This window comes from Saccopteryx bilineata, chromosome 4 (assembly GCF_036850765.1).
Source record: "Saccopteryx bilineata isolate mSacBil1 chromosome 4, mSacBil1_pri_phased_curated, whole genome shotgun sequence".
NCBI lineage: Eukaryota > Metazoa > Chordata > Mammalia > Chiroptera > Emballonuridae > Saccopteryx > Saccopteryx bilineata.
Genome location: NC_089493.1, coordinates 126,095,069 through 126,167,157, shown reverse-complemented (window position 1 = coordinate 126,167,157; position 72,089 = coordinate 126,095,069). Strand labels below are relative to the sequence as shown.

The 72,089-nt window shown below is 44.7% G+C and overlaps 1 protein-coding gene across 1 annotated transcript; it reads left to right on the top strand.

Annotated features, from left to right (window-relative positions):
- The first annotated feature begins 43,456 nt into the window (after positions 1-43,456).
- Positions 43,457-64,690, top strand: LARP6 (La ribonucleoprotein 6, translational regulator). Its single transcript, XM_066277951.1, has 3 exons — positions 43,457-44,145; positions 57,601-57,811; positions 61,991-64,690. The coding sequence occupies exons 1-3, from the start codon at positions 43,946-43,948 to the stop codon at positions 63,053-63,055; spliced, it is 1,476 nt and encodes a 491-aa protein (XP_066134048.1). The 5' UTR covers positions 43,457-43,945; the 3' UTR covers positions 63,056-64,690.
- The last annotated feature ends 7,399 nt before the right edge of the window (positions 64,691-72,089 follow it).

Genomic DNA, 72,089 nt, shown 5'->3' with positions numbered 1-72,089 from the left:
TTTGGATTGCTACTTGGCACATTAACCAGTGGATGTACTGTTCGCTATAGGGTAATGTACTGTTCGCTATAGGGTCAGGCCATGTTACTTGTTAATTTAAGATACAATTGCAAGGATGAGAAACCCTCTCTAATTAGATCAAGGCAAAAAGAAAAAAAAGATTGTTGGAAACATGGCAGAGACAAAAGGATTAGAGTTTAATGTTTACAACCCTTCCTCACCCATGCTGTCTAAGGAAAACTTGTATGTTGTGGGGCAGCTGTGTTAGGTTTGCTTGTGGGTTTACCACCTGCAAATATTTTGCTTGATTATTGCATGAGCACATGGCAGAGGCACATGTGCATAATCTGTATAAGGCTATGGTGCTTTCCCTGGGCTGTGATTCTCCCAGATCACTCTCCCACCACCGTGAGGTGTGGATTTCCTTGCTCCCTTGCCCTTATGGCGAATAGCAGATTTTCCTTTGTTTATTAGCTCTTTCCCTTTTGTTGTTTATTTGTTCACCTGTCTTTGTGAGCCTCCAATAAACGGGTATGGCCCAACACTTTACGACTTCACAGTTCCTCGACTGTCTGCTTGAATCCTATGTGAACCTGCCTGGCCTCAGCCACCGGCATTATGGGCACTTAGGTTGTTTCCATCTCTTGGCTATTGTAAATAATGGTTCAGTGAACACAGTAGTAAATATATCTTTTTGAATTAGTATTTTGGAATTCTTTGGATAAATAACCAAAAATGGAATTGCTAGGTCATAAGGTAGTTTTATTTTTACTATTTTAGAAACCTCCATACTGTTTTCCATAATAGTGGCACCAATCTGCATGCAGCCAGTGGCTTGATTGGTTCAAGTGTGGCCCTGGGCATTGAGGATGGCTCAGTTGGTCCCAGTGTCAGCCTCAGGTGCTAAAAATAGTTCAGTTGATTCAAGCATTGGCCTAAGACGGGGTGCCAGGTAGATCCCGGTCAGGGTGAATGCAGGAGTCTCTCTCACTATCTCCCCTTCTCTCACTACAAAAAAAAATCAACTGTTATTTTTATGTATTTGCAATTAACAAATGGAAAGTGAAATTAAAAGGCAATGCCATTTACAAGACAGAAATGCAAAGGATTTAGACTAGCATTAGAAAAAGAAAGAGAATGGGAACTCACACGTGGCTGATGGAAATGTAAAATGGTATAACCACTTTGGAAACAGTTTGGCAAATTTCATAAAGATAGAACACCGACATCATTCAACCAAGCAACTAATTTCACTTTTAGGTATTTATTTAAGAGAAATTAAAATATATGCCCATGCAAAGACTTTTACACAAACATTAATAAGAACCAAAACCTGAAAACAACTCAAATGTTCACTGACAGGTGAATGAATAAGCAAATAATATGGTAGTTTATCCAAAACATGCAATTAAAACTAAATCAGAGACCTGAAGATGGCAGCGGAGTAGGCAGATGCACAGACTCCCAGCTCACACCACCAAACTGGATTATAAACTAATTTATGAACAATCAGTGTGAAAAACCAAATCTGGACTACAAGAACAGCTTTCAAAAATCAAGGAGCAAAGTAGAAGCCACAAAAAACCTGGTAGGGAGCGCCTGAATCTCTCCTGCTTACAGGAACGGGGGGGGGGGGGGGAGGGGGAAGAGGTGAGGCTGAGCTCTCACCCCTAAGAAAAGAGCCGTAAATACTGCTCACAGCCACTTGACTGGCAACCAGGGAATGAGGTGACGAGGTGTGTTGAAAGGGCCTGCTTGTTGTCCAAAAAGAACAGAGAGAGAGAGAGAGGAGAGAGAGAGACAGATGGTGAGGGGGAGAGGAATACAGGTGATGACATAAAAAGCTGACTCATTCAGTGCTGGAGGCGGCCATAACTGGGGGAGGGGCTGATCATTCCACAAAGCAAAATACAAAGTACTTCCAGGACACAGAGATACAGACATCTCTCCAGCTCCAATCAGCACAAGTCACAGCTGAAAACAAGAAGTGGGGAGGAGGGACAGTAACTCAGGTCTCCATGGAGATGTGAGATACACCTCCCCCTACTGAAGCTGAGAAAGCAACCCGCCCCCAGAGAGATTAACTGGCAGAAGAGGACTTCAGAGCCTCAGGTCACACCCACCGCATTCCTGGATACAGTTTCAAATAAGCCCCCTGCTGAGATCAGCAACCAAGACAATCACCTGTTAAGAAAACAAAAAAATCAAGACTTCAAAGCGGCCTGAATTCTAAAGTGGACTACAAATGATAGCTGATGCCAACCCAAGAAGACTTAGAAACAACACAAGTAAAAACTAGAGGCAGATAACACCAAGCCTAGACTCAACCAAGTCTACAAAGAAAACACCCAGACACCCAGGCACAATGAGAAGACAAAGAAGTGCAATTCAAATGAAACCACAAAAGAGACCATCAGGAGATGAACTGAGTGACATGGAAATAATCAAACTTCCGATGTGGAGTTTAAAATAATGATTGTAAGGATGCTTAGGGATCTTAGAACAACAATGGATGGTCATCACGAACACCTAAATAAAGAAATAGCAAGTATAAAAGAGGATATTGAAATATTAAAAAAGAATCAATCGGAGATGACAAATACAATATCAGAAATGAAAACCACAATGGAAGGAATTAAAAACAGGATGGGGGCCCTGGCCGGTTGGCTCAGCGATAGAGCGTCGGCCTAGCGTGCGGAGGACCCGGGTTCGATTCCCGGCCAGGGCACATAGGAGAAGCGCCCATTTGCTTCTCCACCCCTCCGCCGCGCCTTCCTCTCTGTCTCTCTCTTCCCCTCCCGCAGCCAAGGCTCCATTGGAGCAAAAGATGGCCCGGGCGCTGGGGATGGCTCTGTGGCCTCTGCCCCAGGCGCTAGAGTGGCTCTGGTCGCAATATGGCGACACCCAGGAGGGTCGCAACATGGTGACGCCCAGGATGGGCAGAGCATCGCCCCCTGGTGGGCAGAGCGTCGCCCCCTGGTGGGCGTGCCGGGTGGATCCCAGTCGGGCGCATGCAGGAGTCTGTCTGACTGTCTCCCTGTTTCCAGCTTCAGAAAAATGAAAAAAAAAAAAAAAAAAAAAACCAGGATGGATACAGCTGAGAATCGAATCAGTGAGTTGGAGGACAACTGGAATGAAAGCAGAGAAGAAAAAAGAAAAGAGACTCAAAAAGTCTGAGGAAACTCTTAGAGAGCTCTGTGACAACATAAAGAGAAATAACATCCACATAATAGAGGTTCCTAAAGAAGAAGAGAAAGAACAAGGGATAAAGGCTTTATTCAATCATATCATAGCTGAAAACTTCCCTAAATTAATGCAGGAGAAACTCTCAAAAATTCAAGAAGCACAGAGAACTCCACTAAAAAGAAACCCAAAAAAACCTACACCAAGACACATCATAATTAAAATACCAAAGCTAAGTGATAAAGAGAAAATATTGAAAGCTGCGAGAGAAAAAAAGGCTATCACCTACAAAAGAGCCCCCATAAGGATGACATCAGACTTCTCAACAGAAACACTTGAAGCCAGAATGGAATGGCAAGAAATATTCAAAGTAATGCAGAACAAGAACCTACAACCAACTACTTTATCCAGCTATCATTTAAAATTAAAGGAGAAATAAAAAGTTTCCCAGACAAAAAAAAACTCAAGGAATTCATTACAACCAAACCAATGCTGCAGGAAATGTTAAGGGGCATGGTGTAAACAGATCAAAGTGGGAAAAGAATATAGCAAAAGAGGAATATAGCTTTAAAGCATAAAATGGCAATAAACAACTACATGTCAATAATAACCTTAAATGTAAATAGATTAAATGATGAAATCAAAAGATATAGAGTAGCTGCATGGATAAGAATACAAGACCCGTACATATGCTGTCTACAAGAGACACACCTTAAAACAAAAGATGTACATAGGTTGAAGATAAAAGGATGGAAAAAAAACATTTCATGCAAATGGAAATGAAAAAAAAGCTGGGGTAGCAATACTTATATCAGACAAAATGGACTTTAAAACAAAGAATATAGTAAGAGATAAAGAAGGCCACTACATAATGATAAAGGGAGCCATACAACAGGAGGATATAACTATTATAAATATCTACGCACCTAATATAGGAGCACCTAAATATATAAAGCAGACTTTGATGGACTTAAAGGGCGAGATCAACAGCAACACTATAATAGTAGGGGATTTTAATACCCCACTAACATCACTAGATAGATCCTCAAGAAAGAAAATTAACAAAGAAACAGCAGACTTAAAGGACACACTAGATCAACTCGATTTAATAGATATCTACAGAACCTTTCACCCTAAAGCAGCAGAATATACATTCTTTTCAAGTGCCCATGGTATATTCTCTAGGATAGACCACATGTTAGGGCACAAAAGTGGTCTCAACAAATTTAAGAATATTGAAATCATATCAAGCACTTTCTCTGATCACAATGGCATGAAACTAGAAATCAACCACAACAGAAAAGCTCAAACACATGGAAACTAAATAGCAGGTTGTTAAATAACGAATGGATCAAGAATGAGATCAAAGAAGAAAAAAAAATTCCTAGAAACAAATGATAACGAGCATACAACAACTCAAAATTTATGGGACACAGCAAAAGCAATACTGAGAGGGAAGTTCATAGCACTACAGGCACACTTTAAGAAGCTAGAAAAAGCTTAAATAAACAACGTAACCCTGCATCTAAAAGAACTAGAAAAAGAACAGCAAGTAAAACCTAAATGTAGTAGAAGGAAGGAAATAATAAATATCAGAGCAGAAATAAATGACATAGAGACTAAAGAAACAATACAGAGGATCAATGAAACTAGGAGCTGGTTTTTTGAAAAGGTAAACAAGATGGATGAACCTTTAACTAGACTCATCAAAAAAAAAGAGATAGAGGACTCAAATAAATAAAATTAGAAATGAGAGGGGAGAAATAACAACTGACACAACAGAAATACAAAGGATTGTAAGAAAATACTATGAAGAACTGTATGCCAAAAAACTAGACAACCTAGATGAAATGGACAAATTCCTTGAAACATACCATCTTCCAAAAATCAGTCTGGAAGAATCAGAAAACCTAAAAGACCAATTACACCAAATGATATCAAAACAGTTATCAAAAAACTCCCAACAAAGAAAAGTCCGGGGCCTGATGGCTTCACAACTGAATTTTACCAACTATTCAAGGAAGAAGTAACTCCTATTCTTCTCAAGCTATTTCAAAAAATTCAAGAGTAAGGAAGACTTCCAAGCTCCTTTTATGAGGCAAGTATAATTCTGATTCCAAAACCAGGCAAAGACAACACAAAGAAAGAAAATTATAGGCCAATATCCCTGATAAATATAGATGCTAAAATCCTCAACAAAATATTAGCAAACCGGATCCAGCAATATATGGAAAAAATCATACACCATGATCAAGTGGGATTTATTCTGGGGAGGCAAGGATGGTACAATATTCGCAAATGAATCAATGTGATTCATCACATAAACAAAAGGAAGGAGAAAAACCACATGATAATTTCAATAGATGCAGAAAAAGCATTTGATAAAATCCAGCACCCATTCATGATCAAAACTCTCAGCAAAGTGGGAATACAGGGAACAAACCTCAACATGATAAAAGTCATCTATGACAAACCCACAGCCAACACTATACTCAATGGACAAAAATTAAAAAAGCAATCCCCTTAAGTTCAGGAACAAGGCAGGGGTGCCCCCTTTCACCACTCTTATTCAACATAGTTCTGGAAGTCCTAGCCACAGCAATCAGACAAGAAGAAGAAATAAAAGGCAATCAAGTTGGAAAAGAAGAAGTAAAGCTATCATTATTTGCAGATGATATGATATTGTATATAGAAAAACCTAAAGTCTCAGTCAAAAAACTACTAGACCTGATAAATGAATTCAACAAAGTGGCAGGATATAAAATTAATACTCAGAAATCAGAGGCATTTTTATATACCAACAATGAACCATCAGAAAGAGAAATTAAGGAAACAATCCCCTTCACTATTACAACCAAAAAAATAAAGTACCTAGGTGTACAGTTAACCAAGGAGACTAAAGACTTGTACTTGGAAAATTATAAAACATTGATAAAGAAATCAAGGAAGATACAAACAAGTGGAAGCATATACCATGCTCATGGTTAGGAAGAAAAAACATCATTAAAATGTCTATATTACCCAAAGTAATCTATAAATTCAATGCAATACCAATTAAAATACCAATGACATACTTTAAAGATATAGATCACATGTTCCAAAAATTTATATGGAACCAAAAGAGAATACGAATAGCCTCAGCAATCTTAAAAAAGAAGAATAAAGGGGATATCACACTTCCTGATATCAAGCTATACTACAAGGCCATTGTACTCAAAACAGCCTGGTACTGGCATAAGAACAGGCACATAGATCAATGGAACAGAACAGAGAACCCAGAAATAAACCCATAGCTCTATGGACAACTGATATTTGACAAAGGAGGTAAGGGCATACAATGGAGTAAAGACAGCCTCTTCAACAAATGGTGTTGGGAAAATTGGACAGCTACCTGCAAAAAAATGAAACTAGACCACCAACTTACACCACTCACAAAAATAAACTCAAAATGAATAAAAGACTTAAATGTAAGGCGTGAAACCATAAGCATCTTAGAAGAAAACATAGGCAGTAAGCTCTCTGACATCTCTCGCAGCGATATATTTGCTGATGTATCTCTATGGGCAAGGGAAATAAAAGACAGGATAAACAAATGGGACTATATCAAACTAAAAAGCTTTTGCACAGCCAAAGACAATAAGAACAGAATAAAAAGACAAACTACACAATGGAAGAACATATTTGACAGTATGTCTGATAAGGGGTTAATAACCAAAATTTATAAAGAACTTGTAAATCTCAACACCAGAAAGACAAACAATCCAATCCAAAAATGGGCAAAAGAAATGAATAGACACTTTTCCAAAGAGCATATACAGATGGCCAACAGGCATATGAAAAAATGCTCAACATCATTAATCATTAGAGAAATGCAAATTAAAACCACAATGAGATATCACCTCACACCAGTTAGAATGGCGCTCATCAACAAAACAACACAGAATAAGTGCTGGCGAGGATGTGGATAAAAGGGAACTCTCCTGCACTGCTGGTGGGAATGCAGACTGGTGCAGCCTCTGTGGGAAATAGTATGGAGATTCCTCAAAAAATTGAAAATCAAACTGCCTTTTGAGCCAGCCATCCCACTTTTACGAATATACCCCAAGGACACCATAGAACGGTTCCAGAAGGAGAAATGCACCCCATGTTTATAGCAGCATTGTTGACAATAGCAAAGATCTGGAAACAGCCCAAGTGTCCGTCAGAGGATGAGTGGATTAAAAAACTTTGGTACATATATACTATGGAATACTACTCAGCCATAAGAAATGATGACATCGGATCATTTACAATAACATGGATAGACCTTGATAACTTTATACGGAGTGAAATAAGTAAATCAGAAAAAAACTAAGAACTATATGAACCCACGCATAGATGGGACATAAAAATGAGACTCAGAGACATGGACAAGAATGTGATGGTAACAGGGAGTGGGATGGAGGGGTGGGGAGGAGGCGAGGAAGGAGAGGGAAGGAGTGGGGGGAGGGTAGGGGCACAAAAAAAACCAGATAGAAGGTGACGGAGGAAGATTTGACTTTGAGTGAGGGGTATGCAGCACAATCAAAGGTCAAAATAATCTGGAGATGTTTTCTCTGAACATATGTACCCTGATTTATCAATGTCACTGCATTAAAATTAATAAAAATAAGATTTAAAAAAAAACTAAATTAAAAATTAAAAAAAAAACCCAGAAAATACAATGCAAGTTATCGCAGCAATAAAACAGAACAAACATATACAACGAGAATAAGTTCTGAAGCTATTATGCTGAGTGAAAAAATCCAGGCTCAAATAGGAGTTTATGCTCCATATTTTCATTTGTATAAAATTCTAGAAAAGAGAAAGCAAATCTATAGTAAGAAAGGTAATCAGCGGTTGCCTTGACTGGCGGCAGGGGACTACGATGTGCAAAGGGGCAGAAGGAAATGTTGGGGTGCTCGGGACCTTTTACATCCTGATGTGATGATGGACATTGTCACATATAGTTGTACTTGCATGTACATTATACTTGTATAGGGTTGACTAAAGCAAAAGGCAATTCGTGTTGTCTAGTACAATTAAAAGACCAGTAAAATGATAAAGTCTGTAGTTTTTTCTTAAGGTGTGTGGGGCAGCTGTGTTAGGCTCACTCGCTGGTGTCCCAGCTGCAAGCACTTTGCTTGATTAGTGTGTGAGCACGTGGCAGAGGCACATGTGCATAGCTTATATGGTGCTATGAGTCCTTGCGCTCGAGACAGACAGGGGTTGCGGATGGTGGATTGCCTGCCTGCCACTGTAAGGGGCCATTTTGCTGGGGTTTTTTGCCTGAGAGGCGGTTTCCCCTGCCTGTGTGCTTGTCTGCCCTTGTGAGACTTTATTAAACAAAATGGCTCAACTCTTTCCAGCTCCACAGTTTTTCTACCATCTGTCTGAATCCAATGTGAACCAGCCTGACCTTGTCCACTGACATTATAAGGTGGGCTTCACATTAAAAACTTTGCCTTCAGAAAAGGCAAAGTTTTAATGGCTCTTTAAGGAAAGGTAGGATATAGATATGCTCTTTTTTTTTTTTTTTTTTTTTTTTTACAGAAACTGAAGGCAAAGAAAAAGCCAACACTAGTATGAATGCAGAAAGAGCATAGAGTGAGTGGGTTAGAGTGATAGTGGTGTCATTAGAGTAAAGGCAGACAAGGGAATTGGAGTTTTAGGATGGAGGGGAAAGAGAAATCTCAAGACATAATGCTACCAGAACAAGGAGACTGGTCTTTATCCTTTGGGCCCTAAATGGCATTTTGAGATTTTTGATCAGGAAAAAATGCCATATGGATCTGGCATATGGTGCAGGGTGAAAGGAGAGAATATTAGGGTTAAGATGATAGACTTTTGCAATAGTCCTGGCTTGACAAGATACTAAAGTAGGGAAAGGTAAAGAATGGAAGAGATATTGACCAGGAAGAATTAACTGAACCTAATGATTCATTTCGACAATGGACTTTTGAACAAGGAAGGAATACACAGTGAGTGACTGTTTTCAGGCCTAGGTAACTAAAAATGACAGTACAATGAGGAGAATTAAGAGGAAGCCAATTTGGGGAGACTGATGCTGATTTCATTTTTAGGAGTCCCCTGTCTGAGGAACCTAGCCTGATCCTACTCTTACCTTTCCCTTAAGACTGGATTAAATGTCACTGCATGCAACAAAGCATGTTACACTTAGCCCATCAATGCATTTATCACCATGTGTTATTAAGGGTTATTTATCAATCTCCCCACAATAGACTCTTGTTGGAAAGTAAGGAGTGGTTTTCAACTGTATTCACATGTGCCAAGCTTGGTTCTAAGGGCCTAAGGGTTTTGCACATGTGCTTGGCACATAGCAAGTGTTTGTAAGTATTTGCTAAATAAACACTGAATGATGCATTGAGGGGTTAATGGGACAGGAAAGCAGTGCACTTCTCAGGCAATCAGAGTGATGAGGCATGGAGTGTAGTTTGCTAGGCGTTCACATAAAAGTGATCATTGAAACCACAATGTAAGACCCCTATGGGAGAGCTGATAAGTCTCCTGCGACACTTCCTGTCTTCATTACTTACCTGGCACTATTGCTCCAAACCAGACGCAAGAGAGACCAAGAAAATGCACACAAGCATGCGTTATCCGTTAGTGGAATTAACAAATTCTGAATATTTAGGAATTGGCTTTTCAGATCATTGATATAAATAAGTATATAAGCTCTGTTTGGCATTTGGTGCTTGCAAAATCTGTTTCTGTACCAAGAGTAATGAAGCAGTGATGTTTGGGGAAGTGGGAGAAAACCATCTACCAGAGAGATGGAGGCATCTGGATGTGTCTTTTGGTTTGTGGCCTTTGTCCTGACTGAATATTGAAGTTTGAATCCAGTCTGCACCATTTACCAACTGTATGAACTTAGACAAGTTTTTTTATCTCTCTGGGCCCAAGTCTTCTCTTCTGAAAGCCTATGATTTTAGTACCAATATCATATTTTTGTTGAGAGGATTAAGTGAGGCAGCATACATGGTAATCTCTGAACAGTGCCTGGCACATGGTAAGTATTCTTTCTTAGCTAGAGTCAGGAAATTTTAGTGGTTATTTTAGTGTGTTTGTAGGGCACTTCCTGGGCTTGAATTCTGTCTCTGCCACTTACTAGGCAAGTTACTTTATCTTTCTGTGCCGTTTCCTCATCTGCAACATATTGTTACTACCTTTATCGTAGATTTGTTGTGAAAATTAAATGAGTGTTAGTCACTTAAAGCACTGCCTGATGCATAGTAGACATTACGTTGGTGTGTGAGTTATAATCATCACCAACCCCTTGCTCTGGTATCTTGACTCTCAAACCTGCCTTCAATTTCTTCAGTGGCTCTGCTGAATTTGCAGCAGATGACGGGAATTTTTCTAAGTTCACGGAGACACTGAATGGGGTTGCTGAGTGAAAGCACACCTGCTAGGTAGCCAAATCAGAATTTTGGAGCTGAAGGGGACCTCGTGGGTGATCTAGTCTGCCCTTTGATGTGCATACGAAGAAACTGAAGATCAAAAAAGTTATTTGATGTCATCCCCGCCTACAACTATCTCAGCAATTCAGTCTCCTCTTTTCCAGCAAAACCAATCCCACTCCATATCTGAAGTGACTGAATACTACAGCTTCAAGTTCTTCCAAAGTCTGCTTTTTTTTTCTGGAGTGATCTGAACAAACCCAAATGATTCTGTAAGTGTCATCGGAGCAGGAACAAGTGGCTATCATTCACTGACTACTCTCCCAATGCATGATAGAGATCTAGTTTTTAAAACTCTAGGGATTTCACATCTTCCTCGATGCCTGTTCCCATGCTCTTAGAAGGGGATTCTGCCTGGCAAACCTAGCCTCATTCCCTTCCCATATGTGGTCATGAAGATGTTAGAGCTGGAAAGAACTGTGGAAAAATCATGCAGTCAAAAATCTCTCCTTTTGTCAATTTTTGTCCACAGTCTTGTAACTACTGGTTACTGGCAGAGTTGGGATTAGAATCCTTGCTGGCTCACCAGCTTCTAAAAAATATTCACACTGCTTCAGGAGTCTATCACATTTCTTCCACCTGTTCTTACAATGTTCCTTCACCTTCTCGCCAGGTCACAGTCTCCCGTTCATTATTAATTTTGATCGCTTATTGCTGGGAGCAGGCTGACCATCCAGAGCCTTTTTCTTGATTTCAGCTCAAACAACTAACCTACCTGGTCATCAGTCACCCATCTAATCTACCCTTTGTACCTCCTGGCTCCTAGTCTCTGCCCTTGCAAGGGTAGGTCCTTTTTCCCACTTGAACCAGGAGGGATAGGTGTTCAGATAATCCAAGGTTGTTGTCCCTGCCTGGTTAGTTTCAGAACAGACAGATCCCAGACATCTAGGACACATCAAGACTGTTCCAAGATGCTGTTTGTACTCAGATCCTCAAAAGTGACTTTGAGATAACAGCCCACAGTGTCCCCTACACAGAGCATTCCCCAGCTGGACTAAATGACATTCAGGCACTGTTCTGCAAACACTGCCCAGGAAATGAATAGTTTCTATAGCCCAGGATTGTCTCCTTGACATCAAAACCCTTTTTCTACAGCTCTGAGGACTTAGTGGTTTATTTATTTACCAACCCTATTATCTAGTTGTAGAAGATATTTTTAAGTGAGGATAGGGGAGAGAGAGAGAGACAGACTCCCACACGCTCCCCAACTGGGACCTACCCAGCAACGTCCATCTGAGGCCGATGCTCAGACCAACGGCGCTATCCTTAGCACCAGGGCCAATGCTCTAGCCCAGGGGTCGGGAACCTTTTTGGCTGAGAGAGCCATGAACGCCACATATTCTAAAATGTAACTCTATGAGAGCCATACAATATGTTTAACACTAAATACAAGTAAAGGTGTGCATTTTATGTAAGACCAACACTTTTAAAGTACAATAAGTCTCTGAATTCTTTTTAATAATGTTGTTATGCTATTGCTAACCAATGATGAATAAAGTACTTCTTACCATTAATGCGACTTCTGGTGCTGCATGGTTTTGCTGATGGCTTTGTAGTCTGGTTGATACGTGGTGAGGTTAAGCTTCATGCAGGCATTGAGACTTCCATCCATTAAATGTGATCGTAGATTGGTCTTAACGTTCTTTAGATGTGAGAAAGACTGCTCACATGCATACATAGAGCCAAACATTGTCAGTACAGCAATACTCACACACTGCAGTGTGTGGTGTGTGACAGGAAGTGCGTTCCAAATTTTGACAATCAGCTGGTCCGCGGGTTAAAGTTTTTTCATTTCTCCCCACTTTGTTTGCTTGCCAACTCTGCTTGCTGTCAGGCAAGTCTTTCCAAATCTTCATTCAGTGACTTGAACTTATTCACCCACATGTCTGAGGCCTTCAGGTCAGCAGCTTGTAGCTCAAAATCTCTGACAGAGACACCGGGGATGTAACTCAGGTCGGCACTGTCCACTGCACACTCGTGTGGATGGGTGATGAACTTAAAAAGGTGAGTGCACTCATGAAATTCTCCAAAGCGTGCTTTGAATGACTGTAGGAGATTAGATGTGAAGCCTGCTAGCTGCTGGAGATCAAGATGTTGAGCAGGGTCACTTGCTGTCCATGCATCTTTAAACTCTCCCAGTTTTTCAAAGTGTAATAAACAACCTGTTTCAATGTCGGTGATAAAGAGTTCCAGCTTGTTTTCAAATGTAAACACTGCTTGTTGAAGGGATAAGACTGTATTTCCAATGCCTTGCATTTTCACATTCAGCTGGTTCAGATGTTCAGTCATGTCCACGAGATAGTAGAACTTCAGGAGCTACTCAGTATTATCTAACTCAAGATGCTCGATGTTTTTCATTTCAAGAAAAGTCTGGATTTCGCTCAGACAAGCTGCAAAATGGCTGAGCACCTTCCCTCTTGACCAACCAATGCACATTGCTGTGCAGAAGCAGACCGGGATAATTATTCCCAACTTTATCCAGCAGTGTTTAAAATTGGCAATCATTTAAAGATCGGGCAACAATAAAGTTGACCACCCGAATGACCAGCGACATCACCTCACCAAGCTGCTCACCACACATCTGAGCACAAAGCGCCTCCTGATATAGGATGAAGTGAAAACTTAGGATGGGTCTCTTCATGTTCACAAAGAAGTGCTACGAATCCTGTTTTTCCCCACAATGCACGGAATACAAACAGTACACACAGAAATAAGTTTATCCATCGATAGATTTTTTTCTTTAGCAAACTCAGTGAAAGACTTGAATAAATCCTCCCCTCTTGTTGTCTCTTTCATAGGCAAAACAGTAAGACTTTCCTCACATAGTGTGTCACCAACAGCATACCTTGCAATCACGCTGAACTGGGATAAATGGCTTATGTCTGTTGACTCACCCAAAGCAAGAGAAAAGAATGGTGCTGCATATATGTCCTTCACTTGTGTTGCCTCAATTTGATTTGCCATCATTATGGTATGATCATGTACAGTTCTTGCCAACAGAGGCATGTCTTATTTGTTTGATTATCTTGTCTTTATCTGAAAAGTCGTTGCTTGATTGGCAACATCAAGCATGAATGTTTTGGCATACTCCCCATCTGTGAATGGCTTTCCGTTTCTCACAATTGCTAAAGCACTAGCAAACCTAGCCGAATTCCAGTTACCTTGTGGGTCCAAACACGGAGTTGCTGCTGACTAGCTTGCACTCTGCTCAGTAGCTCATGACATGCTTTCTTCCTGCTGTCCCCTGCTGGGTATTTTGATGCAAATGTAGTATGGCGTGTGTCGAAGTGCAGCTTTATATTTGACCATTTCATCAATGCAATTTTATCATTTCATATTAGACACACTGCAGAACATGTTCTATCCACAAAAGCGAATTCCTCTGTCCATTACTGTTGAAAAGTATGATACTCCTCATCTTTTTTTCTTTTAGCCATCTTCTTCATCAGAAGGGTTTTTGCAATTAGCTAAATTAAAAGGAGGGAGGTTTACTTCCTGACCTCACAATAACCCATGTATGTTATGCATTATCCAATAAAAATTTGGTATTGTCCCAGAGTACAGCTGTGATTGACTCCAGCCACCCGCAACCATGAGTATGAGTGGTAGGAAATGAATGGATTATAATACATGAGAATGTTTTATATTTTTAAAATTATTTTTTTATTAAAGATTTGTCTGTGAGCGAGATGCAGCCATCAAAAGAGCCACATCTAGCTTCCGAGCCATAGGTTCCCGACCTCTGCTCTAGATCAAACTCAGACCCTCTGCAGTCTCCAGCCACCTACCACCCCTGCTCTAGTCAATTGAACTACTGGCTGCAGGAGGGAAAGTGGGGGAGTGAGAAAAGAGAAGAAGGTGGTCACTTCTCATGTGTGCTCTGACTGGGGATTAACCTAGGATGTTCATACACTGGGCCGACACTCTATCCACTGAGCTAACTAGCCAGTGCCAAAGATTTTTTTTCTTTTTTGTAGTGGCCATAAATTCCACTCCCATTAAGAGGTGAAATCTACTTGTTTACACTTCGAACCTGGCTTTGCCATGTGTCTTGTTTTAGCAAAGGAGGCATTAGCAAAGATGATGGAAACTGAAACTATGCAAGTGCGGGAGCATTGGGCTGGTCCTTGTGCTGAGCTTGGAATCCAGGTACTGCCATGTGACTGCGCCCAAGCTGGCCTGCTAAACTAGAAACGGACATGTGGAGAAGTGCCCAAGCCCTTGATGAGAGCCTTCTAAATGCCCAACATGTGTGAGGCCATCCTAGATCATCTTGTTACCACCAACACACCAGCCAACCAGAGAAGCACGAGTGAGCCTGGCAGCATCAGCCAAACCTGTCGTGACAGGAGGACTTCTCAACCAAGCCACAGAATTGCAAGATAGATTAATGTTTGTCTTTGAGGTCCTCATACCATGGGGCAGCATGGACACAACAAACACTACCTGCTGTGTGCACCATGGCAAAGACTCTCCAAGGAAACAGCAATCAAGATGTTCCTGTTCCCTCCTCATCATAACCTTCATCCCCCTATTCTATCATAAGAGGATTAGTTAGCCATTTAAACTGTGCATGAGTGATAGTTTAGGTCAGTAATAAAATAGCAAAGCATGATTATTGTTAAAATTGGGTCAACTGCAGGTTTAGAGTGAGGTTACCTCTGCTTGACCTCACTGCTGCCTTCCTTTCACAGGTCTGGTCTCTTGGGAAGTAAGGTCCCCTTTTTCTCTAGGTGTGGGCCCACTGCACGCTTTCAGACCTGGATCACTCTCCTCGTGGACATGACAGCTCTCTTTGATTCAGCTTATGGAACTTTTCAGGTCTAAATTTCATCTTTTATTAAAGTGGCAATGATTTTTTTCCTTTTGATAATTTTCTTAACCTTTTAGAGTGTAAAGTTTTGGAGAAATTTTATCTAGTATATTGTATCACCACTTTATTCCCAGCTACAACACCACTATTTTGGGTCTCCACACTGAGCCCCTTGGAAAGTTACTTCCAAGTACTCATCCCCTGAGTTCATCTCTTAACACAAAAAGAATTTTTTTTCACTCTTTCAACAAACCGAGAAGAAAATCAGAAATAACAGAATCAGTCCTTCCTGCAAAGATCTTACAGCATGTCTGTGGGGCAGTGGTGTCAGGCTTGCTCGCTGGTGTACTGGATGCAAACACTTTGCTTGATTAGTGCGTGAGCACCTGGCAGAGGCACGTGTGTGTAGTCTATGTAAGGCTGTGGGTGCTTGCATTCAGGGGGATTGCGAATGGCAGATTGCCTGCCTGCCACTGTGAGGGGCCATTCTTGCTGTTTCTTTGTCTGAGAAGCGGTTTCCCCTGCCTGTGTGCTTGTCCGCTGTTGTGAGACTTTATTAAATGAAATGGCCCAACACTTTCCAGCTCTGCAGTTTCTCTACTGTCTGCCCGAATCCAGTGTGAACCTGCCTGGCCTTGGCCACTGGCATTCTGATATGTAAAAATCCTCAAAACGAATTCCAGTCTTTACTTAGAATTTGATTCCCAGTGAGGAAGAGGATGAGATGGTGACCCTGGGAGAGATAAGAAAGACCTAATAAACTTATTCCAAATAGTCCTGTCCTGAATTTTATTACCCTTTGGGGTTTATGGCATGGATCTGATGTGTCATAAAAATGTGGTAACCAGCTATATGGCGTTCACTCATACTTCTAAAAATAAGAAGGCACAGTTCAGTCAGTGTGATATTGTAGCAGAATTCTTATGCAAAGTGGGCAGTTCTGCAGCATTCTCTCCCAATTCCTGTTGCTGATGACTCACCGTTCTAATCTCCCAGTCCATAAATCAATGGTGAAAGCCATGGTCTTCGTCTTGTATTCACCATCGTGTTTGCTGCTCCAGTGTCCAGAGAACCGCTGGGGGAAATGATATGGCTTGACTCAGTGCAGGACAAGATTTGCATTGACACTTTCCAAACTTAAACCCTCCCCTGGATTTTGAACCAAACTGCTTGAGTTTCTGAAGCTCAGGGTTAGAAGGTTAGGAGCAATCAATTAAAAAAGTTTCTAGTTGTGGGGAAGCTATGTAAGGCTTGCTTGCTGGGGTACCAGCTGCAAGCATTTTCCTGGATTAGTGCGTGAGCACCTGGCAGAGGCACATGCACATAGCCTATATAAGACTATAGGTGCTTGTGCCCTAGACAAGAGAGTTTGGGGATTGCAGAAGGCAGATTGTCTGCCCGCCACTGTGAGGGGCTATTTTGTTCTTTGTTTGCCTAAGAGGCGGTTTCCCCTGCCTGTGTGCTTGTCTGCTGTTGTGAGACTTTAGTAAATGAAATGGCCCAACACTTTCCAGTTCCACAGTTTCTCTTTTTTTTTTTTATAAATAAATTTTTATTTAAATGGGGTGACATCAATAAATCAGGGTACATATATTCAAAGAAAACATTTCCAGGTTATTTTGTCATTTAATTCTGTTGCATACCCATCACCCAAAGAGAGATTGTCCTCCGTCACCCTCTATCCAGTTTTCTTTGTACTCCTCCCTCCGTCCCTCCCCCCACCCCCTGTAACCACCACACTCCTGTCCATGTCTCTTAGTCTCACTTTTTTGTCCCACCAATGTATGGAATCCTGCAGTTCTTGTTTTTTTCTGATTCGCTTATTTCACTCCGCATAATGTTATCAAGATTCCACCAATCTGCTGTAAGTGATCTGATGTCATCATTTCTTCTAGCTGACTAGTATACCATGATGTATATGTGCCCCATCTTCTTTATCCAGCCTTCTATTTTTTTTTTTTTACAGTGATTAAAAGCCTTTAAGCAAACTCTTGGCCCCATGCAGCAAGAATCCATAAAAGAGTAGTGTCCTTAACATGTTCACCAAGTCCAAGTTGGCCCCATCACCATGTCAAATCCCTGAAAAATGCAACCCAACCACAGTTCAGTCTGTAGGATCTGTCACAGGGAGCAGGAGTCCAGGAAAAGTCCACATCCAGGAAAAGTCCGCATGGCACTGGAATTGTTGTCACTATTCTATACTTTGCAGCTCATGTCCAAGTCCCAGTGACCGCTGCTTCTAGCTGGTAATGATTCAGGTAGACTGGAGAAGCCATTTGCAGCATGCATGGATATGGAGCTTCTGTTCTCCTCTGCCTGGAGAGTAGAGACCAGGTTGCTTTTCCCTGGAGCTCTGCGACTGTGGCATGGTAAAGAGAACCTTGGGATACACTAAGCTGGGTGGCAAAGGTAGATTCATAATACAAGTTGGCAAAAGGGGGAAAGAGAGCTCTAAATTAGGAGTAGGTCCCAGCCTGAAATATGAGTGGGGCATTGAGATAGGAGGGAGAAAGGAAACACTATATATTAAGCAAAGCAGCAGAACATAGGACTATCAACACCCACAACAGAGATCTTTGAGGGAAGAATAAAAAACCTGACTATTCAGGCAAAACATAGTTAAGTGGCCCTTGTGCAAATGAGATCAGTTTACCTGCTTCTTGGAACAAATACCCTGGGCTCGTCCACAGTGTCGTAGATGGGGCCGATGGCCCTGGGCACCTTCAGCCTTCAGTGGCAAACCCAAGCTTTCTGGGCAAGGTTAGGTCATAGGTGGCTGGAGCAGGGCTGGAAGAGACTGAACCCTCCCTTAGAGGAGTGAGGGGGAAGCCTACCTTCCAGTGTCCCTGTTTCCTCACAGTAGAGGCATGTAAGCCTGGCAGGCTTTAGCTCAATGACCTTCCTTTCCACTATTGAAGCAGGACCCAGATGGCATCCTAGGAGACTCCTTTGGGGCGTTGGAGCCTTTAAGGGTGTATCCTAAAAGCTGGTAGTTCCCCTGAGCTCTATTGGGCTTTTTCTGCCTCTAGGTATCTTAAAAGCCATGCTCAGAAGATCTCGCTGAGGGGTTTGAGGATCCCCATCCACCTATATAAATCTTTTCCATATATCTGGAGCTATTTGGAAAAAGACAAAAACAGTGTTATTAGCTGGATCTAATAAAGAAGGTAGTAGTTTGCAGGCGAAAAAGATTTGGTGTCTCCTGTTCATCAGTATTCAAAAGAAATGTAAAAAAAAATTTATTTTTTTTAAGTAAAAAGCATGATATGGTAGACCCGTAGGAGTTCCAGGATATGATTACCCCCTTTTAAATTGTTTTTTTTTTTTAATTGACCTTAAAATATTTGCTGAGTACACTTTAATAATACCTTAACTTTAAAGATTGTAAGCATGACAAAATACAGTAAATGCTTTTGCTCCATATGCAGGAGCATTTTCAGTTAAGCCAGTTTAGGAAATCCAATAATAGAACAATGCATACAGACCATGAGCTATAGCATGCTTAGCAGCCTTTCCTGTTCTGACAGAGGTTACTATACATGCGGAATATGAAGCCACTGTAATGTGGATATATGACTGCCAAATGAAGGTATATGAGTAACATCCATCTGCCAAAGTTGTCCTGGTAGGGGTCCTTGAGGGTTAACTCCAAATGAGGGGGTAGTATAGGACCCCTTGGACAGGATTTCCCAATCTGCCGTGCTGCTTCCCGAGAAAGTTGAAACTGTTTACACCAGGCTGCAGCGTTCTGGTGACGAATAGTATGAGACTGACTTGCTCAGTCTGTCATGGTTGCTCCATATAATTTTCTTTTGGGTAGCTTGATCAACAAGGGCATTCCTAGGCCCTGGCCGGTTGGCTCAGTGGTAGAGCATTGGCCTGGTGTGCAGGATTCCTGGGCCAGAGCACACAGGAGAAGCACCCATCTATTTCTCCACCCCTCACCCTCTCCCTCCTCTCTGTCTCTCTCCTCCCCTCCCACAGCCAAGGCTCCACCGGAGTAAAGCCACCCCGGGCACTAAGGATGGCCCCATGGCCTCTGCCTCAGTTGTTAGAATGGCTCTGGTTGCAACAGAGCAACACCCCAGATGGGCAGAGCATTCCCCCCTGGTAGGCATGCCAGGTGGATCCCGGTCAGGCACATGCAGGAGTCTGTCTGACTGCCTCTCCATTTCCATCTTCAGAAAAATACAAAAAATAAATAAATAAAAGAAAAAATACAACAACAACAAAAAACAAACAAAAAAAGAAAAGAGTAAAAAAAAAAAAAAAAAAAGGGCATTCCTTTGTGTTAAAGCTCCAGGGAGCATGGAGTGAGCTTGAGTATGTCCTATGAAACATGGAGCTCTATGTTGACATATAAGTCTTTGAAGAAGGAGGAACTGCAACAGATCATCAGCATTTGTCCCTAAGACAGCAGTCTTTATAGTGGAAACACCATAAGTAAATATTTGCTGTCTGTCTATAGATTAAAGGGGGAATATGGCAAATGCTGAAAAGCCATGATCTTTGTGCCCCTCCCCTCCCCCAACCCCCCTCCCTCTCCTCCCCCCACCCTGTAACCCCAACACTGTTGTCCATGTCTTTGAGTCTCATCTTTATGTCCCACCTATGTATGGAATCATATAGTTCTTAGTATTTTCTTTTTTTTTATTAAATTTAATGCAGTGACATTGATAAATCAGGGTACATATGTTGAGAGAAAATATCTCTAGATTATTTTGACATTTGATTGTGCTGTATACCCCTCCCGCAAAGTTAAATTGTCTTCTGTCACCTTCTATCTGGTTTTCTTTGTGCCCCTCCCCTCCCCTAACCCCTCTCTCCTTCTTCACCCCACCCCCCCTCCCCCAACCCCCCGCCCCTGTTGCCATCACATTCTTGTTCATGTAGTTCTTAGTATTTTCTGATTTACTTCTTTCGCTCAGTATAATGTTATCAAGGCCCATCCATGTTGTTGTAGAAGATCCTATGTCATCATTTCTTATGTCTGAGTGGTATTCCATAATATATATGTACCAAAGCTTTTTAATCCACTCGTCCTCTGACGGACACTTGGGCTGTTTCCAGATCTTTGCTATTGTGAACAATGCTGCCATAAACATGGGGGTGCTTTCTTCTTTTCAAACAGTGCTATGGTGCTCTTGGGGTATATTCCTAACAGTGGTATAGCTGGGTCAAAAGGCAGTTCGATTTTTAATTTTTTGAGGAATCTCCATACTGTTTTCCACAGTGGCTGCACCAGTCTGCATTCCCACTAGCAGTGCAGGAGGGTTCCCTTTTCTCCACATCCTCGCCAGCACTTATTCTGTGTTGTTTTATTGATGAGCGCCATTCTGAGGGGTGTGAGGTGATATCTCATTGTGGTTTTAATTTGCATTTCTCTAATCATTAGTGATGTTGAACATTTTTTCTTTTTTTTTAATTTTTTTAAATTTATTTACTTTTTTTTTAGATTTTATTTATTCATTTTTATTAGAGAGAGAGAGAGATAGAGGGATAGATAGAGAGAGAACAGGGGGAGGAGCAGGAAGCATCAACTGCCATATGTGCCTTGGACAGGCAAGCCCAGGGTTTTGAACCGGCGACCTCAGCATTCCAGGTCGACGCTTTATCCACTGCGCCACCACAGGTCAGGCGAACATTTTTTCATATGCCTTTTGGCCATCTGTGTGTCCTCTTTGGAGAAGTGTCTATTCATTTCTTTTGCCCATTTTTGGATTGGATTGTTTGTCTTTCTGGTATTAAGTTTTACAAGTTCTTTATAAATTTTGGTTATTAACCCCTTATCAGACGCAATGTCAAATATATTCTCCCATTGTGTAGTTTGTCTTTTTATTCTGTTCTTATTGTCTTTAGCTGTGCAGAAGCTTTTTAGTTTGACAAAGTCCCATTGTTTATCCTGTCTTTTATTTCACTTGCCTGTGGAGACAAATCAGCAAATATATTGCTGCGAGAGATGTCAGAGAGCTTACTGCCTATGTTTTCTTCTAAGATGCTTATGGTTTCACGGCTTACATTTAAGTCTTTTATCCATTTTGAGTTTATTTTTGTGAGTGCTGTAAGTTGGTGGTCTAGTTTCATTTTTTTGCAGGTAGCTGTCCAATTTTCCCAACACCATTTGTTGAAGAGGCTATCTTTACTCCATTGTATTTCCTTACCTCCTTTGTCAAATATCAGTTGTCCATAGAGCTATGGGTTTATTTCTAGGTTCTCTGTTCTGTTCCATTGATCTATGTGCCTGTTCTTATACCAGTACCATGCTGTTTTGAGTACAATGGCCTTATAATATAACTTGATATCTGGAAGTGTGATCCCTCCTGCTTTATTCTTCCTTTTCAAGACTGCTGCGGCTATTTGTGTTCTCTTTTGGTTCCATATAAATTTTTGGAATATGTGTTCTATATCTTTGAAGTAAGTCATTGGTATTTTAATCAGTATTGCATTGAATTTATAAATTGCTTTGGGTAATATAGACATTTTAATGATGTTTATTCTTCCTAACCATGAGCACGGTATATGCCTCCACTTATTCATATCTTCCCTGATTTCTTTTATCAATGTTTTATAATTTTCTGAGTACAAGTCTTTAATCTCCTTGGTTAGATTTATTCCTACGTACTTTATTTTTTTGGTTGCAATGGTAAAGGGGATTGATTCCTTGATTTCTCTTTCTGACAGTTTATTATTAGTGTATAAAAATGCCTCTGATTTCTGAGTATTGATTTTATATCCTGCCACATTGCCGAATTCATTTATCAGGTCTAGTAGTTTTTTGACTGAGACTTTAGGGTTTTCTATGTACAATATCATATCATCTGCAAATAATGATAGTTTTACTTCTTCTTTTCCAATTTGGATGCCTTTTATTTCTTTTTCTTGTCTGATTGCTGTGGCTAGGACTTCCAAAACTATGTTGAATAAGAGTGGTGAAAGGGGGCACCCCTGCCTTGTTCCTGATCTTAAGGGGATTGCTTTTACTTTTTGCCCATTGAGTATTATGTTGGCTGTGGGTTTCTCATAGATGGCCTTTATCATGTTGAGATATGTTCCTTGTATTCTCACTTTGCTGATAGTTTTGATCATGAATGGGTGCTGGATTTTATCAAATGCTTTTTCTGCATCTATTGAAATTATCATGTGGTTTTTCTCCTTTCTTTTGTTTATGTGATGAATCACATTGATTGATTTGCGAATATTGTACCATCCTTGCCTCCCAAGAATAAATCCCACTTGATCATGGTGTATGATTTTTTTTCATATATTGCTGGATCCGGTTTGCTAATATTTTGTTGAGGATTTTTGCATCTAAGTTTATCAGGGATATTGGCCTATAATTTTTTTGTGTGTGTTGTCTTTGCCTGGTTTTGGAATCAGAATTATGCTTGCCCCATAAAAGGAGTTTGGAAGTCTTCTTTCCTCTTGAATTTTTTGAAATAGTTTGAGAAGGATAGGAGTTAGTACTTCTTTTAATATTTGGTAGAATTCACTTGAGGAGCCATCAGGCCCAGGACTTTTCTTTTTTGGGAGTTTTTTGATAGCTGTTTCAATCTCATTTGTTGTAATTGGTCTGTTTAGGTTTTCTGATTCTTCCAGATTGATTTTTGGAAGATTATATGATTCAAGGAATTTGTCCATTTCATCTAGGTTGTCTAGTTTTTGGCGTACAGTTCTTGAGAGTATTTTCTTACAATATTTTGTATTTCTGTTGTGTCAGTTGTTATTTCTCCACTCTCGTTTCTAATTTTATTTATTTGAGTCCTCTCTCTTTTTTTCTTGATGAGTCTCATTAAAGGTTCATCGATCTTGTTTACCTTTTCAAAGAACCAGCTCCTGGTTTCACTGATCCTCTGTATTGTTTCTTTAGCCTCTATGTCATTTATTTCTGCTCTGATCTTTATTATTTCCTTTCTTCTACTAGCTCTGGGCTTTACTTGCTGTTCTTTTTCTAGTTCTTTTAGATGCAGGGTTAAGTTGTTTATTTGAGCTTTTTCTAGCTTCTTGAGGTATGCCTGTAATGCTATAAACTTCCCTCTCAGGACTGCTTTTGCTGTGTCCGAAAAATTTTGAGTTGATGTATGCTCATTATCGTTTGTTTCTAGGAATTTTTTAATTTCTTCTTTGATCTCAATGTTAACCCATTCAATATTTAATAACATGCTATTTAGTTTCCCAGTGTTTAAATGTTTTTCAATTTTTCTATTGTGGTTGATTTCTAGTTTAATGCCATTGTGATCAGAGAAGTGCTTGATATGATTTCAATCTTAAATTTGTTGAGACCCCTTTTGTGTCCTAACATGTGGTCTATTCTAGAGAATGTACTATGAGCGCTTGAAAAGAATGTATATGCTGCTCTTTTAGGGTGAAAGGTTCTGAAGATATCTATTAAATCGAGTTGATCTAATATGTCCTTTAAGTCTGCTGTTTCTTTGTTAATTTTCTTTCTTGAGGATCTATCTAATGATGTTAATGGGGTATTGAAATCCCCTACTATTATAGTATTGCTGTTGATCTCGCCCTTTAAGTCTATCAAGTCTGCTTTATATATTTAGGTGCTCCTATATTAGGTGCGTAGATATTTATAATAGTTATATCTTCCTTTTGGATTGCTCCCTTTATCATTATGTAGTGACCTTCCTTATCTCTAACTATGGTCTTTGTTTTAAAGTCCATTTTGTCTGATATAAGTATTGCTACCCCAGCTTTTTTTTCATTTCCATTTGCATGAAATATTTTTTTCCATCCTTTTATCTTCAGTCTGTATGCATCTTTTGATTTAAGGTGTGTCTCTTGTAGACAGCATATGTATGGGTCCTGTTTTCTTATCCACACAGCTACCCTATGTCTCTTGATCAGATCATTTAATCCATTAACATTTAAGGTTATTACTGATATGTAATTGTTTATTGCCATTTTTTTTCTTTAAAACTGTATTCCTCTTTTGTTGTATTCTTTTTTTCCTTTGATCTGTTTACAACAGGTCCCTTAGCATTTCTTGCAGCCTTGGTTTGGTTGCAATGAATTCCTTGAGTTTTTTTTTTTTGTCTGTAAAGCTTTTTATTTCTCCTTCAATTTTAAATGATAGCCTTGCTGGATAAAGTAGTCTTGGTTGTAGGTTCTTGTTCTGCATTACTTTGAATATTTCTTGCCATTCCCTTTTGGCCTCAAGTGTTTCTGTTGAGAAGTCAGAAGTCATCCTTATGGGGGCTCCTTTGTAGGTGATAGTCTTTTTTTCTCTAGCCGGTTTTAATATTTTCTCTTTATCACTTAGCTTTGGTATTTTAATTATGATGTGTCTTGGTGTTGGTTTCTTTGGGTTTCTCCTTAATGGAGTTCTCTGTGCTTCCTGAACATGTGAAATGTTTTCCTGTCTTAATTGGGGGAAGTTTTCTGCTATGATTTGTTTGAACAAAGTCTCTATCCCTTGTTCTTTCTCTTCCTCATCAGGAACCCTATGATGCGGATGTTCTCTTCATGTTGTCACAGAGCTCTCTTAGAGTTTCCTCAGACTTTTTGAGTCTCTTTTCTTTTTTCTGCTCTGCTTCCGTGCCTTTATTTATTGTGTCCTCTAACTCGCTGATTCGATTCTCTGCTTCATCCATCCTGCTTTTAATTCCTTCCATTGTTTTCTTTATTTCAGATATTGTATTTGTCATTTCTGACTGATTCTTTTTTATTATTTCAATGTGCTTTTTTATATTTGTTATCTCTTTATTTGGTTTTCATAATGGCCATCTATTGTTGTTCTAATATCTTTGAGCATCCGAACAATCATTATTTTAAACTCTGCATCTGGTAATTTGGTTATATCTGATTCACTTAGGTCCTTTTCTGGGGATTTCTCTTGGTTAATTTGTGTTGTATTTCTCTGCCTCCGCATTTTCTCTTCACGGGAGTGGCTGTGATCACGCGCTCGGGTGTACAAGCGTTGGTGGCCTTGGCCTTTGCCCCGCCCCCGTGTGTGATGTTATGCTCGGTCCTGAGGGCACTGGTGAGCACCTTTGCTCAGCTGTGGGTCTCTGCCTGTTTCCGGGCTTTCGCCCTGCCCTTGCAGGAGGAGCCCACTGGAGTAACGGCTGCTAGCCTTGGCTCTACCACCAGGCAGGAATGCGTGCCCAAGCTCAGCTCAGTAGCGGAACTCCGCCTCTTCTGGCCTTTTGGCTCCACCCCCGTGGGAGGAGCCGGCTACCAAGTCCGACCACAAGCCTGGGTTGCACGGGCGGGGCAAGGCTGTGCTCCTCTGCTTTTGCTCTGGGGCTGGTCTCCACCGTTTCCGGGGTTCCCGCCCTTCTCCTGGAGGCTGGATTACAGGCTGCCGGCAGCTGAGTTTGACCACTTTTGCACGCCCCCTTCCTCCAGCCAGGCAAGATTGAGCTCACACCTGAGCCCAGTGGTGGCCAGCTGGCTTCCGCCCCTGCCAGCAGAACCGCGCTTTTGTCTCCCGCTGCCGACGGCCCTCTAGTGAGCCCTCAGCCGCGTGGGTGGGGGCGTTACAGCTCGGACCCTAAGACTCACTGCTGTAGACCCAAAAGCTCTCTCCTTCTATGCAACTCTGCTCTGAGTGCTGCGGGGGAGCTTGTTTGGCTGCTCACCTGCTTCCCTTTGCTGGTATTGCTGTTTCTGGGGGAAATATTCATTTCAGCTTTGGGGAGTGACTCGTCCCAGGGGTTAGGGTGGCTATCTCCCAAAATGTTTCTCCCTGTGCCTCCTAGAGTACACTCTCTTCCTGTTACTCTGGTCCTCTCCTCTCTCCCTCCATCCCCAGGAGCCCTGGGTGAGTGTTTGTGAGAGAGATGATCTGCGCGGTTCCTTTAAGAAGGATCCTGGGTCTGAGAAATCAGACTCTTTCTCACAAACAGTATCCTGACTTGTTTCCAGCTAAATACTGTCCTTATGCCTCTTCTGGGCTCTGGGGCTGCAGGCTGGGGCTTTGTTCCTGGGGCTCAGGACCCTTTCCCCTCTGCTAAACTCACTTCCCACCACGCGAGTCTCTCCCTGCTGCCGTTCTCTCCGGGGAGTTGGGCAGCCCTCTCTGCATTTCCGCTTTTCCTACCAATCTCAGTGTGGCTTCTTCAGTGTTCCTTGGTTGAAGAGTCCTCTTAGTTTAGTCCAAAGTTGGTTTTTCCAGATGATAGTTCTAAAAATTAGTTTGTAGTCCACTTTGGTTCTGGGAGGTAGATGTTGGTATGTCCGCCTACTCCAGTGCCATCTTTTCTCCCAGTTCCATAGTTTCTCTACCGTCTGCCCCAATCCAATGTGGACCTGCCTGGCCTTGGCCACTGGAATTACATCAGGCCTAGTGGGCAGTGTCTGGAGCACATTCGTATGGAGCCACCGACACCTTTGAGGTGTGGAATAGAGGAGTGGCTGTTCCCAGTGGCTCTCCTGGTGGGGACCGTGGGCTGGGTGTTTTTTTCAATCTTGCAAGAAGAAACCAAGAGCTCTGTGCGAGAAGCTGAGCAAGGTGGAAAGCTCCAGGATGAGCTGCATACTGAGTGGCAATGACTGTGTGAACTGGATCGAGAGCTGGAGAAGGAGGCCACTGGGTTTGAGAGCTGCAGAGCACAGGTGGCACCTGGAACTGGAGAGATCTACAGGTTCGTGAGTTGCAGTTTGCCCTGGAAATTGAATGTTGGCAGCAGCAGTTGTTGGAGGAACAACTCTGGGTTCAGCTTCAGGCTGAGAGTGCCAGCTGCAGGAGCTGAAGATGGAGCTGTGCCAGCAGAATGGCTCTGAGTCAGTGGGAGCAGGCGTTTCTAGCTCCTCTTCTGAAAGGGGGTGGGTCTCGAGATGCAACTGTGTCTGCAGACTCAGAGCTTAGCTAGTGGTTGCCAAGAAGGTAAAATCCCTGCAGCCAAGTCTCTCAGGGGCAGCCACAGCCTCCTCCCCAGGTAGTGGAGCACTCTGTGGTCTGGCGCTACACCTGGGCAGAGCTGATGGAGTTGTGGGTGCAATTCAGGCAGAAACCCACTGAGCCCCTGGCAGCCTGCTTGGCGTGGCTGTGGGACACAGGGGTGGATGGCATCATGCTCTCCAGAACAGAGATGGACTGTAAGGCTGTGAGGGCTGCTGCCCGTGCTGCCCCTCCCCCCTCCAGACTAACAAGAGAAATGGGCCTGTGACAGTTACCTGGACACAGATGTGGGTAGATTTGATTGTGGCTGGGGAAGATAGAAAGAAATTAGATGGCAAGACTAATAAAGTCTTGTTGGAGCTTTGGTGGCAGCTTGAATCAGAACAGAGGTTCCAGCTGCTGAAAAAGCAGGAGAAGCGGGTAGCCCTGGCATCTGCCAGGAAAATGGCTGGTGTTTAGGTTACAGGATCCCCAAGACCTGTTGTACCAGTTTAAATAGGAGGAAGGGTGAGGGACCCATCTGACAGGGATGGGCAGGGACTGGAGACCACACGTGGAAATGGCAGTCCACTGGTCCCCTTCTAATGTGCAGCAGGTGTTGGCATTAGCAGGTAATAGGTGCTTTTTTTTTTTTTTTTTTTACAGCAGCAGCTAAGAGAACTGTTAAGGTGACACAGGCCTTGAATCTGTTTGACCCTACCAGGCCCTGTGAGCTTGTTGAAGGGCTTGGATGGGGCTTGTGGCAATGGACAGCACACTGTGGAAAGGCGCTGAGGTCCGTTAATAAAGAGCTGCATGACTAGCTGCCTGTAATGGACCTTTTCCTTGGTGATTTGCACAGACAGCTGGGCTGTCTATTGTGGACTGACTCTTGGACTGCAACCAGACGGGGGCTCTGGCTCCCTTGATGGATGGACATGTTGCTCATGGACAGTACTATGAGAGACCCTGATGGGGGGGCCCACAGCACCTGTGGAGGCCCTCCTGTACTGGTTCTCATCCAGTTGCAGAGGTGCACCAAGCACACTTTATGGTTTCCATGGGCACAGCCCTGGACTATACAGGCCCTCCCACCTACCATGGGGTAGGGAGTCAGAGGTGGGCCTCCAGGTGACACCCCAGGCAAAATGCTCAGGGAGACATTGTGGAGGGCCCCTTTGTAATTATTATAATTATTGTGTAACTTTTGCTATTGCTGTAGTCTCTGTTTCCTGTCATGTAGATTGTGATGTGAGCAACTGTAAAGGGGTGGAATGTGGGGCAGCTGTGTTAGGCTTGCTTGCTGGTGAACCAGCTGCAAGCACTTTGCTTGATTAGTGCGTGAGCACGTGGCAGAGCCACATGTGTATGTCCTATAAAAGGCTATGGGTGCTTGTGCTCGAGAGAGATGGGGCATCGCAGATGCATAGTATAATGCCGGTGGCCAAGTCCAGGCAGGTCCACATGGATTCAGGCAGATGGTAGAAAAACTGCAGAGCTGGAAAACATTGGGTCATTCCATTTAATAATGTCTCACAATGGCGGACAAGCACACAGGCAAGGGAAACTGCTTCTCAGTCAAACAAATCACAAAATAGCCCCTCACAGTGGTGGGCAGGCAATTCGCTCATCTGCAATCCTCCATCTCTCTTGAGCGCAAGCACCCATAGCCTTATATAGGACATGAACATATGGTGCAGCCGCTCTCTCATGCACCAATCAGGCAAATTGCTTGCAGCTGGTAATGTGCAAGCAAGCCTAACACAGCTGCCCTACACACAGATTGCCTGCCTGCCACTGTGAGGGGCCATTTTGCTGTTTGTTTTCCTGAGAGGTTGTTCCCCTGCCTGTATGCTTGTCTGCCATTGTGAGACTTTATTAAACAGAATGACCCAACGCTTTCCAGATCTGCAGTTTCTCTATTATCTGCCCAAATCCAATGTGAACCTGCCTGCCCTCAGCCACTGACATTACACCAGTAAATAATTATTTTTTTCAGTTGCAGCTCAGTGTTTTTATTTTAGTATTATTTTTCTGTTGATAAACACAATAATACATTCAGCGTTGGAGACAAACAGAAAACAAAAACTTGTATGCATAAACAAATAAAAGTCACCTGCTAATTTAAGATACAATAGTAAGGATGAGAAACCTTCTCTATTTAGATGAAGGCAAAAAAAAGGGGGGGGGAACATTGTTAGAAACATGGCAGAGACAAAAGGATTACAGTTTAATGTTTACAACCTTTCCTCACCCATGCTGTCTAAGGAGGACTTGTGTGTTGTGGTGTAGCTGTTAGGCTTGCTCGTGGGTTTACCAGCTGCAAGCATTTGCTTGATTAGTGCGTGAGCACCTGGCAGAGGCACGTCTGCATAGTCTATGTAAGGCTGTGGGTGCTTCCCCTGGGCGGAGATTCTCCCAGATCACTCTCCTGCCACCAGGAGGTGCAGTTTTCCTTGTTCCCTTGTTCTTACTGTGAATAGCAGGTTTTCCTTTATTTATTAGCTCTTCCCTTTGTTGTTTATTCATGTGCCTGTCTTTGTGAGCCTCCAATAAATGAGTATGACCTGACACTTCCCGGTTCCACAGTTCCTCTACTGTCTGCCCGGATCCAATGTGAACCTGCCTGGCCTCAGCCACCAGCATTAAATATGTGTGCAATCACCCACGTGTGCTGCTTTGCTCTCAAATCTGTGACAACCAACAGAGCCACCGGTCCACATTAGCCTCCTCTGCATGCATACAACCTAAGATAACCAGCAGCCCTATGGCTACACTATCTCAAGGCTGTCTCTTCACAGTCTCTGAGTTTAATAGTCCAATTCTGTGATGGAATCTCTGATAGGTTCACCTTGGGTCAGGTGTCTATACAGGATCCAGTCACCTATTCCTGGTAAGGTGGATCACTTGATATATATAAATATGGCAGCTTAAAACTCCCCTTTGGATTTGGAAGGGTGTGGCTCTTGGTGTGCTATGTTATTTTAGAAGATCAAATAGGAGGGAAATGATGGACATCTATAATACAAATATAATGTCATTACTATTAATATTTCATTGTTTCCTTAGATAATATGTTGTTGATAACAATACATATATATATAATTTGTTTTATATACTATGTAAGTAGTGGCAACCTATGATCAGTTGGCTGTTGGCACCAATTCAATGCCAAAAAGAACCCCCAATTTAGGGTGCAGTAAAAAAGGGTACTGCGATCAGTGCAAGCAGCTCAATTGTGCTCTTTGTTTTCACAGCAGTGGAACAGCTCACTTGTGATACAGCACAGCTGTCGACAGCTGTGGAACCAGGCAGCCCTGGGGTCTTGGGGGAGACAGCAGTGCTCAGGGATGTTCTGCGTCACTCTGCTCTGTAGAGACTTCGCTGTCTCAGCTCCACCAGGAAGGTTGTATCTGTTCCATGGAAAAGAAAAGTGCCTCTCCCAGTTATAGGGGAGTTGACTTGTATGGACAGGAGTCACTGCCTCTGGTCCCTGATTGGTTGGTCCTCATGCAAAAAGGACTGTGCATCTTCATGGTTTGATTTGTCCAAAGAGTATTCTGACTGGTGAGAATAGAGACACTCTGATTGGCCAGAGCTATGCAGTTCAGATTGGATGGGAAAAGCCTCAATCTCACTGGTTGAAACAGGATTCCAGGAATTCTTTATAAAGGCTGGCTCAGCGGGCAGAACCGAAGTACAGACCCACAGTTGAGTGTAGAGACTTCTGCTGAAAGTGTGGTTTGCGTGAGAGGCCCCTGTGCAGAGATGGCTGCTAGGCTTCAGTTTTTTTTTTTGTTTTTTACTTTAGCCCAGTAGCCACCAGGAGCTCTTCTTAGGAAGTGTCTTTTTTTCCCCCCCTCAGGGTTCACAGTAGCTCTGTGTTTTGGACTTTTCATTTACTAGTATATCATGAGCACTTCTTGTCATCATTAAAATGTTTCTTTAAGTACTTTTAGGGTGGCATAATATTTCATTGTATGGATATTATTATAATTTATAAACTATTGGATATTTATTTGATTTCCAAATGTCTACCATTTCAAATAAAGCTACCATAAATATTCTTGTACCTTAATCTTTGTGTATATTTATGATTATTTTCTTAGGGAATACCTACATGGTGAGATTACTAAATCAATATCTATAAATATTTATTTACTGCCAATTAGTTTTCTAAAATGTCAGTACCGAAACATCCTCCCACCAGCAATGATTAAATGTGGCTATCTCATTTTAGCACCTATTTTTGCCTATTTAGGAAAACAAAGCATAAAACTGAACATTGCCTGTGTATACAGCTGTAAACAGTTTTTGACAACCCCATGTATTTTTTTTATGTGTGTGACAGAGATGGGGGGTGGGGGGACAGATAGGGACAAACAGGAAGGGAGAGAGATGAGAAGCATCAATTCTTTGTTGTGGCACCTTAGTTGTTCATTGACTGCTTTCTCATATGTACCTTGATTGGGGGACTACAGCAGAGCAAGTGACCCCTTGCTCAAGCCAGCGGCCTTGGGCCCAAGCCAGCAACTTCTGGGCTCAAGACAGCGGTGTTGGGCTCAAGCCAGAGACCTCTGGGCTCAAGCCAGTGACGTTGGGCTCAAGTCAGCTCATATCTATGATCCCATGCTCAAGCCAGTGACCTTGCACTCAAGCTGGTGAACCCTCACTCAAGCCAGATGAGCCTGTGCTCAAGCCAGCAACCTCAGGGTTTTGAACTTGGGTCCTCTGCAACTCAGTCTAATGCCCTTTCCACTGTGCCACTGCCTAGTCAGCCACCAACCCCATGTATTGCATTCAATCCCTAACTTTGGTTGACCAGAATTTAAAAGTGAGATTCTCAAAATATACCCGGCTAACCCCCACCCCCGACCGGTAGCATCAGCATCAGCTGGGCACTTACTAAAAATGTAAATTCTTGGACTTGACTGTAGACCTCCTGGATCAGAAAACTTGGGGGAATGGGAGCCAGTCTGAGTTTTTGTTTTGTTTTGTTTTTTATTAAGTGAGAGGTGGAGAGGCAGAGAGACAGACTCCTGAATGTGCCCCCATTGGGATCTGCCTGGAAAGCCCCCTACTGGGGCAATGCTCCATTGCTCAGCAACTGAGCTATTTTAGCACCTGAGGCAAGGCCATGGAGTCATTCTCAGCGGCCAATTTTGCTTGAATCATTTGGACCATGGCTGCGGGAGAAGAGGGGGTTGAGGAGCAGAAAATGGTCACCTCTCTGTGTGCCCTGACCAGGAATTGAACCTGGGACTTCCACATGCCAGGCTGATACTGCCAGGCTGATTGAACCAAATAGCCAGGGCCAGTCTGAGTTTTAACAAGTCTCCTAAGTGCTTCTTACACCCACTCAAGCTCACAAACCTCTAGGGGACAGTAGTAAAGGGTTCTTTTGAAGCCGTCCCAAGTGTCCCCCAACTTTGAGTGCCCAAAACCATTTTCTTGGCTGTGACCCTTTACAAGGAACAATGTGATGTAGGATAAAGGCAGTGGGTCTGGGCTATAACTCCCAGAAGACTCTCTGCAGGGGAGGCATCCAAACACATGTGACAGTCAAGGTGAATATTCTTTTTCTGTGTCACTTAGCCCAAATGTGACACTGGAGGGAAGTTTTAAGCTAAGTTTCTGCAGATGTTTCACAGTTATGCAAGAGTGCAAAGCAAAACATGTTTTTCCCACTGAATGAAACACAGTATAAGTTTTCTGTAGCAGCTGGGACTGGAGATTGCAAAATGAAAAACCTGGCCACCGTCCCAGCTATCTGAACCCTTCTCCCTCCCCCAGGAACAAAACACAGTCAAGTAAAAGAGACGGGAAAACACAGTGTTCTCGGGTTCACAGCTAATACTGAGACACAAGTTGGCTGGAGCATCTGGAATGGGTCAGCATGGAGGTCGGGCACAGAGGACCTCGCCCCATTGAGTATGGCTCTGAGAGGCATGACCCCGTTATTCATCTCAAAGCAATGCATGGCAGGATTTCAGCTGTGTGGTCGGTATGGGGGAGAAGATTGGAAAGCACAAACATCTTCCCAGGGGCCTTCAAGTAGCATAGCAAGTAGTGTAGCAGCAATGACTTGTTCTTCACCTGGATTTACTAATGCTCCCCACTTCTGAGGCTGTTCAGGCCTTGGTCCTATTGCCTCTCCAGATGCACACAGTGGAAAAGGTGTAGATGTGCAGCCAGACAGCACAGGTGGAAATGTTGCTCTGCGATGCCAGCCATACCTTTAGTGAGTCACTTAACTTTGCCAAACCTCAGTTTCTTCAAGTGATACTCTGCTGGGACTGCAGCAAGAATGAAATGAGGTCATGTGAATAGCAAACAGTCATTGTCTCCTGTGTGCTCGTTCCTCACCTCTCCTCTCCTTTACAATGCTTTGGTGTCTTCCAAGTACCTCAGTTCCCCACCCCAGGGTGAAGGACACCTAAAAAGTACTCCTTTGATGCTCAGGATGAAAAAATATATCTCATTATGTATTGCAAAATTTCTTCACAGTTAAGAAATTCTTTTCCTTTCTAAATGCTCTTATACATCAAGTCTTTCTTTGGTACTTTGTAGTGACTCCTACACCTCTTTCTTTGGTGAGCATCTGAACTAAGTATTCATGCCACAAAGCCAGCCCTTTGGGACTCAGCCTGGGTCCCAACCAGGCCTCCCCCTTGGAAGGGAGGAAAGGATGAGAGAGCATGCATCAAGGTGTGGGCCTCCCCTTGGGAGGGAGGAAAGGATGAGAGAGCATGCATCAAGGTGTGGGTCTCCCACTTGGACCTTGTCAGTCCTGGGCACTGGGCCCCTCAGGCTCCAGCCCATATCAGCTTCCAATTGAATTATCTACAATCAGGTACTCAATGCTGGTTCAAGTATGTCATCAACTCCCCAGTCCAGAAGACCTTCCAAAGGCCAGGTCCAGAATTACCCCATATTTGAGTTTCCTCCCCAATGCAGGTCCCTCCTGCTTGGCCTCTCAGAGACCAATTACTTAATGGCCCTGAGGGGTTCCAATCTGGAAAATGAGACAAGATGGAATTATTATTTTCATAATAATTAAATTATTTACATTTAAAATAATATAGAATTATTATTTTGATTTTTACCTGATTTAATTGAATTTTCTTACAATGTGATTGATTTTCTTAGGACCCTGGTACATGGGCCAGTGCTATTAGCCAATGGTTAAGGTTTTTCAGCTTCCCAGGCACTCTTTACCCTTACCTATCCCATTGCACGAAGCCTCTGAGGACTTAGAAGCTAAGGTCTAAATTTGAAGATTACTTGAACTTCCAGAATCTCACCTGATGGCCAGGACAGTTGCACAGGTGGCTTGTTAAGATTTTTCCATGTAGATAACATAACCTCTTAATATTCACTGATTGGAGTTATGGAGGTTACCAACCAGGGCTGCAGATTTACTGCTTAAAATTTTTCTAGCTGGGCATTAAAAAAATAACAGCTGAATTCTGCTTTACACATTCAACTCTGAAATACCTTGACATCATTCAATCATTTCTTCATTCAATGCATATTTAATAAACAGTTAATATGTAGGCGGACTATGGAGATACAGTGGGGTTAGAGTAATGAGAAAGGCACACATACCCCTGCCTTCATGGAGCTTACTATCTATTGGGAAATGTAGACAATAAGCAAAGTAAAAACTACAGTGAGTGTTGCAGAAGGGCAGGCACAGGATGGTATGCAAGCATCTGTTAAACAAGTGCAGCTGTATAGTATTGGATAAGTGTCACTTTAGGGTATTCCCCTGTACACTGCCACCACTCAAGCCAATACCCAAATCTATGCCGCCTTTCCTAAGGGTAACCAGCTCATGCTGGTTTGTCCAGCACTCTCCTGATTTGGGCACTAAACTTCCCCTGGTCAGAGAAAATCCTCAATCCTGAGCAAACCAGGATGTTGGCCATAGGGAAAGTTTGAAGCTGAGTTCTTCGGGTTTTGTTTCCAATCCCTGAGTCCTTTAAGAAAATTAACACAAATCCTTCAGAAATATCACATTATGAAGCAACAACAACAACGACATAAAAAGGCAGAGGAGATGTCCTAGATTACAATAGGCTAGAAGGATAAAAAGAGACAATGCAATGTGTGATGCTTAATTGGAATGAAACGTTTGGGGGAATTCAAATGTGAGTCAGCAATTAGATGATTGTGTAGAACTGTAGGCAGTTCTGTTAGATGTGGCTGTTTGTTGTGTTGTGGTTATAGGTGAGTGACCTTATTTTTAAAAGACTTAGAGATGAGGAGACAGTCATGGCAAAATTTTAACAATTTTTAATCCAATAAGAGTTTATAAGGATGTTCATTTTATTATTTCTGGATCCATGAAAATAATAATAATTTAGGAAAGGAGTCAACAACCATTGAACAAAATAGGGTTTGAGATGAGAGCAACTTCTCTCCTGACCAGAAAATGACTCTGTGTCCTAGGTGCTGATTCCAGGCACATAGGATCACTTAGACTAGCAATGGTCCCCAGAGTTGAAGCAGCAAACTCGGCATTGGCACAGCCAAAAGGGCCCCTGACTGATGAGACAGACCTCTCAGTAGATAAATTCCTGGGCAAAAGGATGACTGGTGATCCAATGCTTGGAAATGTGATCCAAGTCCAAGTTATGGGTTGAGCCCAAACTAAAACTGAGATTCAGTTTCCCTCACCCCAAAGAGTTACATTTTCTCTAAATCTGAGTTCAAGGATTGCATTTCATGTCTTTTACTCTAAGCTGGTCCACCAAAAAGTCCACCTGAGTGAGTGACATTTTGACTGCACCCTGAAAGATTAGTATCTGTGGACCATCCCTAGGGTGTCACATATGTTCACAGACAAGTCGAGCTTGTCTCCACTGATGCCTGCCGGGTACCCCTCCTTTGCCACCCTGGTACCACGCTGCTAGACAGGGTCCCGTCCCTCTGGCACAGCTGTGTCCACCAGGTGCTACAGGCCACCCTGTGGCTCAAGAAGAGCACAGGAGGTGCAGGCTATGAGTTGTTGGTCTGTGCAGCAGCAGAGATGCCTCCCCTTTGTGTATATACTCAGTTAGTGGGGTCCCAAAGTCACGCTGCTGCCCCAAGCATTTCTAAGGGTTACAAGGAAGCAGCTCTCTCAGTTTTTGTGCACATGCCCCAGTTTTCCCAGGACACAGCTATAGAACCACAGGACATAAACAAGGGCTGGGCCTTGAGACTTTGGTCCACAAACTCACACATATCAGACACCAAGCTGTTCCCCACATCGTACTTCCTTTCTGACAATGGAGGCTTTCTTAGTGGGTCTGGCTTGTGGTGCCTGGCTCCTACTTCCCTGAGATGACAGTCTCCTGGGAGGAGCTTCAGTCCCCCCTGTGGAGATCTCTGGATCTGCTCACTGGTTCTCTGAATGCTCCAGTCCCTTCTGAACTCCAGCAGAGGCCATAGCTCATGCTCCTGGGATCCAAACATTTTGTCTGTCTCCCACTAGCTCAGGATGCTTGAGGAAGGATGTATCTTATTTGCTCTTATATCTCTGAAAGATAGCATGAGCCTCGCACATAAGAGCTGCTCGATATATATATATATTCTTTAATTTTTCCATTGATTTGAGAAATGGAGATAAAGGGAGAGGAAAAGAGAGAGAAACATCAACTCATTGTCTAACTTAGTTGTTCCATTTACTATGTAGTTGTGTGTGTTCTCACTGATTGCTTCCCGGATGTGTCCTGACCAGAAACTGAAATCTCTGTTATGCTGAGTTGGCACTTTATCCACTTAGCTCCCTGGTCAGGACCTCTCTATATTTTTATTGAAAGATAAAATACCTAAACCCTAAGCCAATGGTCACCAAACTTCAGCTTGATGGAAACCACTTGGGACATTGTTAAAACACAGATTTCTAGGTTCTGGGTTCAGAAAACAGATTCATTAGGTCTGGGGTGAGTGCCCAGGAATCTGTATTTTAATAAGATCTCTGGTAAAATGCAGATGGTTCTCTTTTTTTTTTTTTTTTTGTATTTTTCTGAAGCTAGAAACGGGGAGAGACAGTCAGACAGACTCCCACATGCGCCCGGCTGGGATCCACCCGGCATGCCCACCAGGGGGCAACTCTCTGCCCACCAGGGGGTGATGCTCTGCCAAGACCAGAGCCACTCTAGCACCTGGGGCAGAGGCCAAGGAGCCATCCCCAGCGCCTGGGCCATCTTTGCTCCAATGGAGCCTCGGCTGCAGGAGGGGAAGAGAGAGACAGAGAGGAAGGAGAGGGGGAGGGGTGGAGAAGCAGATGGGCGTTTCTCCTGTGTGCCCTGGCTGGGAATCGAACCCGGGACCTCTACACGCCAGGCCAACGCTCTACCACTGAGCCAACTGGCCAGAGCCTGCAGATGGTTCTTAAATCTCCCTTTGCCTCTGTCTCACACAGGCCTGAAGCAGGGACACTTTCAGCTCTTCAGCTTCCTTTTGAGAATTAGAAAGAGGCATCTCTTCCTCTTTTAGTTGCCCTAAGTCCAAGGCCAGGGTGACAACTTGATGAGCAGAGTGTAAGCTGTAATTTCAGCCCTACTTTCTCTTTGCCAAGAGTCCCTGTGCTGTGCCCAACTGCCCACAATCGCAGCAACCTGGTCTGAAGCCTGCTCCTGCTAGGAGACGGTGCAACTGAGATATTCACCGTTAAGTCACCCAATCTCTTAGTAAATTCAGAAAGGTACTATGGTGTACTGCTCTGGCTACTTGCTCCTGGATACCAAGTGAGTCAGTGACTGGTTTCTGGACCTCTTGGGAGGGCTCTGGAGAACATGAGCTTGAAGGATCTGACTCAGTGGTTCTTAATCTTTGTCTCTTGTTGGAATCACTTTGGGAGCTTTGAAAGGTTCTGATGCCTGGGCCTCACCCCCAGAATTTCATTGAAGGGGGCGGTGCCACCTGGGCATCAGAATTGATAAAAGCTCCCCAGTTGATTCTGCTGTGCAAAATCTCTGACCTAACAGAGCACTCACCCTGCTGGGGAGCATGGACCACCGTGTACTGGGGATGGAGAACGAGGTATGGGCTCCACTTCCTGAACAGAGCACGCAGAGGGTTCTTCTGCTCTGTGCGGCCCAGCTTCGTGCAAGTTCTCCAGACTTCTCCTCAGGACGTGCACAAATCCTCTGCCTGCGCTTCTTGGTATTTCTGCTGTCACCTTTACTCCTGCGATTTCTGAACACTCTCCCAGACCTAGACCCCCAACCCTCACTTTCCTCCTCTCAAATAAAATATATTTATTTTTAAAGTGTTGTAATCTCCATCAGTTTGATAAAATAGTTTTCTACAAGGCATAAGTGGCAGACAAAGCTTAAATACTCTCTTTGAAGTATGTGCCAACCCAATTTGTTCATATGCCACAAAGAAATTTATTTTATGATAGCACAGTGTTATTTTTAAATGGTAGGAGCCCAATTTGAGATATTGCTTTTTCAGTAGAGGAAAACCTCTAAATTAGGGGAGTGGGAGATAGTCGCTGAGAGACCTTTGGGAATTCCCCACTATTTTTGCTACTTGCAATGATGTTTGGATTTCCACTGATAATGTTTGTAATGTTTATTCCTGCAAATGGGTTAGAAGAAGGACTACAGAGTCCAATTCTTCTATTAGAACATGAGTTCCTAGAAAGAGAGACTATATTCTACTCCTTTTTGAATCTTGCATCATTCTTACCACATAATTTGTATACTTTTGTTATGCCATAAATGTTATTAAGTTGTTAAATTTTTTTTTCTTTTTCTTTTCTGAAGCTGGAAACGGGGAGAGACAGTCAGACAGACTCCCGCATGCGCCCCACCGGGATCCACCCGGCACGCCCACCAGGGGTGAAGCTCTGCCCACCAGGGGGCGATGCTCTGCCCCTCGGGGCATCGCTCTGCCGCGACCAGAGCCACTCTAATGCCTGGGGCAGAGGCCAAGGAGCCATCCCCAGCGCCCAGGCCATCTTTGCTCCAATGGAGCCTTGGCTGCGGGAGGGGAAGAGAGAGACAAATTCAACACCAATTCACTGAGTGACTATTTTGTCCTGCGCCCTGAACTAGGTGTTTCCTAATGTTATCTCATTCAATCTTACTAAATCCAGATTTTAGTTAGGTTACAGGCTAAACTGCAATAAGAAAGATATTTCAAAATACAGGATTAAACAAGGTATGAGTTGCTTTCTTTCTCAAATAATGTCCCAGATGATAGTCCACTAAACAAGTCCAAAGCTTGTTTGTTGGCTCTGTAATCTTTAACATGTGACCTCTATCCTTGGGTCCAACATGGCTGCTCTGGCCTGTGGGTAGAAGAAAAAGACCAGGGAAGCACATTGAGTTTCCAGAAGCATAATCCCAAGTGGGAGAAAACATTTGCTCATGTTATTGGTCAGAATTTAGTCACGTGGTATAACAACATGCACCGTGTGCTTAGAAATGTACTCTCTAGTTAGATGGCTGTGTAACTGTCTACATCTGGGGACTAACACTATTAAACAAAGGAAAATGCATATTAATGGATGAGGCTTATAAAACACCTCATACCTCTGGAAGAGTATCTTAGTTCTTATTGAAACCGGAAATAACTATAAGAAGATGAAGATTTCCTTCCCAGAAAGGTCTTCTGCTTTGTTGGTGTATTCAGAATTAAGTTGGCTTTGAAAGGCTGCCTCAATTTATAAGAATTTGGCCTATAGACAAAACAAAACAAAGAACCAACAATTTCTTAATTTCCTATACATATCAGCAATGAGAATGTTTATGTTCCCCATTCGAGCTAAGAGTTTTTTGTTATGCATCTCTTAGAAGACCACATCACAGTATACATTAGCATCTTCAGAGCTCCTAATCTGGGCCAGGAATGTGCTAGACATCTTCCACAAATGATTGAATTTGATCTACACCCCCAATTTGATGAGATAGGGGACATTTGGACCATTTTACAGGTACAAAACTTAACAGAAGAAAGGTTATGTAGCTAAGGATATGGTGAGGCTGGTGTCTAAATTCAGGTCTGTTTGATCCCAGAGCAAATACTTCCCCCCTACACTTTACTACTTTCACTGCTGCGTCTCTTTGTACATATTTCCACCACAATATTTGTTACAGTTCTTGTTGTGGGAAACTATCTTTTTGAGCTTCCTCCACCTTCTAGTATGTATGGATCATGTTGTAGTTATTTCACCAAACTGCAGCCAGCATGGGGCCTGCTATTTGCTTAAACAGATGATTGTTTATTTATTTATTTATTTACAGAGACAGGAGAGAGAGTCTGAGATAGGGACAGACAGACAGGAACAGAGAAGGATGAGAAGCATCAATCATCAGTTTTTCGTTGCGACACCTTAGTTGTTCATTGATTACTTTCTCATATGTGCCTTGACCGTGCGCCTTCAGCAGACCAAGTAACCCCTTGCTCGATCCAGCGACCTTGGGTCCAAGCTGATGAGCTTTTCTCAAGCTGGCGACCTTGGGGTCTCGAACCTGGGTCTTCCGCATCCCAGTCTGATGCTCTATCCACTGCGCCACCACCTGGTCAGGCGCTTAAACAGATGATTAAATGAGCAAATAAAATGTTTCCTTCACCTACAGTTGAAACCAGATCCTTTACTGAACTCCTCCCCCATATTATCAATTCTAACCTTCTACCCTTAGCCTGCCTCCAGTTCCACCACATTAATTCTTATTCTAAGCCCTTGGTTTCCAACTCTAGTGCCAGGGATGTTTCAAAACTATTTCCAACTGAATCCAAAACAATAACCTTTTGTATACTGGAAAGATCTTCCAGAGTTCAGTGTTAGCTTCAGCCTCACCTCAGTCTATCCTGATATCTTGTCAATGTGTTTCTTTTGGTTTTATCCTCAGAAGCAATGGAAAAAACCCCACTATTTTCCATTTTGAGTTTAGTATAAAAATGAGCCCTCACGATTCTAGGAGAAGGGACTGAGGCGAGCTCCATTCTGAGATCATGATTTTGTTGAAGGAGACGTTGCTAGTCATCTTAATGCTGATGCAAACTCCCTACAAGGATGCACAACATAGGCCTGGGAGGGACCAGCCTCATTCTCCAGCCATAGCTCTGGGAAGGAAAGAGCTGAAACCAGAAGGGGTCCTTTAAAAGGTCTGGTCCCTTCCCTAGTGACACAAATGACGGGGAGTGTAGGTAGGACTAATCAAATCAATGTGAAGGTGTTATAAAAATTCCATGCAAATTTTGCATTCGATTCCACAGTATATTCAAATTGTTTATCTGTCTAGCTATATATCTATATATCTATATCCATATCCATATCTATATCTATATATCTCTATATCTACATCTAACTATATGCTTTTCTTTCAGTGGAAAAGAAAAGACTATTTGTAGAAAGTCTATTTGTATAGACTGGTAGAAAGACTATTTGTATTTCTTGGGGTACCCATTCCCTAATAGGAGGACCTTAGGGCTGGATGGTGTCTGATATTCTTTCTAATCCAAAATTATTTTATGAGGAGTAAATAACATCAGAATTGGCATAGGTAAAAATATTTGAATACAAGGGCATATAAATTCAATTTGTTTTTCAAAATTCCAAACAAATGAAATACTTTTACAGACCAGATTTATTTACCAACTGCAAGTTTTCAAACTGCTGGTGCCCAGGAATTTATATTTTCAGAAAAGTCCTCAGGGGACTCATTATCGGGCCATTGGAAACCCTGAGATAAGGAATGCATGCATTCTTCAAAAACTATAAAACCTGGTACATATGTGAGTCATTACTGTGGGTAAGGGTAATCCCTTACAGACAGATCCCTGCTGTCTTAGCCACACAGGAAGGTTTAAATCAGGGGTCCCCAAACTATGGCCCGCGAGCCACATGCGGCCCCCTGAGGCCATTTATCCAGCCCCCTCCGCACTTCTGGAAGGGGCACCTCTTTCATTGGTGGTCAGTGAGAGGAGCATAGTTCCCATTGAAATATTGGTCAGTTTGTTGATTTAAATTTACTTGTTCTTTATTTTAAATATTGTATTTGTTCCCGTTTTGTTTTTTTACTTTAAAATAAGATATGCGCAGTGTGCATAGGAATTTGTTCATAGTTTTTTTTTATAGTCCGGCCCTCCAACGGTCTGAGGGACAGTGAACTGGCCTCCTGTGTAAAAAGTTTGGGGACCCCTGGTTTAAATGAAAGTATATGCATTGGTTTCTGAAATTCAGAAACTGAAGTTACCAGATCTGGAGGCACAGAACGGGCTGTAAACCTGTCTTCTTGATCCTCATTGCAGGGCTGGGCTAGGTGGGAAGAGAGTCTACAAGCTCTATACTATATAGACCTGGAGGAAAGCACAGCTGGCTTGAACAGGACCCCTCCACTTTTTGCCTCTTCCTTCCAGTAGTTCAGAATTGGGGCCGTAAGCTGTGTTGGTGCATCACACCAAGGGTCTCTCTCTTTCTTCAGTTATTCATTCTAAGGCTTCATCCATCGAGAGAGACATATGACAAAGAAAGAGATGCAGCTTCCAGTCAAACCTTAAAAAGATGGTCTCTTCCCCCTCCCAACAACCCCTCCCCCCCGCCTCTCTCCTACCCCAGCCCAAACACCTGGGACCCGTGCCTGCTGTTGTTTTACAAGAACACTGCTTTTCAAGAGACACCATTTTTAAACCTCTCCTGACTTGATTCCTTTTATCAAAATGCATTGGTCCAGGGTTCTGTTTTTCTGGAGTCCTAGTGTGGCAAATTAATACGATAAATTATATGTAAGAACTTCCTGAGAACAGATTCGGTTTTGATTCATTTCTCTGCCTCTGTTCCGGGTTTCCGGGTCACATTTGAAGGGTTGAGATGGAACTTATTTAAAGCTAAATGCAGAAAGGCATCATCAGCGTTTGCGAACATACTGGCATTTCAATAATCCCTTTTATTCATTCCGCAATTATTTGAATGCTATGTTTAGGACACATCTTAAGAAACAATAAAGATAGGACAATAGTTTTAAAACTTTAGTGAACTAAAGTCAGCATCGCTTGCAGGGCTGGTTAAAAGACAAAGCTTTGAATCACAGATTCTGATTCAGGTCTGGAGAATCTGCATTTTAACCAGTTCCCAGGTGAGGCTGGTGCTGCTAGTCTGGGGGCCAGACTGGTACCAGGTCCTGACCTCCAGCACGCACGGTCTCGGGTATTTTACGCCAAAGAGAGCCCAGACATCTTGGCAGGTCAGCAGGGGAGACACGCAAGCACTGAAGCTCCCCGCTGAACGGCTGTCACCCCGAGTCATCCACAAACTGAGAAGTCAGATGCGTGCGCCCCTCCCCCGGCACCCGCGGGAGGAGAGGGCCGGAGAGCGGGCCCAGGCTCCTCCTCTCGGGTGCGGAGCCCGGGAGCGGAGGGTGCGCGCTGGGAGACGCGGAGATCCGGGGCTCGTTTCGGGAGGGGCCTCTGCGGGAGGAGAGCACAGGAGGCCGCTTTCATCCTCTACGGCCCCGCCCGCCCTGGCTCTCCGCTAGCATCCGGGGCGGGGCGCCGCGACCCCCATCCTCCCCGCCTGTCTGGGCCCCCGTGGTCACAGACGCTACCTCCCGTTGGTTCGGCCTTGCGGCGCGGGGACCCGACGGCGCCGCAGTCCCGACCGGCCCGCGAGCCATGGCCCAGACCGGCGAGGAGGCTCTGCCCGGGCCCGAGCCCGCGGTGCAGATCCGCGTCGCCATCCAGGAGGCCGAGGACGCCAAGGAGCCGGAGGACGAGGAGGAGGTCGCGGAGGCGCGGGGCGCGGGGGACCCGGCTCGGTATCTCAGCCCAGGCTGGGGCAGCGCCAGCGAGGAGGAGCCGAGCCGCGGGCACAGGTAGGCGCGGCGGCGTGCTCCGGCCGAGCGGGAGCTGCCCACTCTGGGTCCCCGTGCACCGGAATTCGGGGACTACGACTCAGCGGGCGGTGGGCGTTGAATCAGCCCTGCCCCCAGGTCGCTTCTCTGGGCCGTCACATGGTGTCAGAACTGGCTTGCGGAGGTCGTTGGTGCCCTGGTCCCCGACTTTGTAACCCGACCAAGGCTGCCTCCTGGGGCTGGCGGCGGGGAGCTGAGGAGCCTGTCCGTGGGCATGTTCTGGGACCCAGGAGGAAGTCCTTCCTGGGCCATCCTTGCCCTGTCCTCACCAGGAGGAGTCTCTCTTTCCCTGAACTCACCCAAAGACCCTCGAAAAAGCGCACCCCACCCCGGTCTTCGCCTTAGAAGCAGCCCCATGCCCCCAGCATTCCCCAGTGGTTTCAGCAGCCTTCGCTGCCCTGTCTGCTTTTCAGTCTAAATGGCTTCCCTCAGTCTCTGGGTGGGGACAGGTCAGGCTCAGCTGACACTTGCTGCTGGGATCCCAGGAGGGGTGATTTCATGGTGTGGAGAGCTCTCTTGTCCTGATTTGGGATCAGTTCAGGGCCTGCTGCTGGCATCCTCCCTTGTGGAGGATTCCCGTGTCCACACAGCCTTCCCCACCTGACTTCTGTGCTTGCATCATCCTATTGCTGCGTTGGGGCTGGGTTCCTGGGTGATGGTGAGTCTGGAACTGATAGGGCACAAGGAACCACCTGTCTAACCTTGCCTCTGAGCCCTGAGCTTTGTCATCAGCTGGAGATCTTAATCTTGTGTCCAACTAATGCCCAGGCCTTTCAGGGCTGTGATTTTTTTTTTACTGATGTTGAAAGGACATACCGTATGGAGTGACAATAGAAATGAGAATGGGGCAATGGCAGGATTCACAAATTCTGGGAAATGCCATAGGCAGTGACCAAAAGCCCTCTTCTGGGACTCTGCACGTGCATTTAACTGTCAGGGCTCTGTAGGCGTATCTTGTGGCAGGCACACATCTCCTTCATTGAGAGACTAGTCAACTCAAGGGCATAAGAAGACTGGGGCCAAAGCTATTCGCTATCACTGACTGACCCTTTCCCAGGGGAAAAAGGTCTGGATTTAGGGACCCACAGAGTCAAGGTAATTCCGTGGAGACAGCTATTCAGGGAGAAATGTCCAGCCCACCAATTTAGAGCAGGAAAGCTGGGCCACGGCAGATGACACAGTAGACGGATCAGCACTTCACTTTATGTACAGTCTGATGCATTCATTCAGGCCTGCTGAGTGTTGAGCGTATACCAATGACTCCACAGTCGTCACTGGCATCTCAGTCTTAAGGTGACAGTAGCCACCTCATCAAGTCACGTACAATAGCCCCGAATGGTTTACCCTTCTGACTCTTCGCCTGTGACTGTCCACTATTCTGGGACTAAGTTTTGAAACAGGACCTTTAGCTGAGATTAAAGCCCTTCTTAATTCTTGGGCCTGGAAAGAGCCCCTATGTGATCCGGGGGAACCTGATCCTCAGTTCTGGTAGGCCTCTGTGTTCACACTCCACATGCTCCTTGCAGAGCCACCATTTCTCCCAGCTCCAGTGGCTTGAGTCCCATGGAGCATTCAGTCAGAAGCATTTCCTGCTGCTCACTGGTATAGAGTTGACCCCAGAAAATCCCTGGGGCTCTTCAGGGTGGTGGATTCAACAGAGCCCAGCAGGCAGACACCCAAAATGCGAGAAAGAAGCCAAGAGCAGGCAGCATGCTGTCCCTTATTTGGGCCCAGCTGGGTGCAGGAGCATCACCACCCTCAAAGAACCCTTCTGGGCTCCCAGAGCCTGCTGGTCAGCCCATGTTCCCATGTCTGCTCGCTGAGATTTTGCACCCCACATCAGCCCCCTGCTTCCATTCCTGCCTGTCCTGAAGAACTGTTCATGCTCCCACAGGACTGATACTCTCCGGGTTCCTGAACACGGGATGCGGTTTGTGTCTACATGGCTTTGTAGTCACACCTTTAGGTCCCTCTGATTGATTTCTAGTCAGCCTGAAAAATTCACTGCTTCTTCCCCTTCTATCCCCAACTGGACTTGCTTCCTCTCCTCCGCGGTGCTGTAGCCCTCTGTCCATTCTGTGCCTCGCACTTACCCACAGTTATAATTCTAGAGTCCTGGCTCCCTGACCAGAAATATGAACTCTGTGAATTCAGGGACCATGCCCGCCCTGATCTCATTCTATCCTCAGTGCCTGGCATTGAGCGAGTGCTTTCTAAATATCTGTTGAATGAATGCATGTCTCTGTCATCACACTCACTCCATGGACTTGAAATATTTGTTTCTCCTCCAATAGACAATGAGATCCTTGAAGGCAGTGGTCTTGCCTGAGTCCCCTCTAAATCTCCAGTCCCTGGCCCATACCTGTCTTGTATCTGGGGGACAAGGGATCAATGAAAATAAGGAAAAAATCTTGGTAACCTCCAAATGTTCATTTGTATCCTCACCTATTGTTCACTAAAAATATGTCTTTCCTTTCACTGTCACCTTTTAACATAAAAGTGTCAAGCATAAAAAAGAATAGTTGTAAGCATTTTGCCAGATTTATATGATGGGCATATAACGTGTATGGTTTTTCCCGAAGCATTTGAAAATATCTGGTACATAAGACTTCTACCCTACATACTTCACTTTGTAGCTCCTAACAATGACATTATCCTGTAAAACCATGATACTATAATTGCAATTAAGAAAATTAACAATTATTTCATATAATCCCTAAATCATCTAATAGTCAAGTTCCATATTCAAGATCTCCCCAATTGGCCCATGTTGTGTTTTACAGCTGTTTACTTTTCCCTTTAAACCAGAATCCAATTTAGGTCCAAGGCATTTGCCTGTTATGTCTCTTTAGAATCTTTTAATATAGAACATTACCACTTTATTTTTTTTTAATGCTCCTCTGTGTTGGAACTAAGAGGCCAAATGTCTTGTTGAAGTTTTCCCAGTTTGAATCGGTTGGTTACATTCTCTTCATCTAGTTTAACTTGCTCCTTTGTGTCATGTGTTTCCTGGAAACTGAAAGTTGGGGCAAAAGGCTTGATGAGCTTCAGGCTTCACATTTTGGCAAGAACACTCCATGGGTAGTGCCATGGACTTTTCATGGTATCCACCGTTGGTGAGGCTAAATTTGACCTCTGGGTGAAGGTAGTCTTCTCCATTGCAGCTAACAGTCATGGGTGGGCTTCTTGCACACATTATTCAATTGAGAGCTTTCCCCTTATGGTTTTAGCATCCATTGATGATCCTTGCTTGAGTTGGTCTATTGGGGGTGACAAATTGGTACTTTTCTAATTTTATCAAGTGTGGTACATGTATGAGCTAGCATTCTGCTGTAAAAGAGAGTTTAGTTTATCACCTGGGATGGAACAAGAGTTCTTCTAAGGTGGCAAGCAGAAATGCTTAATTATTTCCCCTTCCTTAGAGTACTTCCTTGCTTTCTGATACTGGATATGCTAGGCTTAATTTGTATGTCTTCTGCTCTAGTCATGGGACCCAGCCATTTCCATGGGAATCCCTGGCTTTTCAAATACTAGTGGAAACGTATTTAGAAACCAAGACTTGGAATTAAGAGTGCTAATTTCTACTGAGGCATCATTGCTCTTAGGTCCTTTCAATGGTCAGAGCTAGGAAATGTGGGTTTTTAAAAAAATTATGTTGCTAATTCTAATTCACATTTAATATTACAAGGTTTAGCTTTATTTCTTTTATTTTTTTGTACTGCAAGTCTTGATCTCTAATAACAGTAACCTACTTACTTATTTACTTTAACTTACAATGTATAAAATGATTTAAAATTATACTACTGCTTGACCAGGCAGTGGCTCAGTGGATAGAGCGTCGGACTGGGATGCTGAGGACCCAGGTTCGAGACCCTGAGGTCGCCAGCTTGAGCGCAGGCTCATCTGGCTTGAGCAAAAAGCTCACCAGCTTGGACCCAAGGTTGCTGGCTCGAGCAAGGGGTTACTCGGTCTGCTGAAGGCCCACGGTCAAGGCACATATGAGAAAGCAATCAATGAACAACCAAGGTGTCAAAACAAAAAACTGATGATTGATGCTTCTCATCTGTCTCCGTTCCTATCTGTCTGTCCCTATCTATCCCTCTCTCTGACTCTATCTCTGTCCCTGTATAAAAAAAAAAAGATTATAATACTAAATATGAGTATAATAAACAAACCACTGAGCACACCTGCTTTTTATTTAGCAAATGGGAACATGTAGATTTCTTTCCTTCCATGACATTTATGGATGTTGCTCAAGCTGATGTTTCCCTGTTCTGGATAACGATAATGAAAGCCTCCATTTATCAATGCCAGTTTGTGCAAGACATGGAACTAAGTATGTACGCTCTATATCTTATCTCTGCCCACATCACAAACCGTTACTTAGATCTGTAGAGAATCCACAAGTTGTACTCTTTTTCCAGGCACTAAGAAACACGTCAGAACATCATGTCAGAAGATAGGCATGGCCCTGGCCCGTTGGCTCAGCGATAGAGCGTTGGCCCAGCGTGTGGAATTCCCAGGTTCGAATCCCAGTCAGGGCAACAGGAGAAGTGCCCATCTGCTTCTCTATCCTTCCCCCTCTCCTTCCTCTCTAATTCTCTCTTCCCCTCCCACCATGGCCTCCGCCTCAGGCACTGGAATGGCTCCGGTTAGCAATGCCCCAGATGGGCAGAACATTGCTCCCTGGTGGGCATGCTGGGTGGATCTGGGTCAGGCGCATGCACGAGTCTGTCTGACTGCCTCCCTGCTTCTAACTTCAAAAAAAGAAAAAAAAAGAAAAAGAAAAAGAAGACAGGTCATGATCTCTAAATCAATATAAAAGAACCCATGGCCACACAAACAGTAGCATCCTCTCAGTAGCAACCAAAATAGAGTTGTTCCCAAGGTGCCTTTTCCAAAGTTTGGAAACATACTTGTATATTTTCAATCTATATCTATGAAAGAACCTTATCTTTTGATTCTGCTCTCATGGTTTTACACTGCATTATCAATTTGGTTGCGTTTTTGAACCTTTTCAGGTTCCTTATCTTTTTCTGGAGGCAAAGCAAAAGAAAATTCACACTGATGGGACTGGAACCTGGTGTTTTTTCTAAATGGTGTTTTCTCAGTATCCTCCGTGTTGGCACCCAGCATTTTCCTGGGCTTGGTGGCCTCAGCGCCATGTTAGACCATCTGCAAGGACAGATGACTCCAAGAATCTTCCCTGTGTTGGAAGGCACTGTGAGGGGCTCATTACTCCACCACGCTAGTTTGGATATTTGCCTTCTGTAAGGTGTGTGTCATTTGATTAGCCACTCAATTAACATATCCAAATTAACTTGAGATTTTTATGAGAAAAGCCCTGGATATTTTATGCTGCACTTATTTCTCCAGATTATTTATAAATATGATAAATATTTCCACACTAGTCTGTGGAGCCCAGTCATCTGTTTTGAAATGTGCCCCCTTATTTCCACCCTGTTTCCATTGCTAGCAGGTTTACAGTCGCAACAAAAGAATTTATTGCCACTTCCGATGTACAATGCTTTATTTCAAATGAAAGAGTAATATAAATGTAAAACTTTTTCAAAGTCCTCTTGAAAGGCCACTAACAAGATAGTCATCAGTAACCACCGTACATTCTATCTCAAAGAAGCCTGCTGCCTATGACTTGCCCTTACAGAAATGATTCACTTTCCATTGGTGGTACATTTTTGGGTTTTTTTTTTAAGAGAGAGAGAGAGGAGAGAGAGCGAGATAGGAGGGGAGAGAGATGAGAAGCATCAACTTGTAGTTGGGCACTTTAGTTGTTCATTGATTGCTTCTCATATGTGCCTTGACCGAGGGTCCCAAGCTGAGCCAGTGACCCCTTGCTCAAGTGAGTGCCCATGGGCTTCAAGCCAGTGATCCAGTGCTCAAGCTGGTGAGCGGGTGCTCAAGCTGGTGACCTCGGGATTTCAAACGTGGGACCTCAGTGTCCCCAGGTCAATGCCCTATCCAGTGCACCACCACCAATCAGGCCCATTGGTGGAACTGTTTAAATTCCTACTGTGTGCAAGGCTCAGGCTTGATGCTAGAGTGAGAAAAACCAACATGAATTCTTATTCTGCTGGCACGAAAACAATGAACACAAGTAGTTCTGACACAAGTATAGACTAGTGTTAGTTGAAAGTTGAAATGATTACCTCTTTCTGGGAGAATTGCATTTGAGATGGACCTTGATGTGTAGCTAGGATTTAGACTTGAGAGACGGGGCAAAGAATTTGAGGAGGTGGGAACAGCATGTTCAAAGGCATAGAGTCCAGAAACATTGTGATCTCCACTGGGAACTATAAATCTTTTACTTGCTTGGAGCAAAGGATCTGAAAGGGAATAGATAGAAATAAGTTTGGACATTGGTTACAGCCAGATTATAAATGAATCTGAATGAAGAGCTAAGGACTCTGGGTTTTATTTAATATGAAAGAGAAAACGTTGCTGTTGCTGTTGCTGTTGTTAACATCGTCATTAGAGCAGTGACATAGCTATTCTTCAACACATGTAATAAGGCCCAGAGTAGGAGAGGCTTAAGCCAGAATATGACTGGAGTGGGGCAGGGGCCAGGGGAGGCAGCAGGAGGTGGGGAGACGGAACCCCAGAAAGGCTTTGATTGGGAACTATGTGAAGAATGCAAGAGTGAACAGGGATGCTGTATCTGAGAGGTCTTTCTTTAGTATAAACAATTGCCCAGTCTCTCTGCCTGACAAGAGTAGCAGACAGTATACTGTTTACTTCCAAGAGGGAAAAGAAGAAATGAGATTAGTTTCTAAAGAAAGTAAATGACTAACCGGTGATCTAGGGCTGCTAAGGCAGAGCCAGGATCTGCCGTGTAATGTCTTCTCCACATAAAGCCCCTCCATGATGCTTCACTTTTCCCTGAAGTGACGCAGGCAGGTGGCATGCCCCACCCATGCAGAGAGAGCCACCTGAGAAGAAGACCTGTAGGAGGATACAGCTGTAGAGGCAACCCACGTGAACCAGACCTTCATTCTTCAGAAGGCATAGCTAATCTCCAAGGCTTTTTCCCAAGGAAGCCATTTAACTTTCAGCTATCACTTGTCTATTCTTGTATCAAAACTACTTGTATAGTTCATCTTTAATCTGCCCTGAATGCTAAGTGCCAGCAGAGTAGGATACATTGGTTGCTGTCACTCTAGCAGCAACCCCAAGCCTTGCACACAGTAGGAATTTTAAAAGTACTACCAGTCCTGGCTGGATAGCTTGGTTAGAGCATCTCTCCAAAGCACAGAAGTTACCAGTTAGATCCTCCGTCAGGGCATATACAGGAACAGACCAATGTTCCTGTTGTTCTCTCTTTCTCTCCTCCTTCCTCTCTCTCTAAAAATCAGTCAATAAATTTTTTAAAAATTATAAAAATAATAAAAAGTACCACCAATGTACCTCACTCCCCACTCCTCGTGTGGGCTATGTACAGTGACTACCTTCCAAAGCGTACAGTATGGGAAGGGGGAAAGAGGAGTCACTTTACAGTGAAGACGAACTATCTCAGCGAGGTGGTGGGGTCAACATCCACAGTGACCAGCCATGTGGATAGTACGTACCCTTGATATGATGTGATGGGAATGGATATTTACTTCTGTGGTCCTCCCCAAACCCACATCCCCATCTAATCATGATAAAAATATCAGACAAATTACAGAGAGAGACATTCTACAGTACACCTGACCAACACTCTTCAACACTGTTCAGTCGTCAAAAATGAGAGAAATCTGAGAAACTGTCGGAGCTGAGAGGATCAGGGGAAGGTGTGATGACTAAATGTAGTGTGGCATCCTGAATGGAGTCCTGCAACAGAAAAGGACAGTAGGTGAAAACTAGAACATCTAAATAAAATGTGGACTTTAGCTAATAATAATGTATCAATATTCATTAAATGTATCATACTAGAGTAAGAAACATCATTTTAAGTTCATTATTTTAAAATAATTAGAAAAAACAAAAATAATATTAAAAATTTTAAATTGGAAGAAGAGGCTTTGGGAGTGGATGCAACCCCAAATCCTCATCTTATATAATAGGACTTGAATAGAGGATGTCTGTAATTGATGAGTGAGGGATAGAGTTAAGAGCATATTTATCTGAACTATAAGGAAACTGTCGTAAGAACTAAATGATTGAAGAAAGAGAGAAAGAGGCTGACTCTAGGGAGAGGTGGAGCAGGAAATTATTGATTTCTGTATAAATTTTCTACTATGCTTTTCTATTTTTACTATGCCTGTATATTCCCTTAATTTTTAAGATTCCTTTTTAATGAGCTATTCATACTTTTCAAGGGGGTGGTAATGAGGACAGCTGCAGAATGAAATCCACACAAAGAGAAGGTTAAAAGACACATTTTCGGTTTTGAGCCAAGTGCAGAGAAGAGTGAATCCGCAAAGTAGTTAGTGGGGCAGTTTGGAAGGGAAGATACATGGTTTTTAGAGGCTGTTGTAAATGGCAAAGAGTTGCCATTATCCATATTTAAAGGATATAAACTTTTTTAGTGCTCGTTAAGAGATACAAGGCCTTTTGTGCTCAAAGGTGGTTGCATGAACCATGAAACGGTGCAGCATGCATAAAACAGGCTCTCCTGCTCTGTCAGGATTCCCATCTGGAGATACGCAGTTGCCGCTGAGTGCAGCCCTACGGAGGGAGGACTCCCCTGTTTGCAAGAAGCTTTCTTCTGCCCTTGCACAGGAGTTTTATACACACACCTCCCCAGCACCCCCGGCTGCTCAGAATCTCTGACTACCTGCCTGTTGGTTCACTGGGTACAAATGATTGATGCAGACTTACCCCCCAGTATGGAGTAGAGATTGTTTACTGCGGGACTATTCAAGGAAGTTGAGCTTCCCAGATAGAATGTCTCTGGATAAGCCCAGGTGTCAGTCCTCCATGAGGTCCAGTTCTGCAGAACATACTGGACTTCAAGCAGAATCAGGCTATCTAAGCAGATATCAGGCAGGCAGTTAGGACCTGAGGACTGCAGCTCAGGATTGAGAGAAGGACAGAGGCACAGCAGGAGAGGCAGGTTCAAATCGGATGAACCAACCAGGGGCAGAGGTGCAGAGGCTGTCAGGGCATAGAGAGTCAAGGAGAGGCCCTACGGGAACACCTACATTCAGAACTGAGAAGAGAAAGGGGACATTGAAAAGACAGTTACATGGACGAGAAGAATAAGAAAAGAGGAAGTCAGATAAGCCCAGGGGCAGAGAATCAAGAAGAAGGTGGTTGGTAGTGCCCACTGTCCTGCAGGAGGACAGCATGAAGAAGAGGCAGCTGGACATGGCACCTGGGATCTTTGGTGGGTGTCCAGAAATAGACCAAGCTGGGGTGGGGGGCACAAGGAGGTCTGGTCAAGTCTGGTTGGATGAACTTCATTTCTCAGTCAAGCCCCACCATGAATCATGGCCAAGGAGTGAGAACAGGAGGCTCTAGAATGGGCACCTGGAGAAACTGAAAAATTAAATTACCTTTCTTCCCTTATGAGTCCAGTGTTTATAATAGCACCAACTGCTCTAGTTTGGGAGTAGGACTTACTGGTGTGTGGGTCCTTCCAATGGTCTGGTCACCTCTGATATACTAACCACCTATAGTAAATTAGACCATTTTGATAATACCCCTGAGTCCACCCAAAATTCCTCACTGGCCATTGTCACATGCCTCACCTAATCCCCTCCTTCTATTGTCATCCTTGTCAGCTGGGCTTAGAACTTCCTGTGCATTTGGAGTTACTTTACCTGGTATATTCAACCTACATGTTTGAACTGCTAGGCTTTACGGTTCCTCCAATAAAGTGGGAATGTGTCCTGTTTGTCTTGCTCCTCCTTTTTCATTCCATTGACTGTCCCACCGCCATTTTCCTTCAGCATGTGTGGAAGACCTCTTTTTTCAATGCAGTGTTACTATCCCAGATTTGGCTGCAAGTAACACACAACCCAACTAAAAAGGGAATTAAGCAAGTAGGATATTATCATTCTCACGTACTTCAAAATCTTCAGGCTTTGGTTCAGCAATTCAATAACATCACTACGTCAGGTCATGCTGATTCTTTTGGACTTTTCCTTATGGCGAGTAAAATAGCTTCTAAAGCTCCAAACATCATGTCCACACTTACAACAGATGAAAGAGGAGGGGCAGGGCCAAAAACCTTTCACTTGTGTGTTATTGGCTATAACATGACAAATGGCTAGTACTGTACCTGTAAGAGAAGCCGAAAAAAGGTGTATATAGAGGAAAACACACACACACACACACACACACACACACACACACACACACACACTCTGTCTATAGTACAGTGAAGCCAGCGGGGAAAAGATTGCTATTAGATATTAGGTGAGTCAGACTATGTCAACCACAGCTACCTTTTATGGACCTAAAATATTCACCTTATCTAATGTTTAAGTTGCATTTGACCTGTTAAACCTGTGGGTGGTCTTAATACATTTCCTTGTTTATCATTCCATTTAAAAAAGACTTTTTGTTAAAAAAAAGAAGAAGAAGAAGAAGAAAGGGGTATTTTAAAAGTTAGTTTCCCAGACATTTTCCTTTTCTTCATATACATTTGCCTTGGAACATTAGAAAGGGATCTTTAAAACCATTTCCAGACTGTCTTCTGCAGGCAAAAAACTGAAACTGAAAAATCAACCAGTGCCTATATTTTATGCTAATTTTAATTTCCAAATTTAAAAAATTGTGAGATGGATTTAGTGGGAGGGGCTTTCCCTCCTGACAGAATATTCCATTTTTATTCTCTTTTGGACTCTTCCACAGTTGCTTTTGCTGGGTGGTTGAAAGCCAGTGACAACTTTGCTAAAGTCAAAGGACGTATATGGGTGTGTCTTTCCCGGCTTGATTCTGTCCCAGGAATAGCTTACAGTGCTTTTACTTTCCAGCTGGTCCCCCAAGGGAAATGCTGTTTGCTTCTTTGTAGAGGAAACGTAACATACATACAAATATGCATACTTTTTCGTGTTGAAGACCTCCTATAAAAAAAACCTATTGGTGGTAAAATGCACATAACAAAATGTATCATCTTAACTGTTTTTAAGTGGCATTAAACACTGGTATATTCACAGTGTTTTGCAATCATCACCACCTTCCATCTCCAGAACTTTTTTTTTTCCCACCTGAAAGTCTGTATCCACTAAACACTAACTCCCCGCTCACCCCTCCAGGACCCTGTTAACCACCACTCTACTTTGTGTCTGGATGAATTTGATTATTCTAGGGAGCGCATATAAATGGAATCATACAGTATGTGTCCCTTTGTGAATGGCTTATTTCACATAGCATATGTCCTCAAGATTCATCTGTGTTGTAGCATGTGTCAGGATTTTCTTTCTGAGGCTGAATATATTTCCCTGTATGTGCGTAGGGCATCACGCTTACCCATTTATCCGCTGATGGGCTCTTGAATTGTTCCTACCTTTTGGCCATGGTGAACAATGCTGCTGTGAACTTGCCGAGCCTTTCTGGGAACCAGGCGAGTTCTCTCCATAGGGCGGGAGCACGCTGCTGCTTTAGGCGTACCGGGCATGTGCTCTTTGCTGAGGACATGTTAACGGAAACTTGGGGTCTGGAGTTCATGTTATTAGACATCAAACTGCCACATAGGAAAGCTGATTATTACTATTTTTTCTTGGAAGTAATTTTTAACTAATCCTTTTTATCATATAAAATATGTAGTATTTGTGTGATACATATTTTAATGTGGTAATAAATATACAAAAGAGAGCTCACCTTTGATAACATCTAATAATGATGTCACAAGTTTCCTAAATATTTATGGCTTTGAAGTTTTATACAGTCCCTTTGTGAAAGGTTAGCCTTCCTAAAGAAGCTTTGCCTGGAATTTCTTTGGCTTGTTCCCCTGTCCTGACATCCTCGGGGAGGGGAAGTCCATCCAGGTGGGGCTGCCCATGGGTGAAGGTTTTATTTAGCAGGCCGCGGTGAATGGCATTGTTTCCAGATTCTGTGGCAAAGCCCCAGCAAAACCTGGACGGTATTGTGTGTACTAACTCTGGAGACACATAGTTTGAATCTTAGATCTCTCTTATGAATGAGCAACTGAGTGTCTCTGTCACTCACTGAGGTCTAAGGGGATGCCAGGAATTCTTCTGAACATTGTATGTCTTAATTCATTTCATTTTTTTTTCTCCTTTTTTTAAGTGAGAGTAGGGGAGATAGAGAGACAGACTCCTGTATCCACCCTGACTGGGATCCACCGAGCTACCCCCCATCTGTGGCTTATGCTCTGCCCATCTGGGGCCATGCTGCAACCGAGCTATTTTTAGTGCCTGAGGTGGAGGCTCCACAGAGCCATATCAGCACCCATGGCTAACATGCTTGAATCGACAGAGCCATGGCTGCAGGAGAGGAAGAGCGAGAAGGAGGAGGGAATAATCAGATGGGCGCCTCTTCCTGTGTGCCCTGACTGGGAATTGAACCCAGGACTTCCACATGCTGGGTTGACACTCTGCCAATGAGCCAACCGGTCAGGACCTTAATTCATTTCATCTTCACAGCAGTCGATCAGAAAAGTGACTGGCGTGACTGTCAACTTACAGATAGTGGAACTGAGGTGTGGCAGTGGAGTTCCTTGCCCAGGTTGACTCAATCAATAAATGGTGGTGTCAGGATTCAAACCCAGGCTGTCTAACTCTAGGACTGGGACTCTTAGTTACTCTGCTAAACTGTCTTCTGGGTGTCAGGATTTGCAGGATGAAGGAGTAGAAGGAAGAATAAGAAGTATGCAAGAAGCGTGGATGGCGAAGAGGCATGGAAAATGGAAATGCTAGTAGAGGGGTTTGTTATTTTAATGATCCTCCCTCCTGGTTCAAAACAAAAGCAAAGATTTCCTAGTTCTTTGGAAGCAAAACCATTTCCCCTTGTGGCCATGTGTGCACCTGGGGAGTCCAGGCCAGTTGTGAGCCACTGCAGTTTCCAAGGGCTGCAGCAATGGCACTGCTAACCAGAGGGCCTGGAACCACAGAAAGGTCTTGCCTCACCATCTGGAGGCCAGAAGTCTGAAAGTGGGTGCCAGCAGGGGCATGCCCCTCTCACGACGTTGTTGTGCAGGGACCTGCTTCAGGCCTGTTATAACTTCGGGGGGTTCGCTGACCATCTTTGATGCACCCTGGGCTCTGCCTTGGTGGCCACATGGTGCTCTCCTTGTGCGTGCACGTCCACATTCCCCTTCTGAAGACACCAGTCATACTGGATGAGGGACCTTGCTACTCCAGTATGGCCTCATCTTTGGCTAACGACATCTGTAAGACTCTTACCAAATAAGGTCACGTTCTGAGGTGGAGATGTTGGGACATGACTGTGTGATTTCTGGGTGGAGAGAAATGACTCGGCCCCTAACACTGTGTCCCCCCCTGGTTCCAGTGGCGCCATGATGAGTGGGGGTGAGAATGAGCATGAGGACCTGACGCAGGAGTGGAAGCCCCCAGGCGAGGAGCTGGTCAGGAAGCTGGTGGACCAGATTGAATTCTACTTTTCTGACGAGAACCTAGAGAAGGACGCCTTCCTGCTGAAGCATGTGCGGAGGAACAAGCTGGGGTACGTGAGCGTTAAGCTGCTCACCTCCTTCAAAAAGGTGAGGTTGCGCTGTCCCAGCGCCTCCGGGATTGTGAGGTGTTTGGGGTTATGGGTCTAAATACATTTTACCCTTTTGAAACCTAATGACTAGTGATTTTTCTTTCTTTTTTTTTTTTTTTTACTTCCTCTGTGGCCTGAAAAAGATACAAATGATCAAGAGAAGGGATTTAGGGTTGTTATTAGGACTACTTACTGTCCCACACTCTTAAAAGGGTTCTGGGTGTCAGGACAGATCTCAGTGATGGCCTCGTGAAATACTTCCCAGGCCAGAACTACATGGATTCAAGCTTTTTATGTGTCAGGTTGAATAACTAAAAGAAAGAAGGAGAGCTCAGAACTTTGGGAGGTGAGCCTCATCTGAGATATCAGCAGCTCAGCTGTGTAGTGCCACCATCCTTGTCTGGAACACCATCCTTGTCTGGGCAGCAGGCTGCACCACCCTGCGGGGTACACAGCCAGCAATAGGACTGGGTCTGCTTGCTCCTCGAAGAGGTGACAGACAGCTTTCCCCAGGAACTCTCTCTCTCGGGAGAAGTGTATTCACTGGAATGGAAAAGCGCCACGTGGCCTGTTGTATAATGTGACGTGTGATGAATGGGCCTGGCCCAGACAGCAGGGAGCACTCAGGAGAGCTTCTTTCCCAGGGCTCTTCCCAGCTTACTGCGGTGCTCTGCCCTCTTTTGTCGCTCTTTCCTTTAGTCACTCATCAAACATATTCATCCTGTAGGCTGAGTACTGCAGTAGGCACAGGAGAAACAAAATGAATTTGGTGTTCCTCTGTGTTTGCAAAGCCCAGCGACGGAGAGAGGTCACTGAGGGATCACTGTGACCACGGACAGAACCACAAGGGAAAACAAAGCCCTGTTGAGAGCAAGTCGGTTAGTGCCACTATCCCTGCCTGGAGCATTGAGAAGTCTCCCTGGAAGTGATGACATTAAAGTTGTATCTTGGAGGATGAGTAGGGATTTTTAAGGTGCAGGACAAGGACATTTTATGTTGTAGAGGAAAAGCCTGCTCTTCCCCCTGGGTGTCCCCATTGTCACAGTGTTCCCACATGCAGACCTGATACCAGGTTTGAGGGAAGGGTTCCTGCACCAAGCATTTCTGTGACACCAGCTGAGTGTCCCACAGTTTACCTCAATTCTGACCCGCTCTACCTGGAGCCAGCCTCAGACCCCAGAGGTTTGGGCTCAGTCCCATGAGACTGCCCTCTCCTTCAGATGTCAATCACAAGCAGTAGATTCCCGGCTACAGGTCAGAGGCTCCTGTGACCTCCTCCCCTTGGATTTGCTTATTTGCTGGAAGAGCTCACAGAACTTGGGGAAACACTACTTACATTTACCAGTTTATTGACAGATATAATAAAGACTGCAGGTGAACTCCAGATGAAAAGCTGCACAGGTCAGAGCAGGAAGGTCCTGAGTGCATAAGAGCTCCTGTCCTGGTGGAGTTGGGGTGTGCCCCCCTCCAGGTAGGCAGATGTGTTCACCCATCTGGAAGCTCCCCAAAGCCTGACTATTGGTATTTTTTTGAGAGACTTCCACACATAGACATGATCAGTTACGAACTTCCATTTCCACTCTCTCTTCCCTCTCTGGAAGATGGGGGTGAGGGAGCTGAATGTTCCAAGCTTCTAATCACGGCTTAGTCATTCTGGTGACCAGCCGCCATCTGGGAGCCACAGGGAGCCCTCCCAGAGTCCCTTCATTAGAACAAAAGCTCCCACTGCTCTTACCCCTTAGGAGTTTACTAAGGTTCCAGGAACTCAGTGCCAGGAATGGGGTCGAAGACCAAATATATGTATTTCTTATTATAAATTATTAATCATAGTATCACACCTGTGCAGAGAACAGTGAGCAAGCCCTCACCTGCTGACTGTTTGTGGGGGATCCCGGAACACAGCAGCCGGTGGAACTATCCTATACATTCCTTTTTTTCTCCCCAGGGACTCTAAGAGCTAGCCTGATTTTCTTTCCTTTTTAAGTTGCCACTTATGGATCTGTTCAGGAGGGTCTTCTCTGCTGACCACTGCTGCTGAGTGGATGTAGACTTCCCAATGCCTCCAAAATGGGGGCTGAGACCCTCTTCCTTTTAAAGGGTTTCCTGCTGATCATGATAGGAAGCCTATATGACAAAGGCAACAAACACATAGGAAAATGACAGTTTCTGAAAATCTCATTAAAGTTCTTGTAGTAATTCCACAAAGCCCAGAGCTCCCTGGCTGCCCTTCTTAGCTGATGCCTGGACCCTCCTGCTAACGGCTCACACAGGTCTAGGGCACTCAGACCAAGATTGCCTGGTAGACTCTGCTGCTGGCTCTGGAGGGGTGCTGGGTCCTTGCTCTCTCAGCAGGACAGGCCCTCCGCCAGCTTCCTCAGCCCTCCAAGGAAGGTGTATGGGCACTGGCTCCCCACACACCATTTGCTCAGGCCTCAGAGTTGGGCAATCGATTCTTCTTCAATCCTGAGTGCTTCCTCCTCCCTGGCCGGCTTTGGAGAAGGCTCCCCGTGTTCTGCCCCAGAAGAACCACTGCCTGGTTCTCCCAGAACCTGGCTCTGACTTGCAGTCACCCTCGTCACCCTGTCTGGATCCCTGGTTGCGTCTGTTCACCTGAAGTCTAACCCTTTCCCTGGACCCTCTGCCTTTAGCCTGTGTCATGGGGATTGGCCCACTGAGTCTGTATGTATAAGTGAGCCTGATTTTCTTTCCTTTTTAAGTTGCCACTTATGGATCTGTTCAGGAGGGTCTTCTCTGCTGACCACTGCTGCTGAGTGGATGTAGACTTCCCAATGCCTCCAAAATGGGGGCTGAGACCCTCTTCCTTTTAAAGGGTTTCCTGCTGATCATAATAGGAAGTTACAGTTTCTACACCCCTACACCCCATCGTCTGGAGGCCGCAGGCTAGAGTAGACAGCATCCTCTCTCCAGGAGCCTGCCGGATGGCTGATAGCTCTACCTGGGTCCTCCCCGTACTGCCCTGTGAGGCAGTGCTCCCTTCCTGAGTCCCAGGAAATGTCTGTTTGGGTCTCAAGGTTCCTCTGCAGAACAGCTCTGACCTGGTCTCAGAACTCGCAGTGACCTTGCCGTTTCGGGATCCGTCTTCTCAGCCCACCCACCTCCACTCTTTCTTTGGGATGACTCATTCTGCCTGGCATTCCCTGCACTGGAAATGGGCCTCTTAAAAATTACTGTTTTAGGGCCTGACCTGTGGTGGCGCAGTAGATAAAGCATCAACCTGGAAACACTGAGGTTGCCGGTTCAAAACCCTGGCTTGCCTGGTCAAGGCACATATGGGAGTTGATGCTTCCTGCCCCTCCCCCTTCTCTCTCTCTCTCACTCTCTCCCCCCCCCCAAAAAATAAATAAATTACTGTTTTACAGAATAAATATAGCCTTCATGTACTGCTGCACTGATACGCACAATTTCCACTAAGTGAGGAGAGGACCTATTTCATTATTCCCCATGAGGCCTGAGTTGTATTCAGTTCCAGTGGAAAGGGTCTACATTATTTACAGGAGATATGGCAGTGAACTATGAAATATCTTTTGAACCCCCTTTGTAGCAAATGCATAAATGCAGAAATACAACTTTAGAGAGGCATTTGAATGTTAAAGTCCCCAAGTCCTATCAAAGTGATCGCATGTGATATTTGAAATAATGACAACACCTAACATTTACTGAGTACTCACGGTGAACTAGAGACTATGCTGAGTTATATATGCACATATTATAATATGTGTGTATATATATTATGTGTCTGGATCTAGCTACATATATATTCATTCCTTTAATCTTCAGGCCGACTCTCTGAGGTAGGCATATGAACAGATGAAGAAGTCGAGGCACGGAGAAGTTGATAACTTTTAGGTCTCACTGCCAGGTGGTCGTAGACCTTGCGTTTGTGCACCCAGCAGCCTCGGTCCAGAGCCTGCAGGTTTAACCTCTAAACTTGGGCAGAATAGAGTATTTCCATCACCATGAAAAGTTCTGTGGGACAGCACTCCTCTACACCAGGCTGCCTCATTTGATATTGTATAAAGCGTATTTGTTTACTAGATTTCTGAGTGCCTGCCCCCACCAGGTATGATACTGTGTCAGGGAAGATTGATGGAGGTTGCAGAGGACACAAGGTGGACAAGGACATTAGTGCCATTCCATATTTGCTTGTGTTCTTCAGGTGAAACACCTCACACGGGACTGGAGAACCACAGCGCATGCCTTGAAGTACTCAGTGACCCTCGAATTGAATGAGGACCACCGGAAGGTGAGGAGGACCACCCCTGTCCCGCTCTTCCCCAATGAGAACCTCCCCAGCAAGATGCTCCTGGTCTATGACCTCTATCTGTGCCCCAAGCTGTGGGCCCTGGGAACCCCCCAGAAGAACGGGAGGGTGCAGGAGAAGGTGATGGAACACCTGCTCAAGCTCTTTGGGACCTTTGGCGTCATCTCGTTAGTGCGGATCCTGAAACCCGGGAGGGAGATGCCCCCTGATATTCGGAGGATCAGCAGCCGGTACAGCCAGGTGGCGACCCAGGAGTGCGCCATTGTGGAGTTCGAGGAGGTGGAGGCGGCCATCAAAGCCCATGAGTTCATGGCCATGGAGTCTCAGGGCAAGGAGAACATGAAAGCTGTCCTGATTGGTATGAAGCCGCCCAAAAAGAAACCTCCCAAGGACAAGAGCCAGGACGAGGAGCCCGCCACAAGCATCCACCCCAACAAATCGCTGAACAAGAGAGTGGAAGAGCTTCAGTACATGGGGGACGAGTCTTCTGCTAACAGTTCCTCTGATCCTGAGAGCAACCCCACGTCCCCTATGGCTAGCCGGCGTCACATGGTCACCAGCAAGCTCAGCCCGTGTGGCCACCAGAATTTCTTTCTGAGCCCAAATGCTTCCCCGTGCTCAAGTCCATGGAGTAGCCCCTTGGCTCAACGCAAAGGTGTTTCCAGAAAATCCCCTCTGGCCGAGGAAGGCAGGCTGAACTCCTGTACCAGTCCCGAGGCCTTCCGCACGGGCATGGATGACTCCTCTGACAGCAGCGTCACCCCCTCCAGCAGCCCCTGGGTTCGGAGGCGCCAAGCCGAGAGGGGGACGCAGGAGAGGAGCCCCAGAGCGAGCCCCCTGCTCTCTCGGAAGATGCAGACTGCAGACAGGTTACCTGTGGGGGTGCTGAGGTTGCCCAGAGGCCCTGACGACACCGGAGGGTTTCATGGCGGACACGAGAGGGGCAGGGCCCATGTGTAGATAGGTAAATGCCTTCTGTTTTTAAATACCCACTCAACTGAAAACCGCCTCCGTTTTCAAGGTTCTGACAAATACCTGGCACGACACAGAAATGAAATTAAGTCTCCCTCCAATGATTTTTGTACACCGTAAAACCTCTTAATTTATATATTTGTAATGTATGTAAATTGTCTGGCACGCTCCAGGTTGAGACCAGCTTCTAGTTCAGAGCAGCCTTCCTCCCCAGCGTGACCGTTGTTGTGATGCTGCCTGGCGGTTTGGCTGTCACAGCTCTTCAGAGAAGGCCTAGCAACAGGTCTCTTCTTCGGGGTGGGGCTCTTCTCTGGGGTACAGGGCCGTCCTCATGTGGCCACACAGGGTGTCCTGAGAGCCCGCAGGCCTTCTGCTGTGCAGTGGTAACTAGTTAAGTGTGTGGAGCGGTGTCTTCTAGGACCTGATGTACATTCTCCTGTCAGGTGAATACATAATAAAGTCACTCACCTGGGAGTGCGTCTCAGAATTCGTGGACTGTGTCTGGCGGGAGTCTGCCCTCTGACAAGGCTATGCTCAGTATGTCATGAGGCCCTGAGGAGCCTAACAAAGACCCTCTTCTTCAGTGTACCCCAGGGAGAGCTCGGGGCTGCCTTGGGGCTCCTGGTAGCTAGAGAGGTCTGCAGAGTTTGTGCAGATGTTGGAGCACCATACCTGTCATCACAGTGAATCAGAGAGCAGAAGACTGTGCCTCAGTTTCCTCAGTGTAAACCAAGGTCCTTAGATGTGGTCCCCTAACACTGACATCACCTGGGGCCTTGTTATAAATGCAGATTCTCAGGTCTTCTGAATCAAAAACTCTGGGACAGGGCCTGGAATCTGGATTTAACAAGCCTGCCTGGTGATCCTGAGAACCAAGGTGTGAGACTGGAGGTAACTCTCCACATCCTACCCCTACTTCCTACTTCTGAGACCTAAGGACAGCAGTGAGCCCATTGGCCTCATTCTGTTCCTGCAAAGTGCTTTGTGTTGATTCCATGTCTGAAGTGCAGTTCACCCTCCCTGACTGGTAGCTCCTTATCCTTGGGTTGATCTCCACTGTCACTGGAAGCTAACCTGGTGTTGCATGAAGAGCACCAGCCCAGATTTCAGGGTCGGCTTCTCTGCTTGCTAATTGGGGAGGTGGGGGGAGGTGTTGGAGGCAAGTCCCATTTAGTGGAATTTGTTAATCATTCTTAAACACTGATTAGATGCCAGGGACTATGCTAAGAGTTTTCCATGTGGCATGTCATTTAATTTTCCCAAGAACCACTCTAGGAAAGTTCAGCTATTATCTATCTCTATTTGGCACCAGAAGACACAGAGACATTATGTAGGTAGGTGACTAGCCTGCCCAAAGTTGAACAGCCAGATTGGTAGAGCTGGCTTGAATGTAGCCATTTGGCGCTGGAGCCCACATTCATGACCACTGAACAGTACTTCGGTGTCTCTGACCCTCACCACCCAAATTAAAGGAGAAGAACTACAAAAGGGGCAGGTATTTATTCTTCACACCTATGTGCCAGGTGCTTTGCTAGAAACATCCTTTCAGTACCCCTCTCAGTGTCCCTATAGGTATCATTATGCCAGTTTTGCACATGAAGCTGCTGAGGTCGGGTACTAGCACAAGCCATTGTGAAGATGGAAAAAGATAATGTGTTTTCAAGGATACAACTCTGTACAGAGTAGCAGGAGATTATTATCTGGTTAGTAAGGTAGTGTGTCCCTTGGAAGACCCAGATGACTTCCTGTTCACTGGTAAGTGCCTCCAGAACTTGCTCAAATCTGTCTTCCCCCCACGAACAGCTGTAAGTGCCCAAAAGGCAGGGCCATGGTCCCTCCCCAGACCTCACTCTGGGCCTCACCTCCCGACTCTGCCTCCAGTGGGCCCTCTGGGCTTCCCCAGCTCTCGGCCTGGTTACATTCAGACCTTCCTTTCCCTTATGCTCTGGCACACAAGCAGCTGCTCTAGTTTTACATTCAATCCTATGGACCATAATTTCTTTGAAAAACACTGTACGCCAGTGGCCGAGGCCAGGCAGGTCCACACTGGATTCAGGCAGACAGTAGAGAAACGGCAGAGCCAGAAAGCATTGGGCCTTTCTGTTTAATAGATTCTCACAATGGCGGACAAGCACACAGGCAGGGGAAACTGCCTCATAGGCAAACTAACAGCCCCTCACAGTGGTGGGCAGGCAAGCCGCAATCCATCCTGAGCACAAGCACCCATAGCCTTACGTAGGCCATGCACACGTGCCGCTGCCACGTGCTCACACACTAATCAGGCAAAGTGCTTGCAGCCAGTACACCAGCGAGCAAGCCTAACAGCTATTTTCCCAAGAAACCCACATACCCTCACCTTTCTGTGCAAATACAGATGAGCGTGCCTTCTGCTTGGCATATTGCCCTTTATGGCTTTTTTTTTTTTTTTTTTTTTGTATTTTTCTGAAGCTGGAAACGGGGAGGCAGTCAGACAGACTCCCGCATGTGCCCGACCGGGATCCACCTGGCACGCCCACCAGGGAGCGATGCTCTGCCCATCTGGGGCATTGCTCTGTTGCAACCAGAGCCATTCCAGCACCTGAGACAGAGGCCATAGAGCCATTCTCAGCGCCTGGGCCAACTTTACTCCAATGGAGCCCTGGCTGCGGGAGGGGAAGAGAGAGACAGAGAGGAAGGAGAGGGGGAGGGGTGGAGAAGCAGATGGGCGCTTCTCCTGTGTGCCCTGGCCGGGAATCGAACCCAGGACTCCTGCATGCCAGGCCGATGCTCTACCACTGAGCCACCTGGCCAGGGCCCTTTATGGCTTTTTGAAGGAACCCTGAATTTGGGGGTCAGCTGGTCTGGGTTCTAGCTTTTCCCGTAAATAACTGCTTGACCTGGAACAAGTCATTTCTCTTTTTTGATTCAAAGTTTCCCCGTCCAGCCTGTGGATAGTAATGAGGCTCCTTTTAATAAGGCCGCGTACGTGCAAGCGCTGTGTGAGCTGAAGAAGACTTCGTGTGTGTCGGTCATTCCCCAGCGCTCTGATCGTCCCTGAGGGCAAACCCTCCTTCCAGTGCACTGCTGCTCACCCCCAGCTTCACACTAGAATCACCCAGAGAGCTCAAAACTGCCCGTGTCGACCCTGAGATAGTCTGATTCAATTAGTCTGGGTGAAGCGACGAAGTGGTTTCTAAAACTTCCTAAGAGTCTCCTGGGCAGGCAGCCTGAGAAGCACTGACCTGTTAGTGAGGAGGGCACTCGGATAACTGAGTGGTCTCAGACACATCCACCCCACCCCGCCCCACCCCACCTTTGCAGCCTGAGAAGCACTGACCTGTTAGAGTGAGGAGGGCACTCGGATAACTGAGTGGTCTCAGACACATTCACCCCACCCCACCCCACCCCGTCTTTGCAGCCTGAGAAGCACTGACCTGTTAGAGTGAGGAGGGCATTCGGATAACTGAGTGGTCTCAGACACATCCACCCCACCCCGTCCCACCCCGTCTTTGCAGCCTGAGAAGCACTGACCTGTTAGAGTGAGGAGGGCACTCGGATAACTGAGTGGTCTCAGACACATTCACCCCACCCGTCTTTGCAGCCTGAGAAGCACTGACCTGTTAGAGTGAGGAGGGCACTCGGATAACTGAGTGGTCTCAGACACATTCACCCCACCCATCTTTGCAGCCTGAGCTTGGTGTCTGGCAGACTTTCCTGTGCCCACAGACCCCGAGCGCCTTGCTGATGACCACACTCTCTGCAGCCCTGGCAGACTGTCAGCAGGAGCGTGGGCTTCCTGTTGTCAGCATAGCAGGCCTTCCTTGAATAGCTTGCCTGGGAGACACCCAGCCAACAATATTTTTACAGATGTTTCGTTATTTTTAATGAAAAACAGCTCCCCATATTGGGACCTGAAGCTGGCTGGACATCTCCACCTGAAGTGCTGGCAGAACATTCAAACTACACACATCCAAATGCCCTCCTTCAACCGCCTTCCACACACATGCACACATGCTCCCCCTCGTTTCCCATCCCGGCCGGGGACATCACCGTCTCCTATGGCCCCCAAACTGGAAAAGAAGTTGTGTGGAATGTGTGGAGAACGAAAGGTCTCGGGTCTGGCAGCCCGGATTCAAACCCTAGTAGCTTTTGACAAGTGACTTAGCTTCTCTGTGTCTTAGTTTCCTCCCCCGTAAAATGTGGATGACAATATTCCTACCTCATAACTTGAGGGAAATGAGTTAATACCTGTAAAATGCTTAGTGACTTGCACACAGCAAATACTCAAGGAATCTGAGGGTCTTGTATTTATAACACCTTCACCATTTTGCCCATTCAGTCACCAACTCAGAGCTGTTGGTTCTAGCCCTGAGATGTTTCTTGCTCCATCCTCAAGTCCTTACACCCTCCTCCTGAGGCATTCCTGGATCTAGTCCTCTTGAAACTCCCTCGGAATGCCTATAAACCCAACTTACTAAAGTTCTGTTAGCATAACTTCCTTACCTAAAAGAAAAAAAATGTTGACTGTCCCTTCCCTAAACAGAATAAGGGGCAAACTGCCCCTGACCCCTGCCGTGCTGCGTGTCCCCTTCCGACCCTCAGCCCAGCTGATCCAGAAGCGTGTCGCACCGCTGCAGGGTGTGGCTGGGTTGGAAGAGGCTCTGTTTGCTTTCTGCCCCACGGTTTGCAACACAGGAGAAAGGACTCTTTGAAGACACACGGGTCACTGATTATTTTTAACCGCTTTCCTGAACATGTGAACTCACTTTTTCCCAAAGTATTCAGCTGCATGTTTTCTCCTTGTGAGTGGGGAACACGTTGGAAAGGACACCTGGAAATTACCAGCCACGCTTGAGGAGGAGAAAAGTGACATGGGGGGTGGGGGTGGGAGGGGGGCGCTGCTTCCTGCTTCCAAGTCCTAACACCTCTGCCTATCCTGGTGAGCGCCACCCCCTAAAGCGAGTGTTGTCATGTAGGCAACGGCCTGAGCACTTCATCCACGTGAAGCACCACTCGCGATGATGATGGGCAATGTTCCTGTGCGGTGCTGCCCATGGAGCAGGAGTCATGCCATCACTTACTGCTCTGGGAGCTGGAATAAAGGTGGGGGTCATGTCTGGAATGTGCATGCGGCCCAAAGGGTAAACCGAGGTACTTTCACTTGGACTGGTTTCTAGTGGAACAGTCTGAACAACACTCCCGATTAGGAATCAGCTGTGGGATGGAGCAGGAGCAGGCAAGACCATGTGTCTTGTGACTGTCCACAGGCATCTAATTAAATTCCACAAGCGTTCTACAGTATGGGTGAAAGAAACTGCAGGCTGAAGTCCTCGGGATGAAAGATGAAGCCGTAGGGACCCTTGCCCTGATTTATGACTGGAATTAGTCATAGGTTCACACCTGCTTTCACAAAACTTGCACTTATAGTTAACCCACCTTAAAAGAGAACTTGAGGTCAATTTGTTATGGCTTTTGGGAATGGTAACCCCTGGAGGCAAATTCCTCCCATAAGTTTGCTCTTTCTCTCAGCGCCCTCTAGTGTCCAACTGGGGACATAACCCTATCTAAACATTGTAACCTAACACCCGCAGAATCCATTTACACTTTCTTGTTTGGGAAATAAGAACAACCCTAGTTTGGGCCCAAGCAGGTTTGCTCAATCGGTTAGAGCAGTGTGGTCCCCAACCTTTTTTGGGCCACGGACCGGTTTAATGTCAGAAAATATTTTCACGGCCGGCCATTAGGGTGGGACGGATAAATGTATCACGTGACCGAGACAAGCGTCAAGAGTGAGTCTTAGACGGATGTCACAGAGGGAATATGGTCATTTTTTAAAAATAAAACATTGTTCAGACTTAAATATAAATAAAACGGAAATAATGTAAGTTATTTATTCTTTCTCTGCGGACTGGTACCAAATGGCCCATAGATCGGTACCGGTCCGCGGCCCGGGGGTTGGGGACCACTGGGTTAGAGCGTCCTCCTGATAACAACAAGGTTGCTTGTGGTTCCATTCTGGGTCAGAGAACCTACAGGAAGTGACTAATGAATGCACAACTAAGTGGAATAACAAACGAATGCTTCTCTCTCTCCCCCTTCCTCTCTCTGTCTAATATCAATCAATTAAAATAATTTAAAATAATGAAAACCCTAGTTTAAACTCCAGTCTTGCTGCTTTTCAGACTATAGGCCTACCTGACCTCTCGGAGCTTTAGTTTCCTCATCTGTAAAATAAAATTATGATAATACCTACATCAGTGGTTTTGTAAGGATTAAAGGGGACAATATATGGAAAATACTTCGCATGATGCTAACTTAAAGTAACTGCTTAAAAAACCATGTCATCACTAAAACTCTCAGCCATAAACTCACCCTAGGAAGTATAGGAAGACTTACCTAGAATACTGTTTATGCTCCATTTCTTTGCTGGATTACAAACCATGAGGTAAAGACCATATACCTCAAAACATCTAATTAAGTCCGGCCCAGGGCTGGACTTCAGGAGGTATTTGTCAAATGGGTACTGTAGGTAAAAGAGCTGTGTTATGCTTGCTCACTTGCACTTTGCAGGATTAGTGCATGAGCACATGGCAGAGCCACGCGTGCATAGCCTATGTAAAGCTATAGGTGCTTGCCCTCGACATGGATTGCTTGCCTGCCACTGTGAGACTCTAATAAATGGGAATAACCCAACACTTTCTGGCTCCACAGTTCCTCTACCATCTGCTGGAATCCAATGTGAACCTGCCTGGCCTCAGCCACCGGCATTACAGATACCGAATATTTGTTTTCTTCAGCCTTAAAAATATTGTAGAGTGTACTATTTAGTGTTTCCAAACATCCAAGCAGACCCTCTCACAGGCCACATGGATTCCAAGGGCTCCTGGACAACTCCTTGTCCTGGAACACTCAGGCCCTGGAACGTACCTTGAAGTGTCTGTAATGTCCCATCACAACATATGGAAAAGCATACTCTGCATGGTTAAGTCCGGGGTGCAGTCTCCTGAACTCTGAACCCCTGAGGAATCTGCAAAGGAGTGTGAGTACTTGGGAGAGATGGGGAAACCTTAGGGATGGAGGCCAAGTCAGGACTGGAGACCACTGAAGCCACCTCTTGTGTGCGTAAAATAAGGCTGATTGATGGATCCATCCTGAAGCACCTGGAATAAATCCTAACACTCAACCCAGTAACAAGTGCCCAGGTGAATTCAATTATGCAAGTATACTTGAGGATCCATATGTCATCCCAAGTGGCCATAAGGCAGAGACTTCAGAGAAAGAACAAATATGAACACAAACAAATTTTTTTCTTTATCCAGTAATGATTCTTCTACCCTACACTCATAAACGCACAGCTGAAAACAGAAAATAAATGAGAACAACAAATAGATTTGTTCTGCTTTTAAACACAAGAACTATCATGTGAGAAATTTCAAATGTTTTTACTTTTAAGAAGCTAGGTTTTGGAACAGACACTTGCTTATTCTGAGCTGCACAGCCTCTTCAAAGATGGAAAGGCTGACTTTGACATTGAGGACTGATTAGAAACTGGTAACTGCAGATTTGCAGAGTGCAACATCTGTTCTTTGTTGAGCATAGCTGTAATGCTGGTGGCAGAGGCCAGGCAGGTTCACATTGGATTCGGGAAGATGGTATAGAAACTGCAGAGGCAGAAAGTGTTGGAGGCTTGCAAGGACAGGTGAGCAAATAAACAACAAAAGAGAAAGAGCTAATAAATAAAGGAAAATCTGCTATTTGCAGTAAGGGCAAGGGAGCAAGGAAAATTTTACCTCATGGTGGTAGGAGAGCTATGTGGGAGAATCTCCGCCCAGGGGAAGCACCACAGCCTTACATAGACTATGCAGATGTGCCTCTGCCACGTGCTCATGCACTAATCAAGCAAAGTGCTTGCAGCTGGTAAACGCGTGAGCAAGCCTAACACAGCTGCCCCACAATAGCCTTATAAGATTTAAGAAAGATAGGGTCTATAAAACCCCAGAGTACTTTGAAATTAATAGATTCACAGGGGCCCTTAATTATAGGTCAAATGAAGGTGCTGGGCCATGGCCAACAGTGGCATAGGAAGGGGGGGCAAGGGGGTCTATCATGCTCTGGGTGCTGTTTGTAGAGGGGCGCCAAATGGTCTCCAAGACAAACAAGAAAAGTGTAGTAGAAGTGTAGTTAGGGGGTAGGGGGTGCCAGTTATGTTCTCTATGCCACTGGTGGCCAATTAGCTCAGTTGGTTACAGCATCGCCCTGGTATGCAGAGGCTGATCCCCCATCAGGGCAAATACAGAAACAGATGGATGTTTCCAGTTTTCTCTCTTTCCCTTCCTCTAGCTCTCTAAAATCAACAAATTAAAACAAACAAACAAACAAAGTGCTGGGCTTTGTAGTCTTTACAGATTGGCAAATAGCCAGTGTGGGGCAGCTGTGTTAGGCTTGCTTGCTGGTTTACCAGCTGCAAGCCCTTTGCCTGATTAGTGTGTGAGCACCTGGCAGCGCCACATGTGTATGGCCTACTCATATAAGACGCACATTTTTGGAAAAAATTTAGGGTCTAAAAACTGGGTGCATCTTATACAGTGATTGTGGCATTTCAAATGCCATAGATGGAACTGAGGATGAGGCAACATATGAAGACAGTGATTCATCATCAGACACAGATGAGGACAAGCTAATGGATGGGAGCTTTTACAGTGATGAGGAGTTGTATGAATTTTATGATGAATAAAACTTGAGTTCAATAACTTTATGCAATTTTTTTTCAAAGTTTGGTCCCTCAAATTAAGGTGCATCTTATACACAGAGAAATGCAGTATATAAGGCTGTGGGTGCTTGCACTCAAGAGAGATTGGGGATTGCAGATGTGCGAATTGCTTGCCCGCCACTGTGAGGGGCTATTTTGTGGTTTGTTTGCCTGAGAAGCAGTTTCCCCTGCCTGTGTGCTTGTCCGCCATTGTGAGACTTTATTAAATGGAATGACCCAACCCTTTCTGACTTCGCAGTTTTTCCACCATCTGCCCGAATCCAGTGTGAACCT

What these genes read in the sequence shown, in the direction of transcription:
- LARP6 (XM_066277951.1), top strand. Translation starts at nt 43,946, where the DNA reads ATGGCCCAGACCGGCGAGGAGGCTCTGCCCGGGCCCGAGCCCGCGGTG. An exon ending in GAGCCGAGCCGCGGGCACAG is followed by an intron (nt 44,146 to 57,600) that starts GTAGGCGCGGCG and finishes CCCTGGTTCCAG; the next exon opens with TGGCGCCATGATGAGTGGGG. An exon ending in TGCTCACCTCCTTCAAAAAG is followed by an intron (nt 57,812 to 61,990) that starts GTGAGGTTGCGC and finishes TGTGTTCTTCAG; the next exon opens with GTGAAACACCTCACACGGGA.